Raw genomic sequence first — 65,000 nt, forward strand, 5'->3', positions numbered from 1 at the left:
CACACCTCACGCCTGCACCCGTTTCTTTACATTCTGAATTCAAATGCCACCGAGGCCAACCTAGCTTTTCATCCTTTTGAGGTAGATAAAATAAAGTACTAATTGAGGACTAGGGTTAATATTATCCACTTTTGCCCCGTTTTCAAAATTTGCTGGCCTTGTGCCAAAATTTGAAGACATTACATCTATTTGTAGTTATAATTTATATTGTATTTAATCGTTATAGTTTATATTACTTTATATATTTCTATATTTATATAAATATTTTATTTAGTGCAGGCATGGCTATGTAGGCACAAGCATGGCTGTGTGGTAGGAAGTTTGCTTTCAGTCCCACAGAATATCTTGGGCAATTGTCTTCTACTACAGTCTTGGGCCGACCAAAGCCTTGAGTGAATTTGGTTGATGTAAAACTGAAAGTATATATATATATATATATATATATATATATATATATATATATATATATATATATATATATACCCTGCTTCGTCTGGCAGAACTCGTTCGCCGGAGATACCTACCAACATGTTCTCTGGGGTCGCGATGGGAACGAGAATGGGTCCCAATTATGCCAACCTCTTTGTTGGTTACATTGAGGCCCAAGTATTCTCCCAATTCTCCGGTCCGACCCTAGAACTATACGGTCGCTACATAGATGACTGTATAGGAGCCACCTCCCTCTCCCGCGAACAGCTCTGCCTTTTCATCTCCTTCCTCTCTAACTCCCACCCTGCTCTTGACTTTACTTCTACCATCTCTGACACCTCTGTTAACTTCCTCGACATCTCTCTTTCCATCACCCCCCCCCCCTCCAACTCTCTAACTACCTCCGCCTTCTTCAAACCCACTTACTCCCACCTCTACCTCAACGTCTCCTCCTCCCATCCATTCCACACCAAACGGGCCATCCCCTACTCCCAGTTCCTCCGCCTCCGACGTTTGTGCAGCCTGGACCAGGATTTCGAGACCCAGTCGCAGTATCTTGCTCGTCTGTTCATGGCATCGAGGATACCCCTCCCACCTTGTCCAATCCGCCCTCGCCCGCGCTCGTCGAATAATGTGTCAGTGGATGGAATGCCGCGTCACGTCCTAGATATTCGAGGGAGTGATTAGCTCTTCCGATGACAAAGGGGAAGGGGAACGTGGCCTCGAGACCCTTCGGAAATCTCTAAGGGAACGTGGACCCCCCCCCCCCCCCCCCAGGTGGATGGATGATTACGAGACAGAACAGGGGAGCAGTGATCTTCAGATTAGTGGGGGGGTGTTGTGGAAGGAAGACTGCAAACGACGAGAGTGTGTGTCACGTTAGTGAGTGAGAAGAAAAGTTTTTCCTTGTGTTTTGTTTTTTGTGTGCCTTTGGAGTTCGTTAAATTTCCTTGTGGAGAGATCTGCATGTACTACTAACATCAAAACCACCAAGAAAGCGTTGTCCTGTTTGCCCAGTCTTTGACACTGACATCTTAGAATGATTCGAGTAACAGACAATTACTTGTAATGGAAGAAGAAATACGTTTCTACTCCTGTCATTTTCGCATCGTTTCATTTTACAGAGAATACTGTAAACAATGAAGGTAACTGTAATAATTTTTTTTTGTGTACCAGACATCGTTACAACGGTAAAAGCCAGACAGAATGGTTGACAGAATGAAGAGAGAATGATAGAGATGTGACGTCGTCGTAGTGGTATAAAATGTCCTTTGCTGTCTCGTACGTAACGAACGTGCAAACATATACACACTCACAGACACATACACACTCATATGCAAAATGTGACGTCGTCGTCGTAAAAATTTCTGTTACTATAGTTGACTATAGAAAAATTATTTTCGAGAAAATGTTATATTGTTTCAATCCAAATGAAAATAAAAATTACATATTGACACTCGCAGGATGTAATAGTATTACCTTGTCAAATTTGATTTGATTTGGTGGAGCTGTTTGAGAATGTATAGGGAACAGACAGACAAACAGACAAAGAATTTTATATAGACATAGATGTGACGTCGTCGTCGTCGTCATCGTCGTCGTCATCGTCGTCGTCGTCATGTTGTTTATGATAGTTGACTTATAGAAAGATCATAATGTGAAATTTTTATAATGGAAATATGTAAATGAAAATAAACTTTATTTGGTAGCCAAAAGATTACTGAATCTTTTGATACTCATGAAAATCAGCAACTAAGTGTTTTTGAAGGCACAAGGAACATACACACACCCAAACACACACACACATGCAAACTCTGCTTTATATATATAGATATATACAGGGTGCAATGGGTAAATTGTCGCCATTGTGTATTTTTAATTTCACGCATGCACATTGTTTGTTTTTGATTTTGTCGACTGCATAGTATAGTAGGGACAGTTGAGCACTGTCTGTGAGAAAAATAACACCATGACGCAATTCACTCTGCCAGAAATTTGGAAACGACATGATGTACTGCTTGGCATTCACGCCGGAAGCTATAGTACGAACTTATGGTGAACACAAAGAACAACCGTTGGCTTGCTATGTCTCCAAAACATGTACCAAGAGTGATAAAAATCAAACATCCAGTCTCAACATCATGGTGTTTGGAGTAATCACAAGTGATGGGGATGTTATGCCTCCATTCATCTTCCCACGCCGCTTCACACTCAACACGGAGGCTTACATCAAGTCCCTGGAGGAAGTAGTGCTGCCCTGGGTCAAGAGGGTGGCTGCTGGAAGACCCTATGTCTGGCACCATGATTCTGCACCATGCCACACAAGGAGGAGAAGCCAGTTATGGCTGTCAGACAATTTCTGTGACTACATCACCCCTAACATCTGGCCACCTAACTCCCGAGACTGCAGCCCCCCCCCCCTTGATCATTATGTGTAGAGCACAGCTGAATGAGAGGCCAACAAAACTCCTTGTAACACCAAAGATGAACTGAAGGTAAGGATAATGGCAGCATTCATCAAGTTAAAAAAGGAGACCGTCCAGAAGATTTGCAGGAGATTCTGAAATTGTCTGGAGGTCGTGGTTGAAGTCAATGGCGATTTTATTGAGTAAATTTACTCTTTAGTACTTAAAGATATTTTTATGTCATTTTGGTAAATATGTCTGTTAAAATGGGATGTAAGTGTTAGTTTCATTTGTGTGTGTGCGCGTGTGTGTATATGACTTTGTATATGTGTTTGTACTCCACCACTGCTTGACAACTGGTGCTGGTGTGATTAAGTTCCCATAACTTAGTGGTTCAGCAAAAAGAGAGTGTTAGAATAAGTACGAGGCCTTAAAAAATGAGTACTGGGCTCAACTCATTCGACTAAAAATTCTTCAAGGCAGTGCCCCAGCATGGCCGCAGTCTAAAGCCTGAAGCAAGTAAAAGATAAAAGAAAACAGAAGAAACGCCACAAAGCATTTTGTCTGACTTGGCTCGTGATTTTGCCAACCCACCACATCATCATCATCATCATCATCATCATCATTTAATGTCCGTTTTCTATTCTGGCACAGGTTGGACGGTTTGACAGGAGCTGACCAGCTGAAGGACTCTTCAGGCTCCATATCTGTTTCGGCTTGGTTTCTATGGCTGCGTACCCTTCCTAATGCCTTTTCTAAATAAATATAGTAAAGACAAATGAATGAGAAACATGTCTGTGGTTGCTTAATAGAACAGACCGTATCTCTTTCAAATCTTTCAAATGGCAGTTGGGGGTGATGGGGTCCAGTCAAGTAAAATTAGAATCAAAGTGGTCCACAGGTTAAGATTGGTTGAGAAACGCTGCCTTAGAGTCTTGTATGTGTTTTTCTTTGAGTTTTATCTAAGTTCTTCTGAAGAGAGATCAAGCAGGTTACTAACAAAGCCACAAGGCTTGTTGATTCAAGAGACTTCCCGGTTCTGTAAATATGTGGTTGAGTTTGTGTGTTGGTTGAGCTGTTGATGCACTTACCCAAGTGTGCCCATCGATTCATTTAAAGAATTTCAAATGGAGCATCTTTGGAAAGTCTTACAAATCTTCATTGTGCCACTAATAGATTGGATTTGGAGAATCTGCATCAGTTTCTTTTGTTCTTTCTTCCAAAAACCGAGTATTTCTTAGTTTTTGTGTCAATTTTGTAGGCCTAATGCCTATATGGTGATAGATACAAATGAAAATGTATAGACAGAGTACAAGAGCAGTAAGTTCCCTATTAATTCACCATAAAGGTTCTCTTTTTTTTTGGCTTTTGATGGTACATTCACATCTACTGGACAGCGGACCTCTATAACAGTGCATGACTTTTGATCCCTGTCTCACAGAACAATATTAAGTCTGTTATGCTTGCACCAAATTGTTGTTTTTATTGGAGTGTTCCATTATTATTCTTTGTTAATAAAGGTGTGAATATATGCTGGTTCTGACATACGTTTGATGTGTATTATCAGGGCAATCCTTCCTGCAGATAGTGTTATAAATAGTCTTTGCATCTATATCATACCTCAGAGGCAGGTAGTATCTCGTAGATATTTTGGAGCAGCTGTTGATGATGTGGGTGATATCTTCCACACTTGTATAGCACTTGTATGATTGACTGTCATGTATGAGCAGTTATCTTGCCTGTGCATGCGGTATGTATGTATGTAGGTATGTAGGTAAGTATGTATGTATGTATGTATGTATGTATGTAGGTAGGTATGTAGGTATGTATGTATGTATGTATGTATGTATGTAGGTATGTATGTATGTAGGTATGTATGTAGGTATGTAGGTATGTAGGTATGTATATATGTATGTAGGTATGTATGTATGTATGTATGTAGGCATGTATGTATGTATGTATGTATGTATGTGTGTATGTATGTATGTATGTATGTATGTGTGTGTGCATGTGTGTATGTATTATGTATGTGTGTATATGTGCATGTATATGTGTATGCATGTATGTATGTATGTATGTATTATGTGTAAGTATGTGTGCTTATGTAAGTGTATGTATGTATGTATGTGTGTATATGTGCATGTGTTTATGTATTATGTATGTGTGTATATGTGCATGTATGTGTGTATGTATGTAGGCTGTCTGTCCGTCTGCCTGTATGTATGAATGTATGTGCTTGTGTATGTATGTGTGCATGTCTGTCTGTATGTGTGTGTATATGTATGTGTGTGTGTGCGCGCATGCGTGCATCATCATCATTTTAACGTCCACTTTTTATGCTTGCATGGGTCAGACAGAATTTGTTGAGTCAGATTTTCTGCGGCTGGATCCCTTTCCTATCACTAACCCTTATCTGTTTCCAAGCAAGATAATATTTCCTCAAAGCCAGGCATGCTGGAAATGAATGACACTGCTCGTATGACAGTCACACTCATTTACAACTATCACATTATGTCAACACAAGGACACACACACTCACACACACATACACACACACATACATACACACACACACATACATACATACATACATACATACATACATACATACATATATACATACATATATACATACATATACATGTGTGTGCGTATTTGTGTGAAAGATAGGAAAGAATACGAAAGAAATACTGTTCTATTAGAGGCAATGCCGCTGTAGTACCTGTGAAATACAATAAACTTACAAATACATGAATCATGAAGACCTGAGTTCAAACTGAGATTGGTGTTATATTTCTTAGTTATTACTTTAATTATGTTTTTATATTTTGTTTGTTGTTGTTGTTGATTCTTCTGTTTTATTAGTTGTTTATTATTGTTATTTCTTTTGTTTTATCGTTTGTTTTATTCCATTTCTATAAACGTATTCAAACATGTAACCTATTCACATTGAACATTTTTGATTTATAAAATCAATTGTCTTTCAAGGAAAATCCTCATTAAACATAATACAACTTCCTGTCTTTGAGTAAAATCAGTTCAAATTTACTGCGATTGATTATTTTAATATGATATTGTTCAATATGATTGTTGTTTTAAAAATAATAAGACTTTCAAGTGTCAAGTAACTTAAATTACAGAACTGTGAGTGTGCACTCATTAATACAATAAAGATATGTAGATAAGATACTTGAAAATGCAGTGAGTACCGATATAGAATTAATGGATCCGATTATTCAAATACTTAAGTGCTTTTTTCAAGAAAACACAGAACCTTCACCTTGAATATATGCGCTCTTAAGCAACATTTCTGCTCCTTTCATGTAAAACTGTGATCTACAACAGGGAATTTAAAGAGGCTAGGGGGTCATTTGATCCTACTTCTCTCATGAGCAGATCTTTGTTGGAAGTCTGAATTGCATATTGTAACACAATGTGTGTGTGTGTGTGTGTGTGTGTGTGTGTGTGTGGCTGTGTGGTAAGAGTCTTACTTCCCAACCGCATGGTTCCAGGTTCAGTCCCACTGCGTGGCACCTATGGCAGGTGTCTTCTACTATAGTCTCAGGTTTAAAAGAATATATTTTCCCGTTTGCTCTGCTTTCGTCTAACTTTTTCTCTTTGTTGTGTTCTGTCTGTTCAACCCTTGATATATATATATATATATATATATATATATATATACGTCTAAGAGACCATAAGTCAGGAAATAGATGCACTCGTATATTTGTGGGTATATTATCCGAAATGTATAGTATTAGATATCCATCACGGCTGGTCATACCAATCGGTTTCGTGTTAAGAATACAATGGAGTGGATTTGTTAAGCGGAAACTGAAAGAAAAACCGATTTTATTACGCAATATTTTAATAAGGAAAAGCAATAGTAAACTCCGGCTAAGTCACAAGTATTTACCACAATCAACTTTTATTTCTTGTCTTACAAGTGTTCAATGTGGCCACCACCTGCAGCACGAGTAACATCAATGCGATAAGAGAATTCCTCCCAGACGCGTATCAACATTTCAAAAGCAAGTTCATTATGGAAGTAAAGAATAAATGTGCTTTGCTTGAAGCGATTCCAGAAGATATAGACGTAAAAGGGAAATGGAAAAACTTCGATAATGCATTCAACCAGACAGCCAAAGAAGTACTCAGTGGATCGTGATATGCTGATACGCGTCTGGGAGGAATTCTCTTATCGCATTGATGTTACCCGAGCTGCAGGTGGTGGCCACATTGAACACTTGTAAGACAGGAAAGTTGATTGTGAGTAAATACTTATGACTTAGCTGGAGTTTTCTATTGCTTTTCCTTATTAAAATATTGCGTAATGGAATCGGTTCATTCTTTTTGAATAACCCTCTGTGTGTGTGTGTGTGTGTGTGTGTGTGTGTGTGTGTGTGTGTGTGTGTGTGCGCGCATGTGTCTGTGTATGTCTGTTTGTCCTACACCGCCACCTGACAACCGATGTTGGTGCATATACATCCCCATAACTTAGCAGTTCAGCAAAATAGATCGAAAGAATAAGTACCAGGCTTTAAACAAAAATAAGTCCTGGGGTTGATTCATTCAACTGAAAATTTCTTCAAGGTGGTGCCCCAGCACGGCCGCAGTCTAATGAGTGAAGCAAGTAAAAGAATGAAAGAATATATATATTATGTGAGAGAAAGAGAAAGAAAATGGAATTGACGTGACTGTTATTCACTACAATCGTTTCGACCCATCGTGCATCGGTGCCCCGCAGGTGAGATGCTGAACAAACAGTTCTGGTACAACATTGGTGCAGATGTCTCTCCTCAGGTGACTTGTGAAAGGGTAACTCATTTTTTAATCTTCGTTTCGTTTATTTCGATTAGAATACATTTTAGTAGTAGTCTGTAGCTACTCACATACACGAGAAACTTGAGTTTTAACACAAATTTCTCATGTACGCAGCTTCTCCCTTTCTCCCTCTGATTTTTCTTGATTACCTTTACCCCTTCTTTCTTTCTTTCTCTCTCCCTCTCTCTCTCTCTCTCTCTCTCTCTCTCTCTCTCTCTCTCTCTCTCTCTCTCTCCCTCTTCTCTACATATCTATCTCTACTTTCTCATCTCAAGAGCATGGACCTCAGCAAAGTCAACAACATCAAAGTATTAGAGTTAAAATATACATTAAATTCGCAGTTTGAAAAAATTAAAATAATGTTCCTCGCATGGAACTTGACCGGAGGATCACCGCCAAACACTCTGATAGCGGAGACCCTTAAGAGCCTTGGTTTTCATTGAGCCAAGGCTCAAATGGAAAGGAAAAGGATCGAATTCATTCATTCCTATGTCCAGGTTAAACCACACATGCAGAGCTACTAGATAATATACTCAAAGAGGAGACAAAAACACAAGGCGAAAAAAAACCAGTGATTCGATAGAATCCAAAGAGTGTCAGGGTGATGCTGTGAGAGAGAAACAGAGACATCATACTCTGGACAACTATGAAAGCAAAGTAAAGCAAAGCAACAACAGCACCACTCTGGAACAACTGCGAAAGGAAAGCAAAGCAAAACAACAGTGCAAAGCAAAAGTCCATCAAGAAAAATAGAAGCCAAACATGAAGATGAAGGCACAAACAAGCACGCAAGCTGAGGATAGCCATATGTCGAGCGCAAAAACAGAAACAAAATGAAGTACAACCTGCAAAGAAAACGGCTCTAGAATGTTATTTTAAAGCCCAAACAGTTTGCAAGTTCTATGCAAAGGGTATTTGCTGGCACGAGACACTGGGACGGGTTATAAATTTGCTCATCTCAATCCCCATGCGAGTGGTACTTGTTTTGCTCGCCTCAAGATCAGAGATTACAGTCCCCAAAGGAGACAAACAACTCCACTAGAATCAATTTCTCCACCCGATTTTTCCATCTTAGAAATATGTGAATGATGCACACACTATGTCTAAGAGGAAAAAATATGTTGGTGCAGTGCAGACAACAGCTGCTGAATAGCAGTCTTTTTTGGAAATGGCACTGAGAGTTGTAAGGCAGTTGACCTGGTTCCATCAGACATTGAGTTTGAGAAACGTGCCAGCACTCAAGACCACCTCAAATAACAAAAGATCCAGGGTGACCACCTCTGATACCACGACATATGTCAGAGCAGTGCCCCTACTGACACCCTATACGTTTTACCATTATTCCTGTTGAATATCAGGGGCTTTGTAATGTCTCACCGAGAGAAAACCCAACACCTGAGAGATTTAGTGACATGTAATCAAACAAATATGCATGGTACTAACAGAACACATCTGAACACAGACTATTATTAGATGCTGAGATACACATACTAGGCTATGTCATGTTGCGAATTGAAAGGAGATAAAAGACTCATGGTGGAGTTGCAGTGTGCATCCGGGAGGATGTCACGCTTGCTGTCACACTCAAATTCAGTCTGTGACACTCTGGTGGTACACGTTAAACAGATGAAAATGGTAATGTGCTACATATCGCCCACCAGATGCACCAAATCATGGGGATTCATTCCAAAAGAGCCTCAAAAAGATGGAAGACGTGTTAACCAACGTTGATGACAGCCTTCACACCCTTCTTTTAGGACACTTCAACCCCGCTAATATCAAGATAGTCTGAGGACGCCTTCTCTCAGGTATGTCACTGCATGAACAGATGCAAGCAAAGTTTTTGCTCGGCTTCACAAACATGCTTTTTATGGAGCAAATAGTGCTCCACCTAACAAGGGGTAAAAATGTCTTGGGCCTCTGCTTCACAAATAACGCGGCGTTCATCTATAATGTTAAGGTGACGCCAACTATTCTCTCGGACAGTAACTTAATAAAACTAACAAAAGCTGTGTAAGGCAGCTTCTTCCTGAGCAGGAACCATGCTGGGTTTTAGCTTTTGGAGTGTGAACTAGCATATGTCTTTTCAAGTCCAGATATTGTCTTACAAGTTTTGTGACATATGACACGAGTCGTAAGAGATGGTCGGAGTTCAAGATTACCTGCCTGGACATTTCCATTTTCGTGTGACTTCATATGATTCACGTATCCTGCTTTTGACAACAGAACACGATCACACAATACATATCCAATATTCACTGTTGATTTCAATTCCGATTGTTCCTTTCCAACAGGCCCTTTAAAGCTCAGAGCACTGAATCATTTTTTCTCCCAGCCGTTGCAACCAGTCCTAACAGCACCTCTCCACTTATTTTGATCCTGAGCATGTTTCCCATTCACTTTTGTTCATATCTAGTTCATTCAGGTTTTCAGTCTTTATACATTTTCCTTGACATATGTTGTGGTCGCTTACCAGAGTTGTGCTCACCATAAAAAAGATGCTTTGGCAATCTCTCATCTTTCACTCTAATAACATGTCCAACTCATCTCATTTGAGCCAAGATGACTTGTTGTCCAATTGAGCTACCACGTACCACGTGCAAAACTTCTATATCTGGTATGAAACATTCCCATTTGACTCCCAAGATACGCCTGAACCACTTTTGGCGAAATCTCTCCAGTATTTTCATATGATGCCTATGAGTGGCCTACGGGTAGCCTTCGACGTTTTCTATCCAAAGGGTTTTATAACTCAATATTTATACGCTATCATTTATAGATTTATTTATTTCAAGTTTTATAGACACTGATTTTTGTCTGCAAGGAAATACCTCCATCCACCCATACTTGCTTTTCCAGCTTTCCAAATGCAAAACTTCTCTTCCCTACAAGATAGTGTATCTCTACCTAACCTTGTTCCATTCACAAAAATGTTTGGTTCGAAATACGTTTGTCCTGGCGCGGGAGTAAGCATTTATTTGGTTTTCCTAAGGACTAATTGTGAATCCGAAATGTACACATGCAGTGGAAAATCTGTCCATTAAATGTCGCACATCCTCATCTGAGTGTGACAACAAATCAGCAACATCAACATAAAGCACTTCTCTGACAAATCTTTTGAGAGTCTTCGCGTTGCACTTAAACCGTGTCAGGTCGCTCTTAAGTCTTTGCTTTGCAGTTAAACCATGTCAGGTCGTTCTCAAGTGTTACATGTAACATGTAACCCAGTACCTGTTGCATGGTCGGGTCGTCGGCGACTAAACTGGCAACCCCATCGAGCTTGCTTGGAAAAATAAAACCGGTTAAAGGGCGAACACGAGCAGTCAACGGTCATCCAACAATGTGTATATATTACGCGCGCGAGCACACACACACACACATATAGTTGACATCATAAAAATTTAAGAAACTTCCAGAGAACGTGAAATAATTCTCCTTTGAGTCGGTAGAACTTGAAGCACATTAAGCTATAAAGGACGTCTGTCATATTTACAGATGTGGGTTTGAGTCCTACGGGTAGCCTTCGACGTTTTCTATCCAAAGGGTTTTATAACTCAATATTTATACGCTGTTATTTAGAGATTTATTTATTTCAAGTTTCACTGTTACAAAAAGTAATTATGTATATGCGCGCCTGTGTGTGTGTTTGCGTGCGTGCGTGCGTGTGTGGCTGGCTGGCTGTTGCTGTGTAATGAGGAAAGACTAACAGTTGAAAGTATTGACAGGGGAGGTAATTAATAGTTAGCGGAGATAATTCTCGTTTTATTTATATTTGTTGGAGTTAAGTGTAGTTTCTAGCAACGATTCTTAAACTGAAAAACAATAGCGCTCTCTCTTCTCACGCAAGAAATATTAGTAAAGCTTTCGTTTCACCTCCTTTCCATAGCATCCATTTAGTAATTCTTTCTTTACCATGATGTTGGACATGCTGTAAACTGTTTAAAATTAATTTTTTATCAAAATATGGCATTGAGTCCATTCCATTTTCCATTCACTCAATGCCCACTTCATCCCCGTTTGAAACTATGAATTATAGCTAAATGAGAAAATAATACAACGAAATGACAAAATACCAAAATAGTGTTTATTATAATAGCAGGGGAAGAGTAGCTGTCAAGACTGTAAAAGAGGATGGGGTCAAAATTGTGTTTAATAAAATTAAGATGAATTCTCATTTTTTAAATTTGTCCACCACCATGGCCAAAATCAATTCACTACAAATTGTATTTGGTCTTCTCATTAAGTAAGATGTGCAAGCAAATTACAATATTAGGTGTGGAGAAGGCTGCAAGTAGGCAGAATCATTACTGTGCCAGACAAAATACCCAGCAACATCCCATCCATGTTTATGTTCTGAGTTCAAATTCTGCAGAGGTCAACTTTGCCTTTCATCTTTTCAGGGTTGATAAAATAAGTACCAGTTGAGCACTGGTGTCGATGTAATTTACTTATCTCCTCCGCTGAACTTTCTGGACTTGCACCAAAAATTTGAAGGTGTGTATACACATTGTTTAAAATTATGTCTCCATAACAAGAACATTGGTAAAGCAGCTTCCAACATCAATATTAACAATAGAACTAGTTCGGTTCAGTCTCTTGTAAAATTTCTGTAATTTCCTCTGATCAGTAAATGCTATAGATTATATATATACATGCAAAAATATATAAAGGGGTGCTGAAAAGTTCCTGGATTTTGGTGAAAGAAAATACAGGAGGATCAGTTAATTATGATTTTATTCCACATATTCCCCTCTCAGATTCACACACTTATTGCAGTGGCCCTTCAGATTTTCTAAGCCCTGTAAAAGAACTTTTCAGCACTCCATCATGTACTTGTGTGTGTGTGTGTATACATATATATATATATGTTGTGAAGGTATGTGGCTTAGTGGTTAGTGGTATTTGACTCGCACTCGTAAGGTCATCAGTTCAATTCCTGGCAGTGTATTGTGTCCTTGAACAAGATATTCTATTTCACATTCTTCCAATCCTCTCAGCTGGCAAAAATGAATTGTACTATATTTCAAAGGGCCAGCTTTGTCACATTCTGTGTTATGCTGAATCTCTTGGAGAACTATGTGATGAGTACACATGTTTATGGAGTGTTCAGCCACTTGTACATTAAATTCATGAGCAGGCTGTTCTGTTGATCAGATCATTTGGAACCCTTATCATCAGAACCGACAGCGCCAGTTATAGTTATTGCATAAAGTGACAATCTCTAACTTTGAGGGAACCTGTGGAAGAGGTAGACCCAGGAAGACACGGGACAATGTGGTATAGTGTGATCTTCAAATATTGAGCCTCAAAGAGGCAATAACAAGTTACCAAGACCTTTGGCAATTTGCTTGAGAAGACACATCAAGCCAAGTGAAATTGTAGTTGTGGCCAGTGCTGGTGACATATAAAAGGCGCCCCCTACACTCTGTGGAGTGTGTTGAAGTTAAGAAAAGTATCCAGTCAAAGAAACCAAGCCAAACCACACTGGAGCCTGGTACAGCTCTCCAGTTTTTCAGTTCCAGTCAAACCACCTAACCTATGCCAGCATGGAAAACAGACACTAAATGATGAGAAGGAGGTGGCAATAAACATCAGAGATGCTTTGCCCCATACAGAATCTGCAGGAGCTACTCAGGGGTTTTAGTTCTTCTAAATACTGTATGTACATAGTTAATATAATATCACTCAGGCATGCATTTCTTTATGAGTTTGATGATTTTTTTCAGCATTGTCCTCCTAGTCTGGTTGCCTTCCAAGGCTGCTAAACCAAAACTCCAACCTAGTTATATTGCCACAGTACTTCTAGACACAGTAATACACTCACACTGGGCCATGCTTTAACAAATGTTGAGAGGTGCCTTACTCACAACCATCTTGTGCAACCTGAAATTTCAAATTAACTACTTGCAGGAACACTGTATTTCATTATGCAACCATAATTTACAATAATATATTTAATAGCACTGCTAACACAGGTAGGACACAGTATGACTTATAAGCCTTTAATATACTTTGTAGTACATTACGGTTACATAATGAAATAGGGTGTTCCTACAAGTCACTAATATGTACCTACCAGCTGCCAGGAATGTGTTTAATATGTAAAATTGGTATATCCAATATTGTTACACTGCTGTATTTAGTAGTTATTTAAGCAATGAGTTCATGGATGGTTAATGAAGTTGATGTGGTGCTGATGAAGGAGCAAGAACTCCTGAAGTATGGCATATACACCCATTAACCATTTTTCCATCTTTGATCACATTGTTGTTTACATTAGATATATTTGGATATGAAATGTTGTAACAAATCAGTGCTGGCTATAATTTCTATAGAAAATCTGTAGAGATGACCTTAGCATGTGAAATTTCAAAGTCCCCATCCTAATAAATAACTACTGCAGTGTCTACTAAACAATTTTACATTGTTATTTATTTTTCAACAACATTATAAACAAATAAAAATACTTAATAAACATTTTTGATTTGTCAACATCAGCTTTCTCTAACTGTAGAATTCCTGTTGCTTTCTATGTTGACTTGCAGCATTCTGTCAAGTTTTCTCTAGAATTCAGACTATACTTTTTCCATCTTTTCCGTTTCACTTTCAAGGGAGTGACTTTCCTTCTGACCTTTTAAACTTGTTGTAAGAAAGACAGGACTTTATACAACTTACATCTTTTTTATTCATTTTTGGTAACAGAACATTTCTAAGTCTGGTCATGTTTCTCAATGTTCCCTGTTTATAATAAATACATACACACACACATATAAACATCTTTATATACTTTAAAAACCCTCTCATTCAATCTGTTATATACACCCAAAGAATCCATCAATCTCTCTCTTTCTCTCTCTCTCTCTCACTCTAAATTTTATGAGTACACAAAAAGTTTATAAATGTGTATATATGTCTATGTATATTTTGAATGTACTGCAGGAATGTTCCAGCCAATACACACACCCATCCACACAACAACGTGAGGGAAGATGACACTTTGCACATCAGTGCTTGCCACGATCAATGAGTGTGTTCAAAGAGACCGGAATCCAGCTTTGGCTATCAAACATGAAGATTACATTTCTGTCGAGATACATCACAACACTGCCAAACCGATAAACTTGTTTCCCCTCATGAGATTTTCCAGGAATTGGGATGAAAACCAAATTATGGTCAATGGCCTGAAAAACATGAAACAAAATAGAAATTAATGGCAGCTTCTTTTGGTTTGTCTTGTGTTTTTGCAAAATAAAAACAAACATAAATAAAAATAGGCACAGGCATGGTGATGTGATAAGAAGCGTGTTTCCTAAACACATGATGCCAGGTTCAATCCCACAGCACAGCCTCCTTGTAGTATGGCCTTGAAATAACCAACGCCTTGTGAGTGGATTTGGAAGACAGAAACTGAAAGAAGCCCATAGTGTGTGTGTGTGTGTGTGTATCTGTGTTTGTCCCCTGCCACCACTTGATAACTGGTGTTGGTGTGTTTATGTCCCCATAACTTAGCAGTTCAGCAACAGAGATCAACAGAGCAAATATCAGGCTTTAAAAAAAAAAGTACTGGGTTCGATTCATGTGACAAAAAATTCTTCAGGGCGGTGCTCCAGCCTGGTTGCACTCTAATTACTGAAACAAATAAAAGATAGAAGATACCTAAACACAAATTCTGATAACTGTGTCCAACACCATAACCATCGATTGTTCAGAGCTAATGAGGAACCATCAAAAGGGTGATTCAAGATTTGCCAAAAATAAGTGAGCCCTTACTTGGAAAACTGATAATGGTGAGCAAACAGAAGGACAGCTGGCTGTAAAACAAGCCTCAGTAACAGATATATAAAGAAATACACTGAGACACATGTACATGCAGTAAAATACAATGGCACATACATGCAGAGAAATGTACCCATATACATGTTTCTCAACCACTTGGTTCTGGGTTCAGTCTCACTGCATGGTACCTCGGGCAAGTGTCTTCTACTATAGCTTTGGGCCAACCAAAGCCTTCTGAGAGGATTTGGTCAACAGAAACTGAAAGAAGTCTGTCGTGTGTATATATATATATATATATATATATATATATATATATATATATATGTGTGTGTGTGTGTGCGTGTGTATGTATACATGTACCTCTAAGCATGTAAAAAGCACTATTTGAGCATGGTTGATGCCAGTCCCACTGAACCAAAACTGGTTCCTGTGCCGGTGGCATGTAAAAAGCACCATATGAGTGTGGTCGTTGCCAGTACCACCGGAGTGGGCCCCATGCCGGTGGCACAAAAAACACCCACTACACTCTTGGAGTGGGTGGCGTTAGGAAGGGCATCCAGCTGTAGAAACATTGTCAGATCAGATTGGAGCCTGGTGCAGCCTCCTGGCTTGCCAGTCCTCAGTCAAACTGTCCAACCCATGCCAGCATGGTAAAAAGAAATATGATGATGATGATGATGATATATATGTGTGTGTGTGTATATATATATATATATATATATATATATATATATATATATATACAGACACATACATATATGTATGTGTATATATACATATCTATATATATATATATATATATATATATACACACACACATACATATATATATGTCAATGCATGTCTTTGTTTCTGTGTTTGCCAACCCCACCCACCCACCCATCACCATTTGACAACACATACAGTGAAATACATCGATGCATACACATAAAATGAAATATATTCAGCCACATACACACACACACAGTAAAATATATACACACACATACAGAGATATAAATATTGAAATACACATAAAGTGAAACAGTCATACAGTGAAACACACGCACATAGTAAAACACACAAACACTCATACAGACTCAGTGAAATACACACACATACACATACATAGTGACACACAAATACAGAGAAATAATACATTCATACACACATACAGTGCAATATATACACACATAGTTATTTAACAATAGAATCTCTTTGAAATTGAAATTGTTACTCACCATTTTTTCAACAAGTTCTTTGAAACTGCTCGGATATGATGGGTTACGCTGCAAATAACAACAAATATTATTATAAAACAAACTGTCATTGTCATCATCATGATTATTATAATTATAATTATTTAAGGCAGCAAGCTGGCAGAATCGTTAGTGTGCCAGGCAAAATGATTAGCAGCATTTCATCTGTTTTTACATTCTGAGCTCAAATTCCAGCAAGGTCAACTTTGGTCAACTTTGCCTTTCATCCTTTCAAGGTCAATAAATTAAGTCCCAGTGAAACACTGGGGTCAAAGTAATTAACTAGTCCCCTCCCACAAAATTTCAGGCCTTGTGTCTATAGTAGTTCAAATCCCACTAAGGTCAAATCCCACTAAGGTCAAATTTGCCTTTCATTCCTCTGGGGTAAAAAAACATATTACAGTGGTTCTCAACCAGGGACCATATGACCCTTGGACGTCCAACGAAATATTTGACCAATTTTTTTAATACTGCTCCTAATAGTATTTAATTATAAATATATAATAAGGTTTCTTTTTTAAAATCGAATGGCTATGAGAGTCCACCCAAGGAAAATAAGGGTCAAAAGGGTCCATAAATAAAAAATGGTAGGGAATTACTGGTTTAACCATTTTGGCATTTAAACCAGCCATATCCAGTCCATATATTCTACTATTGGCCAGATCCAGCCTCTCACACCTACCTACAATGTCATTTTAAAAATAAACAAGCATATCATCAAAATCTCAAGGCTATGAGATGATGCATGATTAATTTTTAAAAATGAGGATAAGCATGCATTACATTTGATAAATTAATCTGAGAGCTAAAAGGTTAAAAGCTGTTTAGATGAAAATGTCTTGGCTGAAGAGGCCCAATACAATAGCTGTAGTAAGGTTTAGAATCAGACAGGGGTAGAGCCACCATTAGAGTGGTTGCTAGGGAAATGTAATGAAGTAAAATTGAGAAAACATACATCATAATCTGGAGGTGGGTGATGAGAGACTCCTGAAGTGGGGGGGATCATGTTTAATACTGCTGAAGGTGGTGGTGGCGGTGGTGCTGATATTGTCCCCATCTGACGGCGTTCGTTGTGTGCAAAATAGGCCATGTTTTCTTTAGCCCCGGGCTGGAAGTAACCAGTAGCGGCACGGTTCATAATGTCAAGGGCTCGGTTGAACTGATCTTTTGGTTGGAGAGTGGTAATGGTGGTGGCAGCGGAGAGTGGTAACGGTGGTGGTAGAGATATGGGGAGGAGAGAAAAAAAGAAAAGAAAGAAACATATTTTTAAAATGTATTAATAAACAGAAAACAGAAACATTACTTTAAGGCGGCGAGCTGGCAGAAACGTTAGCACGCCGGGCGAAATGCTTAGCGGTATTTCATCTGCCGTTACATTCTGAGTTCAAATTCCGCTGAGGTCGACTTTGCCTTTCATCTTTTCGGGGTCGATAAATTAAGTACCAGTTATGCACTGGCATTAATGTAATCGACTTAACCCCTTTGTCTGTCCTTGTTTGTCCCCTCTATGTTTAGCCCCTTGTGGGCAATGAAGAAATAAGAAACATTAGTTTAGCTGTTGTCACACAATTTCCTGCTATACATCATATGTGTCACTCCACAAATACACACCCCACCCACAGCCACACATACTCTCTCTCTCTCACACACACAAACATACACACACACTCACACACCAAGCTACACCAATTACTGCAGCTCTTTTACCTTCACTGCCATATGTCATAGCACTGTCACCAAACATACACACACACACACACACACACACACACACACACATATTCACATGCACACACACACAGCAAGTTACATCACCTCTACCTTCACTGTGAAGCAATGTAATAACACACATGCCTGCGTCATGTAAAAGGCACATGTAGCAGTGCCACATAATATCCATTTGTGCTGGCACCTCATAAAAAACACTTGTGCTGACACCATGTGATATGCACTCCTGCTAGCACCATGTAGAATGCACTCATGCCAACACTCGTGCCAGTGGCAAGTAGAATGTGCCTGTGCCAGCATCACATGAGAAGCACTTATACCAGTGTCACATAAAAAGCACTAGCATTGGTGCCAAGTAAGAAGCATTGTACAAGCACCACATAAAATACACGAGTGCCAGTGCCATGTGACATGCACTCATGCCAGCACCACGTAATACATATTCATTCCAACACCACATAAAAAAGCACTCATGCTAGTGCCAAGAAAAATCACCCAGGAATGGTATCCGGTTGTGGAAACCATGCCAAAACAGACAAATGGAACCTAGGCAGCTTTCCAGCTCCTATAAAACCATCCAGCCCATGCCAGTGTAGCGTACGTTTTAAGGGATACTTCTCTCTCTCTCTGTTATATATACATGGATACGGACGTAGTGGATAACAGCTAGCCTTCAGCTGCACTTTTGGACCCCGTTGTGTCCATCACTCTGACTGGTTGGTATTGGCGCAGTTTGTCTCTTGCTCTATTTTGCGCTAAGATGCAACCCAACCAATCGCAGCCTTCAGATAAGGTCTCGCACACACATACATCTCTGTTTTTACACATACACTTTGCATACATGACAGCCTGTCTATTATTATGTTTATATCTCGCACTCACACACACAGACATACATGTTGACATATCAATAAAATCTTGTCTTAAACCATTCTAATGGTTGTGTCTCTCTTTTCCTGCTGGCACTTGTACTCATTTATCCTCTTTTCATATTTTTATTTGTATCGACCGTGCGATGTACTAAAGGAGCCATTCTACATCACCTCTCCTGATCGCACAGTCCTTACACCAGCATGAAAAGCAGATATTAAATGATGATGATGATGATGAGATGATAATCAAGTTAATGATTTATAGGCCACACACACTCTCAGCAATCATTACATGAAGGTCCTTTATGTTTTTAATTAGACATCAGACCTGTGTATTATTACAGGTAAATACATACTGTGAAGAGTTAAGACAGGTAGGGACGACACAAAGTTACAAGTAGCTCTTATTAAGAGTTAGGACAGGTAGCTTTTATAAAGAGTCAAGTCAGATAAAGAGCATAAAGTATTAATTAACACAGGTAGATACAGTAACAGCTACACATCCATCACATTACCACAAACAGAGTCGCAGAAACGCTCTCTGGTATTATCATAGACATCATCAATATACTCCATTTGTTCCTTTGTCATAAACCTGTGCCACGGTTTCATTTTTAGCATCAGAAAGTGAAATCGTGATGGCACCTGTACCAGTAGATCACTAAGAGCACCGTTCAAGCGTGATCGTTGCCAGAGCACCAGCTGTCTGGCTTCCGTGCTGGTGGCATGTAAATAGCACCATTTGAGTGTGATCGTTACCAACGTCGCCTTCCTGGCACTCGTTGCCAGTACCGCTGGACTAGCCCTTGTGCAGGTGGCACGTAAAATACACCATTTCGAGCGTGGCCGTTGCCAGTACCTCCTGACTGGCCTTCTTGCCAGTGGCACGTAAAAGCACCCACTACACTCTTGAAGTGGTTGGTGTTAGGTGGTGCATCCAGCTGTAGAAACTCTGCCAAATCAGATTGGAGCCTGGTGTAGCCATCTGGTTCACCAGTCCTCAGTCAAATCGTCCAACCCATGCTAGCATGGAAAGCAGATGTTAAACGATGATGATGATGAGTACATTTATATGTTTACCTTTAACATAAGCGTGGTTGAGAAATTCCTCAGGGAACTGTGATTTCCATCCAAGATACCAGTTGGTGACCTCTTCATAGTTTGGCATGTTGCTAAGCCAGGTACAAAGCACTTGTAACCATTTGGGGAATAAATTCTTCTCCAATATTGATATTAAGTGTGGCAGAGCAATGATATCTCTCCATGACATCATCCAATGTAATGGCTCTACACGAAACAAAAATGAATAAAAAAAAAAGTTATTATTAATTAGGCAAACCATTCTTAAATGAGTTATAAATTACAAATGCCTTAACTGCCTCGTTAATAACTGTTCTGCAACTATTCTACAAAAATGTATATTGATAGGTATTTTAGCCAACATTATCTACATCTATCTATCTATCTATCTATCTATCTATCTATCTATCTATCTATCTATCTATCTATCTACACACACATACACACACACACAACACACACATATACATATATATACACAGATGTAAGTTTTATATACAATATGTTGGGGGACAGAGAAAGAAGGACCAATCTGACAAAGTCTCAAACTTTGTGGAACATCTGAAATTGAAGATTGATAATTAAAGTAAATAAAATGTTTTTTTGTTATTTACACACACAATGCCACAGTATGTAACTGGTATCTATTTCCTATTTGAGATAATCTCTGGGCTGAAAATTCAAGTTGATCATGGTTTACTACTACTATTACTACTATCACCACCACCACCACTGCTGCTACTGCTGCTGCTGCTGCCGCCTCCATTTTCTATTGGTTAAGTAAACTAGTTGAAGCAAGTTTTCTGCTTGTCACCATCCCTCATCTGTTTCCAAATAAGTTGATATTTTCCTCTAATCCAAACATTTTTTTCATCATACAAACAATACTGTACGATGGTAATATTTATTTACAATCACTACACAATATCAAGGAAAGGAGACACACAAACACAAACTAGGGTTCATGGTATCAACTAAACCTAAACCCACCTCCCACTAAAATTGCTGGCCTTGTGCCAAAGTTTGAAACCATTATTATTATCATTATTATTATTATTGAGTGCGAGAGCAATGCCTGCCAACAAAATGACATTGGGGTACAAATATACAAAACCCAATATACCCATCATAACTACTTGTCTAATAAGGGTACACCAAGCACATGCATCACAACCATGTGTGCAACATGGTTGCATACCTCATATCAAGATAAACAGCACATGTCCTTGCAGGTGGGGCCCAGTTAGACTTTTCTTCAGGTCAAGTAGCCCATTCTGCTCAAAAGGTCCCTAAATAAGGATTGTTTAAGGATATTGAGCAAAACACCCATGTTTCCAAAGGTAAATTATTCAAACCCCAAAGAATTCCTCTCAATACATGGCTATGATGCTCCCCCATTACTTCTGCTCATGATGAGAGACGCACATATCTTCAGCCACCAAGGGACATGCTCAACAGTCAAGCAAATGATAAGCAAATCTGTGGTATTGAGCAGAATATTTGCTGTAACCTATCTTTTATACCAAGGCAAAACATGAACATAACACTTCTAATCACTTAAGATCAGAAGTCATGAGAGCCACTGCATGGTCCTACATCAGGGCATTTATTATTATCATTATTATTATTATTATTATTATTATTATTAAATCATTATTATTATTATTAAATTATTATTATTATTATTATTATTATTATTATTATTGCCTGGTGTAGCCATCCGGTTTCACCAGTCCTCAGTCAAATCGTCCAATCCATGCTAGCATGGAAAGCGGACGTTAAACGATAATGATGATGATTATGATGATGGGTTGGACATATAGTTCAAATGATAAATGACTGCATTCCAAAAATTCTTTTGTATGACCAACAAGTAAAGGGATACTGCAGTAAAGGAACACCTGTCCTTAGGTATAAGGATAAACTGAAGCAATCACTAAAGTCTCTGCAGACACATTTGCCCAACCCCGGGCAAAATCAAAATCATAAGTGTCTCCATTGCGACTTCATAGAAAAATCCATTCCTATACTCCATTACATTCACGCATCCATCACAAATAGATGCAGCATCTTTAATTCTTTTATTTTTTAAGTTATTTTTTTTCCACATATTCTTTCTTACTTTTTTTCTTTAAACTCTCTCCTTCCAACACTCATACACTGACATTGATGGGAAAGACCATCATTAATATTATTATTAGCATTAAGGCAACAAGCTGTCAGAATTGTTAGCACATTGGACAAAATGCTTTGCAGCATTTCTTCCAGTTCTTTACATTTTGAGTTTAAATTCTGCTAAGGCTAACTTTGCTTTTCATCCTTTCCAGGTCAATAAAATTAAGTACCAGTCATATACTTGGGTTGATGTAATCAACAAAGCCCCTTCACATAAAGTGCTAGCCTTGTACCAAAATTAGAAACAATCATTCTTATTCTTCTTCTTATTGTTATTATTATTAAAGCGGCAAGCTGGAAGAATCCACTGGCACAGTGGACAAAATGCTTAGTGGCATTTCACCCATCTTTAATTCTGAATTCAAATTCTGCTGAAGTCGACTTTGCCTTTCATCCTTTCAGGGTTGATAAAATAAGAACGAGTTGAGCAGTGGGGTCAATGTAATTGACTTACACACGCCCCAAATTGCTGGCCTTGTGCCAAAATTTGAAACCATTATTATTATTATAGATGCCATGCTTGATCACTAAATCCACACGTTTTTTTTTTATTCTCTCTCTGTTTATTTTCTTATTCCTTTCTGTTGAAGAGCGCAGGCTCAAAATGTAAAAGACTTTCTCACTTTCCCGAGCGTCAAAATAACACACCTGCCTGTTGTTCATACACCTGTCTTCATCTTTTGATTTTCTGTAAATTTCAAATATTATTATTATTATTAAATAACATACTTACCAAGGATCTGTTGGTGTGGGTTGATGACAAACTCCTGCATGCAGAGTTCAATCTTTGGTAGAATGTTCTTCACCAAAAAGCCTTCCATGTGACCTGGTTTGAAGACGCTGACCCATGGCTGAAGAATAACTTTAGCAGACGAGTCTGAAGGATGCCATTTGTTGAGGGCATTGGCAAGTTTGTGTCTGATCGGAGCATACAGAGGTTCCAATTTGTCCCCTAGAGAAGAATAGAGAAACAGCTTTAAAAAATGTTTTTAACTCTTGTTGTTTATGATGATGATGATTTCCTATAAGTAAATGTTTCAATTAATTTTTTAAATGGCAAAGATAATTATAAGAATGCTCGGTAGAATATGAAACTGGCACTCTGTGAGTTACAATAAGTGCTCCAGTTGATCCGACCAACGGAACAGCCGGTTCGTGAAACTAACGTGCAAGTGACTGAGTACTCCACACTCATGTGTATCCTTAACATAGTTCTAAGGGAGGTTCAGCATGATACAGTATGTGAAACAGCTAACCTTTGTGAATTACAGGTACTACTCGTTTTTGACAGCTGAGTGGATGGGAGCAACATGAAATAAAGTGTCTTGCTCAAGGACACAATACACCACTGGGAATCGATCTCATGTCATTATGACCGTGAGCCAACTACTGTAACCACTGAGCTGTGCATCAATCTATATACCTGTTATACCTTGGTGTCAACTGACTGAAGTCTCTTAAAATCATTCATATTATTCTGGGATCTTGGTTGAGGTTTTAATTTAAATGCAAATTCGTCAGTACCAGTGATCTTAGGTAGATTGTTACAGAAATGTCTACATACTTTGTCAGGGTCCACTATGAAGTTGAAAAGTATTATAAATGTACCTCAGAGTTACCCAAGGTAAAGAAAAAGTGGCGTTTTGCTGATAAAAGTTGAAGGGTGGGGGTTGTCAGTTAAGTGTAGATTTAACAATGAGAATTTAATAATTAGAATTGTCAAAGGCCAATTTGGACAGTGGCACAAGACAATTATATAATACTGGTTACTGGTTACTGGTTGTCAAGCAGTGGTGGGAGGCAAATACACTCACAAAGACATACACATAAAAATATATATACATATAAACTCAGCTTGCGAAGACTTATTGGGGCAAGTGTAAGCGAAATTGTGATGGCACCTGTGCCCAGCGTCACCTTTCTGGTACTTGTGCCCGCGGCATGTGTAAGGACTTTCAAGCGAGATCGTTGCCAGTGCCCCTGGACCGGCTCTTGTGCAGATGGCACATAAAATACACCATTTTGAGCGTGGCCGTTGCCAGTACCGCCTGACTGGCCTTCGTGCCGGTGGCACGTAAAAGCACCCACTACACTCTCTGAGTGGTTGGCGTTAGGAAGGGCATCCAGCTGTAGAAACTCTGCCAAATCAGATTGGAGCCTGGTGTTGCCATCCGGTTTCACCAGTCCTCGGTCAAATCGTCCAACCCATGCTAGCATGGAAAGCGGACATTAAACGATGATGATGATGATGATAAAAGTTGAAGGGTGGGGGTTATCAGTTAAGTGTAGATTCTCATAATTATCTTTGAAGGCCAGTCAGGCAGTACTGGCAACGGCCACGCTCAAAATGGTGTATTTTATGTGCCACCTGCACAAGAGCCAGTCCAGGGGCACTGGCAACGATCTCGCTCGAAAATCCTTACACATGCCGCGGGCACAAGTGTCATCATCATTGTCATCCTTTAACATCTGTTTTCCATGCTGACATATACATATATATATATATATATATATATATGTATGTATATATAAGATGGGCTTCTTTCAGTTTCTGTCTACCAAATCCATTTAAAAGGCTTTGTTTGGCCTGGGGCTATAGTAGAAGACACTTGCCCAAGGTGACACAGTAAGACTGAACCCAGAACCATTTGATTGAGAAGCAAGCTTCTCACCACACAGCCACATCTACACTTACATATATAATAGTCTAGGATGGTCACGGTGGTGATGGTGGTGATGGTGATGATGATGATGATGATGATGATGATGATGATGATGATGATGATGATGGCAGTGACGGTGGTGGTGATGGTAACATTATGGTGACAGTAGTGATGATGATGATGACCTAAATACATTGAGAACAGTGACAGGAAATATTTAGCATCAAAAGTTGACCATCTTACCCATTAATGGTAGCCAAGGGTGAAGCCAGGCATGAATGGGCATTGTATCAGTCAACGGGTTCCAGTTTTCTACTTCTTGCATCAACCGTGGAAGAATGAGTTGGTCCTGAATATTGTCCAAGATCCATGATGGAAGAACTGGCATCCACACCTCCAATAGGTCAATCAATGGATTACACTCTCTTACATTCCATTGCCTGAAATAGTTGAGAAAACACAAATATTCGATTAGACTCTCACATGACTCACGACTCAGCTATGTCCACTCACTTTTATTTATACTATTATTACCACTGTCACTGCCACACCCCCAGTGCTACTACTACAACAGTCTCTGCTCTATTCAAGTAGTATTTTACAACTATTGGCCTAGAGCTGTGTCCACTCTACATATCATCAAACGACTACCACAGTCTCTGCTCTGCTCAATCAAACTACCTTTAAACAAAACCAGTTATGCCACACATGCACACACAAAATTGCAGTATATACACTAACCATGACCCAAACACACATCTACACTCCAGTTCCAGCTTCAAATTTCTACAATGCTCTGCACAAGCCAACAAAGGTGCCTCTACTTGGTCACTCAAACTCTAGAAATAGCAGACAAACTTACCTAAAATCAAACTACATCGTCTTAAGTAAGGAAAGGACACACTGGATGTGATACAGTATACTGCAAAATAGACAGTATGGTTATGGCTGGAGTGTCTCTGATTGTAAATCAGGAAAGCGGCACTCTACAACCCAACATCCAACTTGCAAAACCCCCATCACCAACTTACAGAATGGTTTTCCTTATCACTGGCATCCAGATATCCCACACAAGTCTTTGGTAAACATCCATGTTATTGGCATCATAGGTGTATTTGTGATTGCTATCTTCAAGGATACAGCGCCATTCTCCCATTACCTCCAGGCCCTTCGTATTTTCCTTCAGGGGTTCCCAACTGCTGAAAAACTGTTTCATCTGAAATACAAAAAAGCGTAAGTGGTTAGACAGATTAATAGAATTGGAAGAGGAGAATTGGTAGAGCATTGGAGAAATCAGTACCTTGTGGTATTCATTTTGTTAGACCCTTTTATGTTCTGAGTTTTATCATACCTTCGGTTCTATTTTACCTTTCATTTTTCTCCAAAGTTGATAGAATATCTAACAGGTAACAAGTACTGGAAGCTTAATTAACACACACATACTCATGCACTCCCTCATCACCATCATCATTTAATGTCCTTTGTCCATGCTGGCATGGGTTGGACAGTTTGACCAGAGCTGTCAAGCTGGTGAGCTGCACCAGGCTCCATGTCTGTTTTGGCATGGTTTCTATGGCTGGATGCCCTTCCTAAAACCAACCATTTTACAGGGTGTGCTGGGTGCTTTTTACATGGCATTGCATGAGCACATTTACATGGCATCAGCACAGGACTCGTGCAGGCCAATCCTCCTCACCAAGGGAAACCGGTCTTAACACTTCTGCTGTGGAGATCGGGCTTCTTGAGTACAGAAATCGCCAGACATCTCAGTCCTTTGTCATCTCACCTGAAAGGTTCATTGTTCTGAGGTCGTCCTTCTGTACCTTATCCTATGTTACCCTGGTCTCCCATTATTGGCATTCATCCACATTACATGATCAAACAAATGCAATCTTCTCTTTTGCACACTGCATCAAATTCTGACTTAATAAAATAATTTGCCAGGTGAAGTCTTCGTCAGCAGGTATACCCAGATTAAACATAAACACAAGGCAATCCAGTATATGCCCTATGCTTATACATTCTAATTTTTCAAATCTACCGCACAATATTTGATATGGGAAGGTTGTTTTAGGGTAGGTTATGAAAGGCTGATGTATGATAGCAAGACAATCTCAGGTGCCTTGCTCCAGAGGAACACCTATTCTCACCCACCTTTGTAGAAAGTTCCCCTCCAAGCCACATATCCGAGCAAGGTTGTTAGTGGAAGACCAGCAGTGGTCCATGCATACTAGCCTCCCCTCTCCATGTCACTGATGTTATCCAAGAGAAAGGACAAAGGCTGATGCTGCTTAGCACCAGTGGCATCGCAAGTCATTTCTACAGCTCCTTTATTGTGTGTGTGTGTGTGTGTGTGTGTGTGTGTGTGCGTGCGTGCGTGCGTGCATGCGTGTGTGTACATACATATATGGATGGGTACAGAATATATACAAACACAGACCACTGTAGTAATCCATCACTTACCATGGGGAAGACCAGTGCTATGGCTAATGCTCCAAGGTCATAAAGTTTGTATTCTTCATAATACTCCTCCTGCAGTTTCTTGAACAAACTCACACATTCATCTAAACTCATCGCATCTTCATAGTCAGCTTGGGTCCGCTTCTGACAACTGAGAAAGAAAGGGAAGGTAATAAACGTTGGGATGGTCATACTTGAAGGTCAAAAGTGGAGAGTTACAACAGTTGATGGAGGGCATAGAGGGATAAAAGAAAGCTTGGAATAAAGGGTTTTTTTCAGTGAGTAAACAGTAGCTGACTGTTGTAGCAGATAAGGGGTAGCTACAGCTGATTGGGGTGGAGGGATACAAAAAGTTTGGGATGAAGAATGTTAGATCACATTGAACAATAGATAGAAAAAGAGATGGTTATAATTATTGTTGTTGGTCAGACCTGGATCAGCTGACTGAGCACATCTATGACCAAAAATATTCCAGCCATGACCATCTCATCTTTTCTCCTACATGCAGAGAGTCTACAACTACATTGTCTGATGCATCCTATACTTTAAGATTGTACGGTGTGTGAGTGCAAGCTGCTATTTCTAGCAGGTCAGGTGATAACACAGAGCAGTAGTTCTCAACTATTTTTTACCTACAGACCCCTTTCATTACTATTTTATTCCGCTGCTCCCCACCCCGCCATAGCTATTCATCATCATCATCGTCATCCGCTTTCCATGCTGGAATGGGTTGGACGATTTGACTGAGGACTGGTGAATCAGATGTCTACACCAGGCTCCAGTCTGATTTGGCAGAGTTTCTACAGCTGGATGCCCTTCCTAACACCAACCACTCAGAGAGTGTAGTGGGTGCTTTTACGTGCCACCGGCACAAAGGCCAGTCAGGCAGTACTGGCAACGGCCACGCTCAAAATGGTGTATTTTATGTGCCACCCGCACAAGAGCCAGTCCAGGGGCACTGGCAACGATCTTGCTCGAAAGTCCTTACACATGCTGCGGGCACAAGTGCCAGAAAGGCGACGCTGGGCACAGATGACATCACGATTTCGCTTTCGCTTGCCCCAATAAGTCTTTGCAAGCTGAGTTTTGTGTCAAAATTTTCTATTTTGTTGCTCATATATTCACATGTGATGGTTTGCAATATCACTCACTGAGAGAACACGGTTCAGTGGCCAGAAATATGTTGTACTGGATCCCCAATTAACTATTTTTCTGGCAAGGATCCCCTTTGATTACTATTTTATTCTGGTAGACCCCACCATAGCCGTTCAATATTTAAAAAGTAGTTTTACAGATACTTCTTTCAAAATCCTTATTTTCTTTCTCACAAGTCCATTTGCATAGATTTACCATAGCACTCACTGAGAGAACATGGGTCAATGGCCAGAAACATGTCAAACTATGCAAAATGTTTGATAAAGCAACGCAGCTGTTTCTGGCAACAAATACATCTAAAGCAAAATTCTTCTCACGGACCCTTGAAATACTAGTGTAGATCCCCAATTTACTATTTTACTTACATAGATCGCCCTCCCACAAAAAATCTATGGATTGCCAGGGGTCACATGGACCCTGATTAAGAACTACTGATATAGAGGCTACCTCGTTGGTAGTAGATAGTTAGACAGTTGTTGGCTACAGTAGGGGGGGGGAGCAAAGGTCACAGAAGTTGATGTGTGAGAGGAGGTATGGAGGAGGGCTTACAATAATGGTTAGAATACCATTAGGAGGGCTCAGAATAATGTTAAATCACAACAGAAAAGAGGATTGGTGGCTGGAGAAAGTAATTTCTGGCTGTATTAGGTCAGGGGTGAAAGGTCACAGCAGCTGATATGGTGTGAAGGGGTATCTTTGAATAAAAACACAATAAAAGAAGGAGTTGGTGAGGGTGGGGGAGGGTGATGGATGGTAGAAACAGCTGAACTGCCTTTCCTAGAATTGAAAACAGAGTTGAGAACAGAGGGTAAATATGAATAGAAAGTGAGAGAGATGAATATAAATCAAGAAAAAGAGAGAGAGAGATAAATACAAAGAGAGAGAGAGAGAAAGAAAGATATAGACAAAACAGACAAACCTACAAATAGAGATAGCTGACTACAAAGAGAAAGAGAAGATTACCTTTCGACCATATCGAGAATCCCTTGTAGTCGGTCACACTGTTTCTTTTCTTGTTCACAAACAACATCAAGACGTTCCTTCTCATGAGTCACGTTGACAATTTGATCTTTGTTGAAACGAAGTCTGTTCAAATATCAGAGCAAAACATAGTAAGATAGGATTAACGAGATAAAATTAATAAGATAAGATTAACAAGATATGATTAACACACAGGATTAACAAATGTGATTAACAAAATAGGATTAACAAGATAAGATTAACAAGATAGGATTAACACATACAATTAACAAGATAAGATTAACAAATAAAATTAACACATAGGATCAACAAATGGTTTCTACCACAGATGCAAGGTTAAATATTTTAGAGGTGGGTAGCAAACTATTCTTATTTCTTTATTGCTCACAAGGGGCTAAACATAGAGGGGACAAACAAAGACAGACAAAGGGATTAAGTCGATTACATCGGCCCCAGTGCATAACTGGTACTTAATTTATCGACCCCAAAAGGATGAAAGGCAAAGTCGACCTCGGCAGAATTTGAACTCAGAACGTAATGGCAGACGAAATACCGCTAAGCATTTCACCTGGCATGTTAACGTTTCTGCCAGCTCGCTGCCTTATAGTAGCAAACTATTCATATACAGCTTCAACACTCTTCTGTGAAGCAGCCAGTCATCCCACTGCATCTCTTATGCACCTACACTTTACATAGGGTGCACAATATGTGTATGTGGGTATTTTGAAAATACCTTACAGCGCGACGACCATGTCCTGCATAGTTACTGACTGCCCTTTGGCAAGGCATAGTACTCGTTCAACCACCCTGCCATAGATACAGCAAAGTCATGGGACTGGATGGAGAATGCTTTTTGTTGATCCCACCAACAACAGAACAATTTTACACACACACACACATGAATGATAAATCCAACAGAATGAATTAGAAATTGGCAAGGCTACTTACTTGCGGTCATTCTGTATGATATCTACTTCTGACATATTGACAAGAATGTTGAGATTGTGGACAAGTTCAGGAACATCAAATGCTGTCCTTGCTTTGGGGGTTGATTCAATGACATCATCATCTTCATCTGGTTTGTCGTGACGTTGACAGATGGCATGGTAACCTAGCAAGTAAAGCAAACATATGCTTAATCTGAGAGTAATAGCAACAAAATCTCCTTCAAATCCCATTCTACTGCCTTATATTAAGGATATGATACAACATATGATGTATTCTACATAAGCCTTAAAAGAAGTGTTCCTCGTGGTCAGATTATGCTCTGTTCATAATCTGTTCAGTTATGGTTAACCTGAGCTAAACAACAACAAGCTAAGCCAATTAAGTTTATGTACATTCACAAAGTTGACTAGAAACAGAAGCAAAATCTCCCTCACCTATCAATCTTAAAAAGAGGACATACTGGATAATGCATATACTAAAAATGAAAAAAAAAGAGATGGTCATAGGCGCAAGAGTGGCTGTGTGGTAAGTAGCTTGCTTACCAACCACATGGTTCTGGGTTCAGTCCCACTGCGTGGCATCTTGGGCAAGTGTCTTCTACTATAGCCTCGGGCCGACCAAAGCCTTGTGAGTAGATTTAGTTGACGGAAACTGAAAGAAGCCCATCGTATATATGTATATATACATATGTATGTGTGTTTGTGTGTCTGTGTTTGTACCCCCAACATCGCTTGACAACCGATACTGGTGTGTTTACCGATAGAATAAGTACTAGGCTTACAAAGAATAAGTCCTGGGGTCGATATGACTGAAACAAGTAAAAGAGTAAAGAGTATAACTAGAATGTCTTAGACTATGATTTGCTAGCTCAAGTCTGACCCATACTAGGATTAAACAACAATCTTGTAACAAAATTGAATTCAGTAGTCCAGCAGAGCATGCTAGCTTCATTTCTTTCTACTTCACAAGTCCTTTGTATTCAGGGCCCACATCTCACTTTCATGTAGCATTGCTGTTTATACACAAGCATCATACAATCTACCTTTCATTCTGAGAGAGAGAGAGACCTTTAGTTTGCAACAGAAGTAATAACAGCTCTCTGAACTTTCTCTAATTAGTTTTTATTCTAGAAACTGTAATTTCAAAACAACCTCTTCCACTACGATGGGGTGCTGAAAAGTTCCTGGCTTTGGGTAAAAGAAAATACAGGAGGATCAGTTAATTACAGTGTTATTCAACATATTCCCCTCTCAGGTTCACACACTTATTGCAGCAGTCCTTCAGCTTTTCTAAGCCCTGTAAAAGAACTTGGAAGGTGAGGCCTCCAACTAGGCCTTTCACAATACCCCTTAAAGCCACGAACTTTTCAGCACTCCCTCATATTAATTAGGTCACCTTGATAATAGAAACTATCTACTCCTCATGGGAACATCCAGAGTATTTGAGAAAATCAATTTCCCATACACTTTTAGTGTTTATTGTTCCTGCACATCTGCCACACAAAAGATCTCTATGAACTCTGTATGCGATACCACTGCATCTCATATGTGTCCACTGTGTGCAATGCATTACATCATATGGAATTTATACCTCACCTTTTCTACATATCAAGCAAGGCCATTTCCCTGATGAAAGTCCTATTTTACTACATACTAAAACACTGGTCTTCGTTAAATATGTTTGTGTGTATGTGTGATGGGCTTCTTTCAGTCTCCATCAACCAAATCCACTCACAAGGTTTTGGCTGGCTTGAGGCTATAATAGAAGACACTTGCCCAAGGCACCACACAGTGGAACTGAACTCAGAACCATGTGGTTGAGAAGCAAGCTTCTTACCAAATGCTCATGCTTGCACCTATGTTATGTTTATAACTTGTTGTAATATCTAAGTTTGTTTTGATTTACAGTTTCAAAGATGTTGAAATAAAAAAAGACGTAAAAACCTGAAAGAACTCGCTTCTCTTTGCCAGTCATGTCGATGACCTTCACCTTTGACAGTTCACTGGATTGAATCGGTCTTTTCTTCCGTGTTAGGCCAGACTCTATCACATCCTGGGCCGTTTTGTAGACATACTTTGGTTTACGATTATTGCCCTACAAGGAATCAAAGACAATCTTGAAGAATGCAATATTTTTTGTACCAAACATTGAAAACTATTTTCATAAAGTTCATTAACACAGGCTAATGGAGGAGAGGTAACAGAGTTTCATAATGAACAGAAAATGTGCTGAGGCCCGAGACACCAACAGACAGAGAGGAAGCAGTCTTGTTAACAGAGGAAGAAAACCCTGCATTCACTAGTCGTACTCAAAGTTATTGAAGTTTTATTAGTATTCTCAGGAGTGGCTGTGTGGTAAGTAGCTTGCTTACCAACCACATGGTTCTGGGTTCAGTCCCACTGCATAGCACCTTGGGCAAGTGTCTTCTACTATAGCCTCAGGCCGGTCAAAGCCTTGTGAGTGGATTTGGTAGACGGAAACTGAAAGAAGCCCGTCGTATATATGTATTATTTATATATATATATAAATATATATATATATATATATATATATATATATATATATGTGTGTGTGTGTGTGTATGTGTGTGTATATGTTTGTGTGTGTGTGTGTGTATATGTTTGTGTGTCTGTGTTTGTCCCTCCCCCCAACTTAGCTTGACAACCGATGCTGGTGTGTTTTCATCCCTATAACTTAGCGGTTCGGCAAAAGAGACCGATAGAATAAGTACTAGGCTTACAAAGAATAAGTCCTGGGGTCGATTTGCTCGACCAAAGGCGGTGCTCCAGCATGGCCACAGTCAAATGACTGAAACAAGTAAAAGAGTATTCCCTGAGGATTGTAGTACACCCCAGGGAATAGGGAAGCTTAAAAGGTTGTCATGTTGGCTCAAAGCAGTGATGTCTCCATTTGTTTCAGGCAGGGAGATGTGTGTACAGTTGATGAAGCAGAAAATAGAGGCAGTAGTAAGGTCAACCTACATATGGTTAGGTGGAATAGTTCAATAGAGGAGGTAGAACAACACTGTTAGCTTGTACAGCTTCTCCCAGATTAATGAGAGGAATGTGCTACATATTCAACTGATTTATGTCTGAAGTGAAATTAAAGGCAGAAAAGGAGCAGTGTTCCAGATGGCTGCTGTCGGAGAGAAGAAGGCAGTGTGTTTTAAAGGGGATTTATGTGGCCGATGGAGTACGGACAATCAGGAGCTCAGCCTTCAAGGTATGGACAATTAGGAGCCCAGCATTCTGATCTCACAAATTACTGACCATCAAACAAACGAAAGTACAATAATTTTCAAAAAATAGAAACAACAGACAAAACAAACGGAAAAAAACATCCCAACATTTATCTGAATAAATTTAGAAACTTGAGAAATCACAAACTTACTGTGGGTTCCCTCTTCCATTGGTGAAGCTCATTCTTAAATTCAGTCTCTTCCTCTTCATCAGAATCTTGTACAGGATAGTGTTTCAAAGATTGCTGTGTTCTCTCACTGCCATTGAACTCCAACCCAGCACGGCGCCGACGTTTCACAGCTTCAATAGGTGCAGTGATACCTTGGGCAGCTTTTCCTAAGCCTTTACCTTTTTCGTAACCCATCTAAAATTTATCAGGAAAAGAAGCTAGTTGCTGGATGGTGACATCAGAGAACTTACAGAACAAACTATAAATGGATGAATTAATTCTGAATCTTTTAGCATGTCAAATGTAATGTTTATTAATTCACATTGTTTTCAACTAATCATTTATCATCTTGTACCACTGAGATTTTGATTATGTAAATATATATATTCAAAATAACATTGTAAGGTAGTGTAAGAAGAAGGATCTAGCCAGTTTGAATATAAAACAGGTAAAATATTTGGGTCAGATACGGCCAGATTAAATGCTATAGGGTTAAGCAAAGACATATAACTCTAATAATAAACAGAAAAAATTACAGCTATGAAAGATAAAGCTATGGTTATAACCAATGTAGTGATAGTTATAACCAGACAAAACTATGACTAGCTAAGGTAATAGTTATAACTTACTAAAATTACAGTTATGATCAGATAAAGATGGTATCTAGTTATAACTAAACAAAGCTATGATTATGACCAGCAAAGACTGTAATCATAACCTGTTAAAACTACAGTTATGACAAAATAAAACTAGTTACGACTGATGGAAACTACTTTTACATCCACCAAAACAACTATTGTGAGCCAACCTTACCTTTTCCAGAAGTTTCTGACCAATTCCCCTGGTATGTTTCTCCCATTTTCCAAAGTTTTTATCACTAAAAAAAGATAAAATAAACAGAAAAAAAAACATGGTTTACAAACATTTTGTTAATAAATGAACTGAGGAAGGGGGAAAGAGTGCAGGTCTATTTCCATTTAACACAAAAACACATTTTATTATTTTCATCTAGTTCAGTCATGTGACTGTGGCCATGCCAAGATATTTCCATCAAGGTTTTTAGTCATTTATTTATAACAAATACAACACACTGTCTCCTAATCATTCCATCAATCTCTAAATATCGAAATAATTTTGAGTTTAAATGATTTTAGAGAGTTACCTCCCGTTAGACACATTTTTATCTTTAACCCTGTAGCTTTCTGATTACTATGTTAAATATAATATTTACTAGTTGGCCCCGTGGCGTCAAAACTGACAGTTAATTGTAGTATCTTATATATAAATAAGCTACATAATAATCACACATACAAACATTCACATATTTCCCTTGTACACACACACACATATACTCAGAGTTGAAACGCTGTTTGAATTTTCTTTTCAGCAATGAATGTTCACCATCCCACTTCCAATGCACACACACACACACAAACATTCACATACCTCCCTTTTACATACACAGGTTTAAAACACTGTTTGATTTCTTTCCACTGTAGAATTTCCATCATCCCACTACCACTTTGCCATCACCCCTTTCTTCCTTATTCATCTATCACCCGTTCCTTTCTCATTCATTAAGGGAGTGCATGTCTGGGGAATAATCAGCCACTTATTATCTGTCTCCCCCTCCCCACAGGTCACTGGCCCCTCTACACCACCACCTGTTCTCCCCACACACCCACTCACTTCCTGACAGGTCACCTGCCCCACAGCTTTCATCTCCTAATTACAATCATCTTACTATAACACACCTTTCAAAATCTTTACTTCCAGCAAACCTTCTTGGTGCCTTGACAGGAACAATCTTCTTTTGTGGAACCTTCACAGCAGTTTCTTCTTCAGAATCATCTTCTGAATCCTAGAAAGATAACAAAACAAGACAAGGGGTGAGGAATATAGTGAAATGAACTGATCTAAAGTATATTACAGGTACATCATTTATTAACTCTATACAGAAGAGAGATGATGAAGGAATTAAATGAACATCAACAATAATTTGAACACTGAACAAACATGGTGGGACTGAACCAGAAGTATCTTACCACACAGCCATACTTATTTTTATTCACTGCCATTTTCATCTCTATCCGTCTGCCACTCTCCTTTCACACACTCATGAACTTACCTACCCATTCTCCCTGTCCAATCTTCTGGGCCACTTATATTTACTTTGCTGTAACCTGACACCTCTTCCCTACCACCTTCTTTCTATTCCAACTGAGGTACCATATATCTCCCACACAACAAGACACCAGAATGTGTCCCTCTATCATACATTAACCTCTGTCACCTGGTATAAAGCCATTTCAATACCACACCAACCTTAGTCAAGGACTCATGTCTTGGCGATGACTCGATGACTTCATGAGTACCGGTGCCACATAAAAAAAGAATGTAATACACTTTGTGAAGTGGTTGACATTAAGGTCACCCAACCAGAGAAACCATGCTGAAGTAGACATTGGAGATTGGCACAGTCCTCTGGCTTGCCAGTTCTTGTCAACCTGTCTAACCTACACCAGCATGGGAAGGAGGACATTAATCAACAACAACCACCACCACCATGATGGTGGTACACATTGCCTTTCAAGAAACACTGAGAACAGTAGATGTGCACCTGGGGTAAGGACAGACACAGCTTGGTTTAGATGAATAGAGTCTTATCTAAAAGCCACACAACAATGTTCGGATGATAGACTTTGAACAATACTAACTCCCACCACTTATTTTAACATTGTCATCACCAATCATTCATCTCCCATCTTCTTGTTCCTCTCTCTCTCTCTCTCTCTATATATATATATATATATATATATATATATATATATATTTTTTTCTAGCTCTCCCTCTCTCTTCTCTTTTAGCTCCCTCCTCTCTCTCTCTCTCTTTCCCATCACAAGCTCCAAATGAGGGTGCCTCAAAGTGAGTACTCAACCACTCAACTACCCAGTCTCCCTAAAATCACAACCTACTGAGTTAAATAATGAAAGGATGCTTTTGATAACATAGTTCTACATATTACTAAAAGATGGGATGGTCATAGTTGGAACACTTTCGGTTATAGATCTGCTTGACCAGGACTGATCTTGGTTTAAACAACAACAACAACCAACAAAAAGGCACAAAACCCTTAATAAACTCAATAATTATTTACCAGATCATCCTTCTGAGGTAACTTCTCCTCCTGTTTCAAGCCACCACTCACAAAATTCATGGTGTAGTCATTACTAGACATAGCACTGCCTGTCTTGCCAAACCTTGGCCGTTCTTCTTCTTCATCACTCTCAGGATCAGCCCAGATTCCTAACAACAGAAAATTAAAAGAATTAAAAAAACATGAAATAAAGCAAGAATAACAAAATAAAATACAATAATTCTTATATAAATGACAGAATTGGTAGGCATCTGTAAGACATTGAATAAAATATCTGAATGCATTCCGTGGAATGAGTTTTAACTGGAGTCAATAAAGGAGATTGCATCTCTACAAGAAATAACAGCTAGATCTCACTCACAAACAATACACTTGTAGAATCATTAGAGAGTCAGATAAAATATTTGGCAATATTTGTTCTGAATAAGGTAGAAGCTGGCAGAATCATTAGCATGCCAGGCAAAACGCTTAGTGGCATTTTGTCTGCTTTTACATCTAGCCCAAATATTCCCCATGTTCAAACTGGCCAGATCTGGTCTCTTGGACCTATCCTACACTGTCATTCCAAAAGTAAACAATCACATCATCAAAATTTCAAAACTATGAGATTAATTCAAAACTGTGAATAAACAAGCTTTACATTTCATGGCGTAATCTGAATGCTAAAGGGTTAAGTGTACGCAGAACTAAGAGATACAGATTTACTGGAGCCTCAGTTGGGTTGGATATGAATAAGACATAGATTTACTCACCATATGTAGCTTGGTTCTTTGTCTGGCGCCGATATCTTCGGTTGGGGTTAAATTCATTTGCCAAATCATAGTCTGTCACCTCAAACTTCTCAACTTCTGGAGATGACATTTTGTAAATCTACTGAAAAGAAAGATGGATAAAACAACTGATTGGTTCATAAATTGGTTTGACTGATGAATGAGTGGATGAAATGCAAGAAAGGTATCTAAAGATGAAGTGAGAGATATAGAGAGATATCCAAGAATGACATGTATGAGTGAAATATATTTTCTTTGTAAAATTTTGGCTCCTTCATAATCTTCCAGATTTCCTAAATTATTAGAAAAGCTGGCCTAAGGACAAAAAAAAAACCAGTACAAATAGAAGCATAACAGCATTGCACAGGAAATGCTCTCTCTCATCTGTAACTCACTACTCTAGCATCTGTCATGGTTTACAATGATATTGGAATCTGTCAGTCATTAGTTTCTCTGACTGTCACAGTTGACCACTTACTCGGGTGTGGCCCCATTTGACTATTATCCCTTCCTAAACATGAAAAAACACTTGGCTTTGAGCCAGTACCACTATGATGATGATGTTCTATCTGCTGTTGATGTCTTATCTGCTGTTGATGTCTTTCTTTTGATCAACAGGATGAAAGCTACTTCCACAATAGGATCTAAGCACTGCATCACAGATGGAAGAAGTGTGCAAACTGCAAGGGAGACTATGTTGAAAAATTGAATCTCATTTGGCCACATTCTAAGAGAGTGTCTTGGTCAGCCTATGAACCTTTCAACCAACACTCATAAATTATGTTCTTTTCTACTCTAGGCACAAGGCCTGAAATTTGTTGGGGGGGGGGGGCAGAGCAGTCAATTAGATCGACCTCAGTACGCAACTGGTACTTAATTTATCGACCCCGAAAGGATGAAAGGCAAAGTCAACCTCGGCAGAATTTGAACTCAGAATGTAAAGACAGGTGGAATACCACTAAGCATTTCACCTGGCATGCTAATGTTTCTGCCAGCCTGCCATTACTGATACACTACAATATATGTAAATTACACTGCTATCATTAATACACATTAATATATGATAATATACACAATATATGCAATAGTTGGCCCTTTTTTATCTTAAGCTTCAGTGGTCCAGAAAACTCATAATTACTGAATCACTATCAGAACTAGAGAAGAAATTTCAAATATGGAAGCAAGATTTGGAATAAAAGGGCCTTAGAGTTAATTTAGCAAAGAATAAAGTCCTAAGTAGGAAAACAAACAAATCACAGATCCCTTCAGAGAAATGGCCCTGCTTGATATGTAGAAAAGGTGTAGCCAGTGCAAGCTATGGACACATAAGAGGTGCAGCGGTATCACTGGGTGACTAACATTGAAGATAGTCATTACATGTGGCAGATGTGCAGGTTCATTAAACACCAGGAATGCACAAAAAATAGACTCCCTCATATGCAGGGTGGATCCCTAGAAATAGTAAACAGTTTCCATTACTTAGGTGACCAAGTTAGTAATGGGGGTGGTTGTTCCAAAAGCATAGCTGCTAGAAGAAGAATAAGATGGGCAAAGTACAGAAAGCTACTTCTGTTAGTAACAAAGGGCCTCTCCTTAAGAGTGAAAGGCAGATTGTATGATACTTGTGAATGAACAGCTATGCTACACAGCAGTGAGACATGGGTTGTGACTACTGAGGATATGTGAAGACATGAAAGAAATGAAGCCAGTATACTTCGCTAGATGGGTCATGTCAGTGTGCATATACAACAGAGTGTAAATGATTTGAGAGAAAAACTGGGTATATGTAGCATCAGATGTAGTGCACAAGAGATAAGAGTGCACTGGAATGGCCATACAATGTGTATAAACAAAGACAGTTGATCTTTAATTGTAGGGGGTACATGTGGAAGGGGTAGACCCAGGAAGATGTGGGACAAAGTGGTGAGAAAGGATCTAGACATTGAGACCCACAGGATGACATGGATTTGTTGTGCTTGAAAAGACACATCAAGCTAAGTAAAAGCATGGTTGTCTTCGCATACAGGCTTGTCCCCTGCGACCCTCTCCTGCTGAGCATCTCTAATCTTGTGGGCTTGTAGGTGTTGGTGCCATGTAAAAAGCACCCATGCATGTGCTGTGTAAAACACCCAGTACACTCTGTAAAGTGGTTGGCATTAGGAAAGGCATCCAACCATAGAAACCATACCAAAACAGACAAGGAGCCAGAACAGCCGGTCAGCTGGTCAGCTCCTTTCAAACCATCCATTCTAACATGAAACCATGCCAGGATGGAAAACAGACATTAAATGATGATGATCATCATCATCATCATCATCGTTTAACGTCCGCTTTCCATGCTAGCATGGGTTGGACGATTTGACTGAGGACTGGTGAAACCGGATGGCAACACCAGGCTCCAGTCTGATTTGGCAGAGTTTCTACAGCTGGATGCCCTTCCTAACGCCAACCACTCAGAGAGTGTAGTGGGTGCTTTTACGTGTCATCCGCACGAAAACGGCCACGCTCGAAATGGTGTCTTTTATGTGCCACCCGCACAAGCCAGTCCAGGGGCACTGGCAACGATCTCGCTCGAAAATCCTACAGGAGCCAGTCAGGCGGTACTGGCAACGGCCACGCTCAAAATGGTGCATCTCATGTGCCACCCGCACAAGAACCAGTCCAGGGGCACTGGCAACGATCTTACTTGGCTTGCCGGGTCTTCTCACGCACAGCCCATTTCCAAAGGTCTCGGTCCGTAGTCATCGCCTCGGTGAGGCCCAATGTACGAAGGTCTTGCCTCACCACCTCAGCCCAGGTCTTCCTGGGCCTACCTCTTCCACGGGTTCCCTCAACTGTTAGGGTGTGGCACTTTTTCACGCAGCTATCCTCCTCCATTCTCACCACATGTCCATACCAGCGCAATCGTCTCTCTTGCACGCCACAACTGATGCTTCTAATGTTCAGCTTTTCTCTCAAGATACTTACACTCTGACGGGTATTCACATTGACATTACACATCCAACGGAGCATACTGGCTTCATTCCTTGCGAGCTTACGTATGTCCTCAGCAGTTACAGCCCATGTTTCACTGCCATGTAGCATGGTTGTTCGTACGCATGCGTCATACAGTCTGCCTTTTACTCTGAGTGAGAGTCCCTTTGTCGCCAGCAGGGGTAAGAGCTCTCTAAACTTTGCCCAGGCTATTCTTATTCTAGCAGCTACACTTTCAGCGCACCCACCCCCACTACTAACTTGGTCGCCCAGATAGCGGAAGCTATCGACTACCTCTAGTTTTTCACCCTGGAATGAGATAGAAGTTGTTTCCTGTTTGTTTGCAGTCTTTATTGCACCTGAACATCTGCCACAAGATGTTCAGATGATGATGATGGGAATCAAACTGGTCTCAAGCTTGCCAAATTAGTGTACGTGTGTTTATAAATATATATTTGCACACACACACACATACACACACACTCATTCCAGAGAACTCATGATAAAAAGACGGAAGTATTTCATCATGACACAGACAACAAACTCTCTTAAATTGATAATATAGTACAATATTGTTAATCAATTCTATATTAACTCCAGTAGCTTGTCTGCTTCTTGTTTTATTGATCTTGATTAATAAAAAGGTTATTTCCACCTTGGATAATCATTCATTCGGTAGTTTGGTAAGTTACAGCACTTTTTTGTTCACCATTTGAGCCAACACAGATGCAGACGTGTGTGTGTGTGTGTGTGTGTGTGTGTGTGTGTGTGTGTGTGTGTGTGTGTGTGTGTGTGTGTGTGTGTGTGCATGCATTCATTTGTGTCCTGTCTGTTTTTTTCTTTACTAGCATAAGTTATACATATATATTACGCAAATATATTTGCAGCTGGATGCCCTTCCTGCTGCTAACATTTACTTGCTGTTTTAAGAATATAAGTATGTACATATGATGCTTTCCCAAATAAATTTGCATTCATTTCAGAAGCTGCAAAGTGATGCACAAGCACCCAGCTCTAAGTGCATTGCATCTTATAGCAGAAACAGCCATAAACTAATGAAGTTGATAACATAATTCCTATTTCCTTATCATTTATTTAATGATATCTTTATAGATATTAGATATTCTTTTATTTGTTTCAGTCATTTGACTGCAGCCATGCTGGAGCACTGCCTTTAGTTGAAAAAAATTGACCCCAGGACTTATTCTTTCTAAGCTTAGTACTTATTCAATCGGTCTCTTTTGCCGAACTGCTAAGTTACGGCGACATAAACACACCAACATCGGTTGTCAAGCGATGGTGGGGGGATAAACACAGACACACAAATACATACATACATACATACATATATATATATATATATACATATAAATTAAAAACGTAAAAATAAAAACAGAACACAAAGGATTCCGCGGTACACGTGTTTCAAGTTTTATAGTCGTTGCATCATTATATGGGTATATAATTGATAGACAGGATGGTATAAAGCCATCTTCAGCTGCAAATATATTCTCTCCCAAGTATTATATCACAAAGAAGAAGACACCAAGAAAAGAGTAAAAGAAGGAGAAACATGAGAGAGAAAAAGTGGGAGTCCACTTGGTATTGTCCATTGTAATATCCATTGCAATATACAGGTGCTTACAATTATCAAGTATTACCTCTAACTTTTACTTTACCTACGTATATATATATATATATATATATATATATATATATATATATATATATATATATACATAAGGGGCTTCTTTCAGTTTCTGTCTACCAAATCCATTCACAAAGCTTTGATTAGCCCGATGTTATAGTAGAAGATGTTTGCCCGAGGTGCCGTGCAGTGGGACTGAACCTGGAACCATGTGGTTGGGAAGCAAGCTTCTTACCATACAGCCACTCCTGCGGTTATATATATATATATATATATATATATATATATATATATATATATATATATATATATATATATATATATATATATATATATATATATATATATATATATATATATATATATATATATATATATATATATATATAATGGATAATAAAACAAATGGTTTACCCCTGGTAGCTTACGGGTAAAGCATGGTCACCAGAACATTGCGATGCAAACTTCTTAACCACACAACTATATAAATGTTCTGACCAATAAGTGTATTTAAAAACCTCGCCAAAATTCTGATGTTCCCGTCAAAGATCGAACAAAAACGAAACAGGGAGATCTACGTAATCACTTGGCGTGTTAGAAATAGCTGTCAAATCTCCCTCATATCCCTACCATCTTTTTAAAAAATGGACACATCAGACAACCTAGTCCTAGGTACAGTATATATGTAAAAGAAAAAGGATGGTTGCAGTTGGAACGTCTTTGGTCAAAGGTCCGTTGGCTCAAGTCATACCTGGAGCTTAGCAACAATAAAGATTTCAATGAGGAAATACTTAACGTCTGTGATCCAAAAATAGAATCGGAGAAAATGGAGAGAGAGAATAGATTGTAGATATACGTAAAAGGGATGGAGTAGAGGAGAGACTAAAATGAAGGTCGATATAGACAAAAGAGAGAGAAGAGGGAACAGAAAGTAGGACATAAAGCAGAAGGAATGGGTGGAGCGATGGAGAAACCTCAAGAGAGATTATTGTGTTGTTTGTGTGAAACATTTTTTTGAAAACATTGAAGTTATTTAAGTCTCATGCAGAATAAATTAAATATATTTTCCTCTGATTGACACAGTGAAGAAATATACCACAGATATGGTATAATTGATTCAAGTTAATTGAGAGACAAAAAAAATGTATTTTATGTGAGAAATACCTGAAAGATGTTTCTATCAACTTTCACAACAGAAGGCTGACATTTTATGATATTTACATCACGACAACGATAATGTTTAAATGGCGACCACTTTCACACAGAGAGGACTTCAAACGAACACAGTGATGCTGTTGAAATTGTCTCTACATCACTGCTCCATAATCTTTTTTCACTTGAAGTACACTTAGATTCTTTTCAAAATTCGGCGGCACACCTGAACTAAAAATATATCTAAAAGTATAGGTAAAAAAATTATATCCAGGTTACACTGCGACACACCTAGCATCGTCTCGTGGTACACCAGTGTACCGCAGCATACCGGTTGCGGAGCACAGCTTTACGTCAGCCTTGATTGAAAAAAAATTATAATTACAGGTGTCCAAAACGTAACTACGCCGTCTAACTCTTCGTTGTCCGACGATGTCCTGGAGGAGACTCTGGGCTTCGGTGAGGAGCAAACAACCAACCTGTTCAGAAGTACATTCGGGTCGAGTTATCTGGATAACTTCCAGAAATCCTTGGCCAGGTTGTGCTACCGATCGGCCTTACTCGTTCGAGAGAGGTTATCTAGACACGGTTTTGACACCTCCCTCATATGTCCGAGGTGCGGGCGCGTCAGTGAAACTGTCGCGCACGCCTTTGTACACTGTGAGGAGTTGAGGAATTGATAGCCCATGTCAAACAACTGATGTCGGATACGGAAAGAGTACGGCTCTCGACTGAGTCCATGATTAAGATCGTACCGCCTTCTTCCTTCAACAAAAAAAAGGCATCGTTTTTCTGCGTAGTAGCTATACTGAAAGAAACAGTATGGACGACACGTGTGAAAGGACTTGCGACAGGTCACTTCATCTCCGGACACGGGTTGGTAAGATATTTCAACTTCCACCTGTCCAGAAAGATCCGTCTGGGGAAGAAGTGCCTGTCGCATAGGACGTTCGAGAAAAGATGGGTGTCTGTGGTAAGGAAGTTAAGAATGAATGGGGCCGTGCTAGCATAGCTGGTCAAGACGAAAAGAAAGAGAAAAAAAGGAAAAAAACCGGCGGGTTAAATAAGAAAAAAAAAACCCGGAACATTATTATTAATTCTTATTCATATTTATATTTATCATTTCATCCGATTTTTTCAATTTCTTCGACTTTTCATTTCATTTCAAACGATTTGTAAGAATGTAAGTGTTCGTGTGCGTCCTTTGTAATGTCCCTCGATGTACACCTTTTATAGGTTAATAAAGAAATACGTCCGACTCTTGGTTATTGTCAATCTAAGAGTACAGTATCCATTTGACTGTTTTCTGAATGCTGAAGGGTTAATCCAGCATCCTAATTTAAGATTACCACCACCACAACCACTGCCACTGCCCTCACTACTATCTCTTGCCACCACCACTACCTGTCACATTTGCAGTCCATTTAGTTTTTTTTTTTTTTTTTTGGTATATTGAATACTTTTGTAACTTGTTAATTGTATTCACTCAACAGTTAAGTATAAAAGAATAATGATGTAGGGAAATGAAGGCCTCCTTGGAAAATAACCTCATGTCATCAGAATTTCTAATAAAGTCTATAATTCAGCTGACAATGGCTGCTAGCGACAGTAAAAGTTACCACCCCTGATTACTTGATCAGAGTGTATAACGGATCTATTTTAAAACGGGGGCCACAGTTTTCATTAACTAAACTGTAATATTTATCTCACTGTCATCAGATTTAACTTCTCTGGGGTTAGTTTTAACAAGGTAAACAGGTGAAATAATCCTGGAAGTGGTGTAACACACAGCTACGCCTAATTGTGTTTATGGATTACTCACAACTAGAATTTTTAAGATCTTTGTAATGAGTAAGCAAAATTAAAACTAAATTTGTATATTCTATGCTTCTTCGGTACCTTTTGGTTATCTCACCCCCATTAAAAAAATTGCCATTAAAAAATTGAGTTATCTCCCCACTAAAAAAGTTGAGTTTATGTGATGACAAGAGATTGGATTAAAAGTGATTCAATACTTCAACATATTGTTGACTTTTGACCTTCTCAATAGGCATGGTATCATTTGTTATAAAAATATTATCAGATTCAATAAGATGTTAATCTTTTCACTTTGCATGTTTATTAATTTTTTCTTTTTTTTTTTTTTGTTTTATTGAGGGTTAAACAATTTTTTAGTTAGGAGAGATAACCCAATTTTTTAATGGGGGTGATATAACCAAAATGTAGTACTTCTTTTTCTTCGTTCTTCCATTTCACTTCCAAACTTCTAATCTTGCCAAGTATTATCCAGAAGTGATTATCTCCCTTACACGAACAAGCCTCCACTTGTTTATCAGTTCCACCTAAATTTACCTATTGTGATATTGCAGCAAGATTTTTATTGTTTTTCAAAGTCCATTTGCTGTCAATACTAAGTCCTTCCTCTTGCATAGAGATCTGGCAACAAGGGAGATAATCTGATTGGTCAAGAGAAAAGATGGACAAAAGATAAGTATATTCCTATAAAGAAGAGGTTGAGAAACCCTTGACACTTTTATTTATTTCATTCATATGACTGAGACCACACTGGAGCACCACTTTGAAGGTTGTTAGCCGACCAAATCGGTAGACTCCAGGACTTGCTTTTTTAAAGCCTGTTACTCATTCTAACGGCCTTCTTTTTGTTGAACCATTAAGTTACAGGAACATAAACATACAAACACCGGTTGTCAAGCAGTGGTGAGGAGCAAACACAGACACAATGACACACACATACAAATAGATGCACACACACACACACACATATATATATATATATATATATATATACATATATGATGAGCTACTTTCAGTTTCCGTCAACCAAATCCACTCACAAGGCTTTGATTGGCCCAAAGCTAGAGTAGAGGGCACTTACCCAAGGTGCCGTGCAGTGGGACTGAACCTGGAACCATGTGGTTGGTAAGCACATTATATCCCTGCTTGAAGTTTGGTGGTGGGTGTCCTCAAATAACACTGCACATGTTACAGCACATTATATCATAGTATAGTACTGGGGATATCATAGGATAATGGGAAAATGGCACAAAATTAGTGGTGAAGGGTGTACAACAGCTTTGACAGCACGGTTGCATGTTCGTTTTTGTGATGAGAAGTTGTATACTTAAATAAATTCAAAATCCCTTAACTAAAACTAATTTTTTTTTACAAACATTTTTTTCTTACAATATTATCATATAACTTTGATCTCAATTTGTTTTCAAAACTAATAATACACTTTTAGAAGTCAGAAACAAAACTTAAGTCAGGTTGAATTCTGGTGCTGCTAGTGCACCAAACACTACAAGTTGGGGCAATATCAGCTGTTTTGTCATTAGTCACTGAAAACGGTTCAATGTGAAAGGCTGTTTGTTGATATTTTGCTCAGTGAATTTTGTGATTTTTTTAGTTGGGTGCTTAGGCATCTTATTTAAAATTTAATTAGTGTTGATCCTAAATGCTTTATACAGTTTCAGAAATAAGCACTTTTAATTAAAATTTCTGTGATCACATACTGATCATTAACAAAATTTAAGAGCTTCATTACCTGTAAGCGGCCTATGTAGCCTAGTATAATGCCAAGTGAAGTTTTTCTTAAATTTGAATGATTTAATTTTGGAGAAATATTCTTATGAAAAAAACTATTTCATGTACTATTGTTATGTGTTTAATCTTCAAAGTGACATCACAACAACATTTATAAATAAAATTGATTAGTCGTTCTTTAAAATTCACTATATTACCATCGGAAGAAAGTTGTGTTGTGATGTCCACTTTAATAGTTTAACTTAATGATTTTCTTTTTTGAATGTTTACATATATCTGTATTGCAACTGAAATAAAAACTTAATTCAGTTATTTACATTTTGGATCCCGCATTTTGAAGAGAAATACACAGATTGTATGCCTAATTTGAGTAATACTAATATTAGTCATAGTATGGTCAGTGTGGTAGCACACCCAATGACAACCATACACCACTGGTTGAGTCTCATGGAGGAAATGACAAGTGACCAATACTTCTGGCAATTTGTTGTGTTTGAGAAGACATGCCAAGCTTAGTGAAACCATAGTTGTGGCCAGTGCTGGTGACATGTAAAAGGCACTTGTGCCAGTGATACATTAGAAGCACCTGTGCTTGTAACATGTTTAAGGCACCCATGCTGGTGACAGGTAAAAGGCACTCAATACACTTCGTGGAGTGGTTGACATTAGGAAGGGCATCCAGCAGTAGAAACCAAGCCAAAACAGATTATGGAATCTGATGCAGCCCCCTAGCTTTAGCAGTTCCTGTCAAGCCATCCAACCCATCCCAGTATGAAAAACGGACGTTAAATGATGATGATGATGATAGTGATTGGTCAAGTATTGTTAGTGTCCACTTTACTGCAAAGTTTGTCAACTTCATTGTTGTAACTTAATCACTGATAATTATTCTGAAAATAATTAAAATTAGAGAAAACAGTTCAAGAACCAGAAAGAGGAAGAGAGGGAGGGGAGAGAGAAAGGAAAGGAGGAGAGAGATCAACTTTGACCCTTTAGCATTTAAACTGGCCAGATCCAGCCCAAATATTCTACCTGTTTTATGTACAGATTAGTTATATTCAGCCTCTCACACCTACGCTATGATGTCATACTAAAAATAAACAAGCACATCATCGAACTCTCAATGCAAAAAGATAATGCATGTTTAATTCAAAACAATGTGAATAAATAAGCATTAGATTAGACAGAATAGTCTGAATGTTAAAGGGTTAAAATGTCTGAGATAGAACTTGTTAAAAATAGAAGAAAAATATAAAAGCAAAGAAATTAAAACAAAGTTGGAGAGAGCATCAAATAGATAAGGAAGATGTATGTGAGTGGGGATGATAGCAGTAGTTGGCATCCATCAGTCTCAAGAAGCCATGGATCTGCACCTGAAGAAATCATGTCAGCTGCTGATGGTGGTGCAGTGTCTGTTGAGTGAATCATCTTGCAACACTGACTCTGAAGGATGAGCCAATTAATGAGAATGGAAGACTGCATCACTCTGAAGCAACTCCTGGCAGGTGAACTGGGGAATGGAAAGCATCCACCTCGTAAACCTCAGCAGAAAGGACTGAGAAGGACTGAGAAGAAACTGCAATGGATGAAAAGGACTGAGAAGAAACTGCGGATCTATTTTAAAACGGGGGCCACATTTTTCATTAATGTTTTACGTAGTGTTTTTGGTACGGAAAGACTTTCAAACTTCGTATACTTATCTATTTTGTGTTATAGAACAGAAAAATATTTTTGTATTCGAATTTATTTCATGTAAAAAATTGTCTTATTTCGATAATTTCAACCAATCACTGACAAGTATTCAGTTGTTTATATTTACTCCTTTGGCTGATTAAGCGATGTAAAGCGTATTTAATCTCCATACCTTCGTTTTATTTGCTTTTTTCATTTTAAATTTGCTTTAACCCTAACCCTAACCCTACGGTTAGGGTTAGGGTTAGGGTTAATTGTTTCAGAATCGTTTGTTTATGTAGTCGGCACTTAATGTATATCGGCAGAATGGACGTCAGTGATTGGTTGAAATTACAGAAATACGACAACTTTCACATGGAATAACTTATGGATTTCTTTTTTTTTTTAAGAAGACTAAGAGAAAAAGATGTTTTATATGACACATTCTACCAGTGTTCCAAGTTTCAAAGTGTTTCGTTAATGAAAAAGGTGGCCCCCGTTTTAAAAAAGATCCGAAACTGCAACTAACTTGGCAAGATGGAAGAAAGTGACGAGAATTTTGAAATAGCTGGAAGAAATCAACAAAATGTTGAAGAGGAATGCTAGAAAGGCTGTTGATGTGATATTTCTAGGAAATATAGGTGACCAGGTGTGAACTGTGAAATATGAATGTGAGAGATCTGCTTCTAAAAAGTCACAAAATAAGCCATGTACAGAGATTTGACTTACATTGCACCATACACAGCATAATATCATGGAACGAATGTAACCGGGTTTGCCTATCAATGAGAGGTGTGAAATTACATATGAAAAGGAAAAATAACCAACAAGTGCCACTTGTTGTTGTGGGGCAATCATGTATGTAACATCTGTGCTAAAGAGCATAGGTCATTTACTAGCCTGAAAAATCACACCCATGCTGCTCACATGAGTCCACTTCTGAATGTTGAGAAAATGGAGGACAGGAGGGCTTTGTTCATTATAATATATTGATTTCTTTCTCTCTCTCTCTTTCTCTCTCTCTCTCTCTCTGTTCATATAAGTGAATGTATGTATGTTCCAGTATTTAGTCAAGTTTCCCATTTAAGTACCTAAAATTCTGCATAGGTTACAGGTTTTCAAGGAGATCAGAGATTCTGGAGCTTATGAAAGTTTATGTTAAACAAGACTGAGTACTTGTAATTCACCTAAAGACCCTGTGTACCCACAGATGAAACAGATGTATTTCTTCTATTTTAATGAATAAAAATTCTTCGGATAGACTAAATGGGTTAATAGAAACCAATGTAGCAAAGAACACAAAATAACTGTGGTGTAGTTCCTGTTTTTAAGGCAGGAACTCCTTATGGCATATGTGTTCCTCAGCTGGCGTATGTGTTCCGCCAGTCCATCACAGCATTACTCATTTTTGCCAGCTGAGTGGACTGGAGCAACGTGAAATGGAGTGTTTTGCTCAAGAACACGACGCGTCGCCCGGTCCAGGAATCGAAACCACAATCGTACTATAATGATGCTGACACCCTAACCACTAAGTCACGCGCCTCCACACACACACATACACACACACACACACACACACACACACACATATATATATATATATATATATATATATATATATATATATATAAAACAATCAAAAATATGTATGAAGAAAATCATATCTTAGCGACATCATTGAATAACTAATTTAACTTATATAAACAAAATATAAAAATTACCATATAAATTCCATATTTTTTGACACTTTGAAATCTACATCAAAATTAAAAAATAAGAAAAAGCTAACATAGAAAGCGAATATATTTATCTACTAAAATTGATGATATCTCTCTTGGTTGAAAGAATGAATGTCTTAAGTTAAATTTGGTTAGGCGTTTTTTTGGTTAGCATTCATGAACAGCTAAAATGTTTTCAGATGTTAAGTTAAAATTTCACTAATATGGATTACCTTAATAATGTTGTATTGACATAAATTTTCGTACATATTATTATTAATTTCAATAATATTCAGATTGGAGCCTGGTGTAACCATCTAGTTCGCCAGTCCTCAGTCAAATCGTCCAACCCATGCTAGCATGGAAAGCGGACGTTAAACGATGATAATGATGATGAATATTGTGTGTGTGTGTGTGTGTATGAATATATATATGTATGTATATATTAATACAATTTTGGGGTTTTTAAGGTATCATCTAAAATAAAGATATGATTTTCTTCATACATATTATTGATTGTTGTTAAATACTCTGAATTTCTTAAAATTCTGCATAAGGACTGTTGGATTTACCTGCCATACACGAGGATTTACCTGGGATTCATATTCTACATACATTTACTGGAGTCTACTTGTTAGAAATTTAACCTTATGCCTTTATACTGAGTGCTTATTTGATATCTGCCAGGATGTTTTAATCCTATTTTTTCTTTTGTTTGTATGTATGTATGTACCTATGTATGTATGTATGTATGTATGTACCTATGTATGTATGCATGTATGTATCTATCTATCTATCTATCTATCTCTGTCTCTTTGTGTTGCTGGTCTGTTTATAGCCCCATAATTTAGCAGTTTGGCAGAAGAGATCAATACAATAAGTACCAGTCTTAAAAAAAATGAGTCCTGGGGTCAATTTGTTTGATTAAGAAACCTTGCTAGGTGGAGCCCCAGCATGGCCACTGAAACAAGTAAAGGATGAAAGAAGATAACAATTATAATCTATCCTCTAATAATCTATCTTAAACACAGAATGGTAACATCCATTGGTTAATATCACTGGCATAGTAGAAGCTGTTGAATCTATTGAACCCTAAGTATATCACTGGTACTTATATTCTTCTGATTCCTGTGGTATTGTATAACTAAGAATGTGAAGAAGTGGTTGGCCCGATGCTCTATCAGTTTTTGCAATCCACCAACGCCAAGAATGGTATTGTACGATGGGGTGCTAAAAAGTTTCTATCTTTAAGGGTATCATGAAAGGCTTGGTTGGAGGCCCAACCCTCCAAGTTCTTTTACAGGGCTTAGAAAAACTGAAGGACCACTTCAATAAGTGTGTGAATCTGAGAGGGGAATATGTTGAACAAAATCATAATTAAGTGGTCCTCATGTATTTTATTTTATCCAAAGCAAGGAACTTTTCAGCACCCCATCGTAAATGAAATGTTAAAAAGACAAAATAGAGAAAGCAATTAGCAAAGAATGAAATCAGAATAGCAAGTGTCCTTGTTTCCAATGGTTGTAGTGGTGGTGATGGGGGTACCATTTCAATAGATATTCTTCCTGCTCCTCCCACCCCTTCCCTTGTTCTCTCATATTCACTGACCACCATAGTCTTGTCCACTTGTGCCAACAACAAGAAAGTCAAGATGTATTTTGTTGAAGTAACACTTGAAGCACTCTCAGACAAAACAAAGGAAAAACAGTCAGCAAGAAAAATCTAGGGAACAAAGAACATTGCTTCCAGTGTGTTTGTATGTGTGTGTGTGTAATATATATAGATATATATATATATATATATATATACATACACAAGCACACACACACACACACGTGTATGTATGTATGCATTTATATGTATACACACACACACATGTATTGAGACCGGTGAAATGAGAACAACAATAGTTTATTTTCTAAGATCTCTTGATGTCAAAGTGAAATTATTTCTGAAATTATTTACATTGAAATAAGAAACAAAATGAAAAAAAAAAAAAGAAATATTTCAGACCTTTTTTTTCTTTACTGTTTCTTTTCTGTTGATATAAATATATATCACTGTATCAACCAGACTATCAAATGTTATACACTCTTGGTCAGAATGTGTTTCCAAATGTTTTTTGATTGTGCCCTTCTTTCCCATTTTGACTCAAATCATTTAACTAAATAGTTTTTCGATCATCATGGAGGTCATCCGAGTGGCCTTTTCCAATGTCTTGGATGTCACTTGCCAACTGCATGGGTTCATACACATACATATTTGATGCTATGATTGATATGTCTGGCAGGAGGTTTCATCTGTCTTTACATTCTGAGTTGAAATTCAGCCAAGCTCGACTTTGCCTTCTATCCTGATGGGGATCAATAAAATAAGTACCAGTTGAACACGGGTTGATGTAATCAACTTATACTTTCCCTGAAATTGCTGGCCTGGTGCCAAAATCTGAAACCAGTATGTCTGGCAGGAGGTCTTTCATTGTCCCAGTGACTCATACATGGACATGGCAACCAATAATATGAAAGCAGGCATGGCTATGTAAGAAGTTTGCTTTGCAATTAACAACATGGTTTCAGGTTCCATCCCAGTAAGTGCCGCTTACCATAGTCTCAGTCAGCTGACAGTAAAATTGGGTAGCCATAAACTTTGCAGAAGGCTACTGAGGAGACCGTCATGGCTAGTTTTAAGGTGAGAGGCTGGTCCTTTGGTTTAACCCCACCACTTGGTCATTTCGCAGACTTGACTCTACCTTAGACTAAAACAAACAAATAATACCTTGCCATATAAAAGGAGAATATTTAAGTTTTTTAACCATATCCAGTGAAGGGCCAGTTAACTTATTGGTATTAACCCTTTAACATTCAGAATACTTTGTCAAATATAATGCTTTTTATTCATATCATTTTGAATTAATCCTGCATTATCTCATAGCTTTGAGATTTCAATGATGTGGTTATATAATTTTGGAATAACATTGTAGGGTAGGTGTGAGAGGACAGTTCAAGTCAGTTTGAACATAAAACAGGGAGTATATCTGGGCCAGATATGGCCAGTTTAAATGCTGTAATCTCTTTGCCCTTTCTGCAGCTACTCTAATAGCCTTTGTTGCTCAGAGCTGGATGGTCTCTTATCTCCTCCACTCACTATGTTAAGTCTCTCCTAACCAGAACATAATCCCTCTGGAATCTTCTCCCTTCAAAAGTTTAACCCTTTAGCATTTGAGCCAGCCATATCAGGCCTGAATATTCTATCAGTTTTAGGTTCAAACTAGCCAGGGTTAGCCTTTCACATCTACACTTCAAAGTCATTCCAAAGTAAACAATCACATCATCAAAATCTCAAAGCAACATGTTAATACATGATAAATTCAAAACAACGTGAAGAAATAAGCATCACATTTGACAGAGTAATTTATAGGCTAAAAGGTTAAGCAACATCACACTCACTGGTCTCACAAAACCATTTCTTTCACACAATAACTCATCTCATACATTTAATCAATAAAGGGACACATTAGATAATGTAGGGCTATTACATATCTCTACAGATGGAATGTTCACCTCTGGAATATCTTTGATCATAAGTATCAGCTGGGTTTAAACACCAACAATATCTAACATGTTTTTGTTGTTGTTTTTTGTTTCAGCCAATGGACATGCTGGAGCAATACTTTGAAGTCAACCAAACCACTACATTCATCATCACCCTCACTATTTAATGTCCACTTTTCCCACACTAACATGGATCAGATGGAGTTCTTTTTCTACAGCCTGATGCCCTTTTTTGTTGCCAACATTCGTCTGTTTTCAGGTAAGGTAATATTTCTCCATGGCCAGGCATGTTTTCATGGAAAATTGGAAACAACCTCGCTTGTATGAGGGTGAGGCTCATTCACAACTCACATGGTTAGGTCACTCCAGGGCTGTAGTAGAAGGCACTTTCCCAAATGCTGTACAGTGGGACTAAACTCAAGACCACATGATTGGGAAGTAAGATTTTCAACTACAGATATATATCATTATCCTTTAACATCTGTTTTCCATGCTGGCAAGATTTGGATGGTTTAACTGAGCTGCACCAAGTTCCAGTTTGATTTAGCTTAGTTTCTATGGTTGGATGCCCTTCCTAACACCAACCACTTTACAGTGTGAAGATAAAGAAGAAAAAAAAATATGCTAAAATAGGATTTGATCTTGTTTGTCTTGAACTCAAGAGTAGGGAAAAAAACATTTTTTTAAGATTTCTGATGTGAAACCAGGTAGTAAAACAGATATTGTTATATTTTGAGATGGTTGTTTTTTGTCTTTTTTTTTTTGCCATATAAACACATACACTATATATTCATTCTTAACTCATTTATTACTGTGCTTATTTTAACTCGTGTCGATTGTCCAGAAATCTTTTGTCACACATCTGCAACCTGAGACACATTCCGTCCTCGTGTGTGCATCTGCTCCACTTAGTTCATTCTGTTCAGAATGGAACACACACAAGAACAAAAAAATGTCACTGAAGAGGTCACAGATGAGTGACGAAAGATTTCCGGACAATGGACATGAATTAAAATAAGAATAGTAATAAATGAGTGAAGAACGAATATACAGTGTGTGTGTTTATTTGGGGGGGGGGGGGGATGACCATCCCAAAATACAATAGATATATATATATATACAGGGTGTCCTAGAATTAACTATCTATTTCAGTGAAATCGGACTATTTTTTTTAAAAAACTGACTTTGATTTATGCTTATCATGTTAAATATGTGTTAAAAGTGTATAAATTTTTAATTTTGTTTATAATTTTTTGTAATTTTATAATTTTTTATAATTTTCTTTTCATTCCTGTTGGATCTCTCTTATCCTTCTTCCACAACAGTTTTTTTTCAATTTGGCTGAAATTACTTTCTCTACCTCCATCCTCAGGATGGAGTAATAGTTTAGCTGAACTTGAAGAATGCATTCAGTTAGCAGTACAGGAGATAACTCCTGAAATGCTTCAAAATGCGTTTCACAATGTTAAGGACAAAACTATAAAGGAAAAACTGATACTCCTCCAACCTATGCCAATATGGAAAAATAGATGTAAAAGGATGACACACGCGTCTTTGTGTATCTCTATAATGCTGATATAAATGTGTGTGTGTGTGTGTGTGTGTATGGATGCTGACAGATCTATAGCAAAGCACCAATCTCTTAAAATGGATGGAACTTATGGAAGAGCGAGATCCAGGAAGACATGGAATGAAATACTGAAGGACGATCTCAAGATGCTGAACGTTTCAGATGAGATGACAAAAGCCCAAGATAATTGGCACCTTACTGTACTCAGGAAGACCTGTCCTCCACAGCAGAAGTGTTAATGCTACTCTGTCTGTTGAAGAGGATTGGCCTGCAAGAGACCTGTGCCAGTGCTGCATAAAAAGTGCTCACGCAGTGCTATGTTAAAAGCACCCAGCACACACTGTAAAATGGTTGGGATTAAGAAGGACATCCAGCCATGGAAACCATACCAAATCAGACTGGAGTCTGGTGCAGCTCACCAGCTCTGGTCAAATCATCCACCCATGCCAGCATGGAAAAACGGACGTTAAAGGAACACAATAATAATGAAATATGTGTAACATGGAACTAAAAATATGGTAAACTTCCCAGTCTTTGTTCTATGAACTTACTCAGCAAATATAACTCACCAAAACTTCTAACTAGTTTGTATTCATTTTAAACAAAATATTTATATACATACATTTGATACCTCTTTTATGATAATGATATGTATATATAATTACATCATAGAGACAGGTGACAAAAAGCTGAACTCAAAACTTATCACCTGAAATCCACACGAGAAACAATGAACTTCAGACATATCATCTTTCCCACATCCATTATTACTTGCTGGCATGGGTTAGGTGGAAACTTACTGAGGAAGATTTTTCTATTGCCATGTATGATATACACAGACATCATGCAGCAAAGAAATGTCTTCCTGAAAACTATTAACGAAGAGCCATGGAATAAACTGACAGAAACTTCAAGGCAACTCCTGAACAATACAAACACAGATGGATCAGCTGACCAAAATGGTGACAGACGAGGTTGCTGAAAACCAAGTTGGTTTATAATCAAAACACATCAAAGCCATTCATCAACATATTCCAATCATTAGCACATAAACCTACTGTGTCCTCTCTCTCTGATATCTCTCCTGCCACAATAGCCACTGCTCTTCAAAACTGGCTGCTCATGTAACACTTCCAATATAAACACCACCATTGGCATGGGTGGATGATTTGACCAGAGCTGGTGAGTTGCACCAGGCTCCAGTCTGATTTGGTATGATTTCCATGGCTGGAATGTCCTTCCTAATCCCAGCATTTAATTCAATCTGTAGTCATCGTTGTTGTTGGCACTCCGTCGCTTACGACGTCGAGGGTTCCAGTTGATCCGATCAACGAAACAGCCTGCTCGTGAAATTAATGTGCAAGTGGCTGAGCACTCCACAGACATGTGAACCTTTAACGTAGTTCTCGGGGATATTCAGCGTGGCACAGTGTGACAAGGCTGGCCCTTTGAATTACAGCACAACAGAAACAGGAAGTAAGAGTGAGAGTTGTGGTGAAAGAGTACAGCAGGGTTCGCCACCATCCCCTGCCGGAGCCTCATGGAGCTTTTAGGTGTTTTCGCTCAATAAACACTCACAACGCCCGGTCTGAGAATCGAATCCGCGATCCTATGACCACGAGTCCACTGCCCTAACCACTGGGCCATTGCGCCTCCACCTGTAGTCATCATACAGTTGAAATAAAGCTTAAGTTCTGTTAGACTAACAAATATTTTAGTACACTGAAACCCCTCAACCGGCAAAATATTTGCAACAATATAAATACACACACATATATATATATATATATATGATGAATTCTCTCATTGGTTTTGTAGTATGAGATTCCAACAACCTACACTTTCTTTGTCAGTCATAATGCTTATGTCAAATGTGTCCCACCAATTTGCAAAGAAACCTGTAGATGTTGCAAGTTTGAGGATTATGGGTCAATGCAGGTGGTATATCTGCAGACACTTTTCTCCTTTGTCTTGCACCTCTTAGCCTGTTAATGCTGGCTGAAATTAAAGTCTCTTATACCATTTTGACACAGTGATCTCCTTTTTGTTCATTCCAAGGCTGTTTGCTCAAAAGTATTGAGAACTATATTGACTACTGAGAGGTTACTCTTTAGCTGATTTTTTATATACATAGTAATAATAATAATAATCCTTAGATGGAATTTATATTTTAATGCATCACTGTGCATTTCCACAAATCACATCTCTTAAGATTATAGTTCACTTTCCTGGGATGATACCAGGGCATGAACATGATCTATCTGATGGCCATGGATACTACAGACTGCATTGTAATCATTCCAGGAATATGGACTATGATCTTACAAAACATGTGACTTGTCGAAACACAAGTAGTAATGCATTAAAATATTTATAAAGTCCATCCAAGGATAATTATTATTATTATTACTATATTTATCCTACATCAAAAAACTGGCATTGCCAGCTGGCATCATTAGGTTGAAGCCAGCATAACAGAATAGGAGCTTTTATATGCATATTCGAAATGTTTCCCATAAAAAAACTTTGAGCATATATATATATATATACACACACACACATGTATTTATAATTTTTGAGGTGACAGTCTTGTCAAATCAGACCCACAGGTGACAAATATATCAACTATGGCAAGGAACGCTATGTATGTATACACACACACACACACTTGTATCAAAGGACGGCACCAAATATAAAGTTATTTCATTAAGATTCTTTATAGACTGAAACAGAAATTTCTCAAAACCAAACCAAATTTACCCAATTCTCTTGGCTCTTCAAACATGAATGGAAAATATGCAAATTTCAAAGCTTAGATCAATAAACAAATCACAAATTTATTAAAACATTCTGACTATTAACACTGGGGCCTTTCCTCTACCTTAGAACAAAGAGTAGTCCAGATTTGACTATCTTGTTTGTTATGGATTCAGAGATTTTACTCTTTTTTTTTTTTTTAATTAGTAAGAGTGAAAGCATTCCAACCGTTACCATCCCTTCTAGTCTGAAATTCAAATAGATACTATAAATCCAAATTAAAAAAAAAATTTAATCTAATTAATGACAAAATAATTAAATCCATATGATTAAAAATAATTGTTTGTTGCAGAAGCGGGACTGAATTCTAGGGGAGGAGAGCAACCAATTACATTGACTCTAGTACTTCACTGGTTCTTTATTGACCCTGGGGAGATAAAAAACGCAAAATTGGCTTTGGCAGGATTTGAATTCAAAACACAAAGATCCACGAGAAAAGACTGCTAAGCATTTTTTGCAAAGCTCTAATCGATTCTGCCAATCCACCAGCATCGATGGATAAAATTATAAAATTTATGTGCAACTGAAATACTTGTGTCACCATGTCTCAGAATGCCCAAGGCCTAAGTTGATTCTAAATAACAGGGCACCTTCCAAATAGAAATGTTTTTTGTAGTTGTTCCTAATCCAAAACCAAGGCATTATGACCCCTGTTATACAACTGCCAGGAGGTTGTCATAATGTACAGTGAAATAAACTCATTTGGAGGTGATTCTTTGTAGTGTTCTATTTTTTTTTTGTTGTGTTGTTTTTTCTTACTTGTACAGAAATCTAAACATAAAATGAAAACCGATAGGATAACCTCAATCGGAACATTTTCATTCTTACTAAAGTGTGAAGAAAAAAAAAACTCCGAATTCATAAAAAAAGATGAGATGGTTACTTCATTCAACTAATGGTCACAGTTGAGACACTTTCATATTAATTAGTGTTTGATATATTTAACGGATCCCTGGCTGATGCAACTGTTGAAATTTGTATAGATTTAGCTCACAAGAGCAAAGAACAGAGTGTCTTTGAACATTAATAATTTTTTTATATTCCACTAATTTCATTTTAACAGAATTTCATGTGTGTGTGAGAGAGAGTTGGAAACTGCTTTTATTTGTGTTTTCTGACACATCTTTTCAAAATCCCACTTAACCCATTAGCATTTAAACCGGCCATATCCTGCCAAAATGATCTATTTGTTTTTTGTTCAAACTGGCCAAATACAAGGCTCTCACATCTTCCCTACAATGTCATACTAAAAGTAGACAATCCTATAATCGAAATCTCAAAGCCACAAGATAATGCAGGATTCATTCAAAACAATGTGAATAAATAAGCATAACATTTGACAGAGCAATCTGTATGCTAAAGGGTTAAATTTGGGTACGAAGTTTCTCTGTCCAGTGCACACACAATTCTTTTCTTTTTTTTTTTCAGAATATAATATCTGAAATTTATTTAAAACAGAGAAAAAGAGAGAGAGAGAGAGAGAGAGAGAGAGAGAAAGAGAGAGAAAGAGAGAGAGAGAAAGAGAAAGAACAAACAAAAACATTCTATAAATGGCACTTTTTTTTTTTTCCTTTTATGATGACTTTAGGAACCAGAGGAGGGAATGTCACACAAGAACAAGAGCGAAACAGGGGGGGGGGGGTCTGTCTTCTTTCTGTGACTGGAAGAGAAAAAAACATATGAATCAAAGCATAAGATAAAAAATACCAATAATGGAAATTTCTGTAAGAGGCACAACACCACATATAATAGGCAGAGGAAAGCGGACGTGTGTGTGTGTGGGGGGGGGGGGGATCAATTTAATCAAACTCCAGTCAATTGACTGGTTAATAATTTTTATCAATATGAACAATGGCAAAGTTGAAACTTCCACCCACAGCCACCCATAACAGTGGACTTTGAAATTAGAAGATATCGGAATAGAAAGGGATCTTCCATCTTACAAAAGCGTTGTTGTATTCCTCAACATCTAGAATTTAGGGATACAAGCCCAATTTCTCCCAAACACCTCCCTGTACAAGACTTGGAAGTCTTTGAGAAAACATCTTTGGCATCACAGGACTCTAGATGATGGCAAAATTTTCAGGAAGACAACACCTCCATTTTACAAGAAGTGGGGAAGATCCTGGGTAACTAAATGTCTCAATTTTATTTATTGATCTATTGATTCTGTCAGATATATGCTTTTTTAACACTATTGTAATAACTTTTCATATGAATAACTTCTAACATGTGGGGTGGGATAATCGGGGTTAATTAGATTGAACTCCATCCCCAGTACTTGGCTGGTCTTTTAATTGATCTTGAAAGTTAACCATAATAGCATTTGTACTCAGAACACACAAAGAGCCAAAATATAAACCTCATGATACTTTTACACTAATAATTGTTTCTACTAATAGGCAAAAAAATGAAACCTAGAGGTGGGTGCTAGTTTATTACATCAAACCCAATGTGTGACCGGTACTTATTTTATTAACCTTGAAAGGATGAAAGGCAAAGTTAACCTTGGTGGCATTTGAACATAGAACATAAAAACGCCACTTAGCATTTCATCAGCTGCCTTAATAATAATAATAATAATCCTTCCTACTGTAGGGCTAGACAATTACTTCAACCCCACCCAGTGTTCAACTGGTATTAGTTTTCTAGGCCTGAAATTATGAAAGGCAAAGTGGAATTTGATGAAATTGGAACTAGAAATATAGAGCCAGAACAAATGCTAATAAGCATTTTGTTTTGCATGTGCTAACCTTAATAATAATACAATAAATTTGTTTGACCTTCACCAGTTGAGCATGTCATGTCCATTAGTGGCTGATGCATCTCTGATCACAAGCAAGAGTAATGGGGAGCATCATAGCCATGTCTTGAGAGGAATTCTTTGGGGTTTGAAGAAATCATTCCTGGAAACACGAGTGTTTCGTTCATCATCCTTAAACAACCTTTATTCAGGGACCTCTTGAGCAAGATGGGCTACTCGAGTGTTTTGTTCATCCTTAAACCTTATTCAGGGACCTTTTGAGCAGAATGGGCTACTCAACCTGAAGAAAATTCTAACCAGACCCCACTTGCAAGGTTATGTGCTGCTTATCTTGATATGAGATCACCAAGTCACACACATGGTTGTGATGCACATTCCCAGTGTAGACATGTAGTTATGCTGGGTATATTGGGCTTTGTATATTTGCACCCTGGTGTCACTTTGATGGCATGTGCTGCTCTTACTCAATAATAACAACCCCTTGTTACACAGGTACACATACCTCCTTCAACATAGGTAAAAGGGACACAGTGGTTGTTATACTGACCAAAATTAATTAACAGTTAATTATCAAAGCTTGAAAGATGCAAACTAAGACCTGGCAAGGTTTCAACCCCATGAAAATAATAATTTAACATTGGCACAATGTTGCAAATTGTGGGGGGAAGGAGGGAGCTTGAATCACTTTAATTAACCTCAGCAGGATTTGAACTCAGAATGTAAAGAACTAAAATGTCACAATGGATCTTGATAAAAGCCCAACTGAGTCTTAAAGCTCACCATTAACACTTGTAATACTTTAAAGCATATTTGCTGGCCTTGTGCCAAAAATCTGAAACCAATATTTTAAAACATTGGCACAAAGAGGGAGGAGGAAAACGGGTTAATTAATCTGACTGCAATATTTGACCAGTACTTTGTTTTATCAGCCCCAGGTGGATGAAAAGTGTAGTTGACCTTGGTATGATTTGAACTCATAGTTTTTAACATAAATCCAAGCCTGCAAGGGATAAGAGTAAGTGCTGATTAAATCAACCATCCAGTTTCTGATGGGTACTTATTTTTGCTGCCTTCAACCCATGGCCCTTGAAAGGATGAGAGGCAAAGCCAAGCCAAGTAGGATTGGCACACATTAATAATAATGGTTTCAAACTTTGGCACAAGGCCAGTAATTTGGGGGGAGGGGGGTGTAAATCAATTACATCGACCATGAAAGGGTGAAAGGCAAAGTCGACCTCAGTGGAATTCTGAACTCAGAATGTAAAAACAGATGATGTGCCACCAAGCATTGTGTCTGGCATGCTAATGGTCCTGCCAGCTTGCTACCTTTGACTTTGAATACAATACTGGTTTCAAATTTTGGCACAAGGCCAGTAGGGGTGGGGGTGGGGGGATCTAACTCAGTTGTATCGACCCCAGTGTTCCACAGATGCTTATTTTATTGACCCCAAAAGGATAAAAGACAAAGTCATCTTTAACGGGATTTTGAACTCAGAACTTAAAGACAGATGAAATGCCATTTAAGCATTTCATCCAGCATGCTAACAAACACATTAATAATAATAATAATGATGATGATGATGATAACAATAATAATAACAACAATGTGGGCATAAAAGCAGACATAGCATTGTAAGTGTTGAGAGAAAATTGGAATGTTGAACATCGGCATAGGTGAAAACATGAGATAAAAAAAAAAAAAAGGCACAAGATTTCTAAAATGAAAGAAAATTATTAAAAAAACAAAAAAGAAAAACCAATTCTATTCATGCCTCATTTGATCCATCAATACAAAATAAGAAATAGTAAATAAAAAACAAAATAAAAAGCAGAATATCAACAGTACAGGGTTTTTATTGTTCTTTTTCCTTCTTCCTTTCGGTGAATATATCATATATATATATATATATATATATATATATATATTGGCCTAAGAGCATATCAGATAACTATAGCAGCAAGTTTATTTACACACTTACAGACATACATATATACACACACATACACACATGCATGCATGCATGCACATACCAGAGATGCAGTTCTATATAACACTAGTCCAAAGCAGTTAAAAAAAAAAAAAAAAACAGCTGTTTTTAATATCATTGTTTTTTTTCCCTCCGAGACATTTCTTCGGAAAAAAAAAGAGGAAGGGGGGAAGGATAGATTAAAAAACAAAACAAAAATAAACAAAAAGAAGCTCTTAGAATGGATATTTCCATTGTAAAAATCTACACCACCTTCAGACTTTCAGCAGTATAGATTTGGTTTAACATGGAATTTTTAACGAACCATTGGAATATATATATATATATTTTTTTTTTTAAAAAGAGAAATTAATATTTGTTGTTTAGCACAAACTTTTTTTTCATTAAATTGTTTTGTTTTTGCCTTTTTTTCGCTCAGATCATTGTGTTTGTAGCAATTTTTAAAAACTTTATTTCTGTGTACAACCATCAGAAAGAACTCTTACAGATTCCATGAAGAAAATTTTCTTAAGATATTTTCTCATTAAAATACAATCCTGTCATCATCATCATCATCACAAATAAACAGATACAGCTCACATATAGCAGTGGAATTTATTTTTATTTGTTTTTGTCTATTTTTTTTCACTTAATTCCACAAGACACCACCCAACCCAGCCCCTCCCATTTAAATTCTTCCCAGAGCTGTTTGTTGCTGTGCTTTACCAATCAAATGACATTGTGTGGTGGGGGGACGGGGAGGGGGGAAGCTGATTTTTTTTTTTTGCTTTCTTTTTCTGAGAGAAACTTTTTGATAGAATGTTGAAAGGAAGGAGAGGGAGGGGGAGCTGAGAAAAGCTCCCCCACCCTCTAAGGATGTATGTTTACAGGGGAAGGGGAGGGAGACATGGAGGGGTTAGTAACAGTTCACTCCCACAAAATATTCTTTGTCTTTTCAAGTTATTTCCTTTAAATCTTATTGTAATATCAAGTCACAGAGTTCTGTCAATATGGTGGCATGTGACTGTACCAAAATCTGAAAGCTTCAGATAGATTTATGTTAAACTGTGTAGCAGCATACTTTAAACAGCATGGTCACTCATTAATCAATGTTGCCATAAATGAGTTACTGACAGCATGGTCAATCATCGATCAGTAACTGACATGGAGTCTATTTTGCCATGAAACCAGATTTTTTGTCATCCCAAGAAATGGATTCAAGTCTTCTCATCCTCAACAATTTATCTCTGCCTTTTCTCCTCCCCCATTTTCAGTTTATTTGCGTTTGTTTTGTTTTTTCTTTCTTTCATATTCTTTCTTTAACATTTGATCACAATAAAATGGAAGAGAAAGTCTAATTAGATGCAAATCAAAACAGTTCCAGACTTATAGAGCCAGGTTGTTGTTAATCATTAAATATGGACAAGAACCAGCATTTCATTTTGATTCTCTCTCATTCCACCACCACTTCCTTTTGCAATTTTTTTTTCTTTTTTTTTCCTTTTAATATTTTATCTACAAAACATATTTCAAAAAATT

At 38.1% G+C, this 65,000-nt stretch overlaps 1 protein-coding gene across 2 annotated transcripts; it reads right to left on the reverse strand.

The window, feature by feature from the left end:
- Positions 1-14,316: 14,316 nt before the first annotated feature.
- Positions 14,317-43,899, reverse strand: LOC106875114 (tuftelin-interacting protein 11). 2 transcript variants are annotated; one of them, XM_014923098.3, is made up of 17 exons: positions 43,852-43,899; positions 38,049-38,166; positions 37,297-37,445; positions 35,894-36,000; positions 34,953-35,016; positions 34,122-34,334; positions 32,675-32,825; positions 30,732-30,894; positions 29,766-29,888; positions 27,651-27,798; positions 26,219-26,403; positions 25,431-25,627; positions 23,258-23,476; positions 20,350-20,556; positions 17,625-17,833; positions 16,652-16,699; positions 14,317-14,836 (listed from the first exon to the last, which is right to left on the reverse strand). In XM_014923098.3, exons 2-17 carry the CDS (start codon positions 38,155-38,157, stop codon positions 14,660-14,662), a joined length of 2,469 nt encoding a protein of 822 aa, XP_014778584.1. In that variant the 5' UTR covers positions 38,158-38,166; positions 43,852-43,899; the 3' UTR covers positions 14,317-14,659. The 2 variants fall into 2 exon arrangements, with proteins under 2 accessions (XP_014778584.1, XP_014778583.1); XM_014923097.3 differs by having other exon boundaries at positions 38,049-38,169.
- Positions 43,900-65,000: the final 21,101 nt, after the last annotated feature.

Source organism: Octopus bimaculoides, chromosome 21, assembly GCF_046866305.1.
Source record: "Octopus bimaculoides isolate indiv1 chromosome 21, ASM4686630v1, whole genome shotgun sequence".
Taxonomy (NCBI): domain Eukaryota; kingdom Metazoa; phylum Mollusca; class Cephalopoda; order Octopoda; family Octopodidae; genus Octopus; species Octopus bimaculoides.

Bases quoted from the DNA above. Each gene is read 5' to 3' on its own strand.
- LOC106875114 (XM_014923098.3), bottom strand. From the start codon at position 38,157: ATGTCATCTCCAGAAGTTGAGAAGTTTGAGGTGACAGACTATGATTTG. The intron at 36,001-37,296 runs GTAAATAATTAT...TTATCTTTCTAG, and splicing joins TACCTCAGAAGGATGATCTG to GATTCAGAAGATGATTCTGA. The intron at 25,628-26,218 runs GTAAGTTGGTGA...CAACTATTTCAG, and splicing joins GTGATAAGGAAAACCATTCT to GCAATGGAATGTAAGAGAGT.